The sequence below is a fragment of the Vulpes lagopus genome, chromosome 5 (genome assembly GCF_018345385.1).
Source record: "Vulpes lagopus strain Blue_001 chromosome 5, ASM1834538v1, whole genome shotgun sequence".
Taxonomy (NCBI): Eukaryota; Metazoa; Chordata; class Mammalia; order Carnivora; family Canidae; genus Vulpes; species Vulpes lagopus.
In genome coordinates this window covers 4,612,241-4,683,778 of record NC_054828.1, presented here as the reverse complement: position 1 = coordinate 4,683,778, position 71,538 = coordinate 4,612,241, and the positions used below count along the sequence as shown (strand labels likewise).

General features: G+C 44.4%; 1 protein-coding gene, 1 long non-coding RNA gene and 1 pseudogene across 5 annotated transcripts; 2 read left to right on the top strand and 1 right to left on the bottom strand.

Annotated features, from left to right (window-relative positions):
• The first annotated feature begins 25,383 nt into the window (after positions 1 to 25,383).
• LOC121491004 lies at positions 25,384 to 26,021 on the top strand (annotated as a pseudogene).
• An 11,037-nt stretch (positions 26,022 to 37,058) lies between these two features.
• On the bottom strand, positions 37,059 to 48,451 carry LOC121491661. 4 transcript variants are annotated; one of them, XR_005988017.1, is made up of 5 exons: positions 48,288 to 48,451; positions 47,659 to 47,873; positions 45,221 to 45,375; positions 44,275 to 44,605; positions 37,059 to 37,423 (listed from the first exon to the last, which is right to left on the bottom strand). It is a non-coding gene; the product is annotated as an uncharacterized LOC121491661 (long non-coding RNA). The 4 variants fall into 4 exon arrangements; XR_005988019.1 differs by having other exon boundaries at positions 44,275 to 44,499; XR_005988016.1 differs by lacking the exon at positions 44,275 to 44,605.
• Positions 48,452 to 48,638: 187 nt separating this feature from the next.
• Positions 48,639 to 67,246, top strand: NUP50 (nucleoporin 50). The gene is made up of 8 exons (XM_041756083.1): positions 48,639 to 49,001; positions 53,147 to 53,225; positions 55,361 to 55,444; positions 59,025 to 59,211; positions 60,483 to 61,124; positions 62,916 to 62,997; positions 64,544 to 64,662; positions 65,667 to 67,246. The coding sequence occupies exons 2-8, from the start codon at positions 53,157 to 53,159 to the stop codon at positions 65,867 to 65,869; spliced, it is 1,386 nt and encodes a 461-aa protein (XP_041612017.1). The 5' UTR covers positions 48,639 to 49,001; positions 53,147 to 53,156; the 3' UTR covers positions 65,870 to 67,246.
• Positions 67,247 to 71,538: the final 4,292 nt, after the last annotated feature.

Here is a 71,538-nt window from a genome sequence, read left to right as displayed (position 1 = left end):
GCTGAGTATGTGGTTGTCTATTGGGGAAGGTCATCGAGAAGGTGTGACTGCCAGTGAACCCGGGAGCTGGCCCCAGGTGATCACGCGCCCCTCCCCTGACCTTGGAATGTGGGTTCTTGACCTTCCCCCTCCCAGAGGCTGCTCCAAGGACATGGCCTTGAGGTAGTGATGTGGTGTGGAGAACACCTGCACAGTGTACATGACTGAACCCAGTTAAGGCCTCTCTCTTTATAGACTTTAGATTTGGCCGGCAGGGATCGACTCAACTTGCAGCCGCCCAAGACAAGCCTAAGATATAAGGTCCTTTTGCTTATCAAAACTGCCACCTGCCAACCCAGAATGACTTGCCTCTTTTTTTTATGTCTTCTTGGCCTTCTGAATACAGGGGGCCAGTTTCAGATCATACCCGGGAAGCTCCCAAAAGGGTTGTGAGCCAACAGCATTTCTCTTGTTACTGTTGGTGATCTTCTCTCTATTTTAAGAATTTCAAAATGAAACACTTAAAAAAAAAAAGGTAAAAAATTCTCTCCCAAAAATGTAAGAGAAATATTGCTCCTTAATACAACAGCAGGAAGACTGAACAGGGCAGCGGGGATCCTTTACTAGATAAATTCTTGGCATAAATAGCAGTATGCACCATGAAGTAGGTTGTGAATAATCGTGGGCTGGGAAGGCTTTATGAAAGAGGTTGAATCCAGGCTGGGTCGTGCAGAACGGTGTCCAGTGTGGGTTCTCTGGAAGCAGACACTGAGATGGAATTTGGGGTGTCACATGTTTCTTAAGGATCCACACTGTGAGAGGCACCTGGGGGGCTCAGTCAGTGAAGCAACTGCCTTTGGCTTAGGTCACGATCTCAGGGTCTTGGGATCGAGCCCCGTATTGGGCTCCATGCTCAGGGAGGAGTTTGCTTTGGATTCTCTCTCCCTTTCCTACTGACCCTCCCACTCATGCTCTCTATCTCTCTCTCTATCTCTCTCTCTCTCAGAGAGATAAACAATTTTTTTTTTAAATAAAAGATCCACACTGTGAAAGGGAGGAGCGGGGCAGGAACAGAACAGGACAGAAGAGGTAGCACCACACAGGCCCAATCAGGCCACGGCCAGCTGGATTCCAGGGAAGAGCACAGGGGCCTATGCTTTCCCCCATTATCAGACCTTTGTGGTCACCGAACGTGGGCTGCCCTGGGAAGGGCATGACCTTGGCAAGGTGTCTCTCTGAGATACTGACTTTTGGAGGCTGTTGACCACGCTCCCTGCACTCCTTGGCCTGCCTGCATGGCCTAGCTCTGTGCCTGCCACACAGACGCACTTTCCAAACAGATTTTATGTTTTTAAAGCCGTTTTAGGTTCACAGTAAAACTGAACAGAAAGCACAGAGCCTCCCCACACACAGTGTCCCCCACTGTCACCATCCTGCACCAGAGCAGCACATTCTTTACTATTAATGAACCTACACTGACACGTCATTATCATCCCAAGTCCACAGGTGACATTAGGGTTCAGTCTTGGTGTTGTACCTCTATGGGTTTGTACGAAAGCATAATGACATGCATCTACCATTATCACACGATCACACAGAGTAGTCTCACTGCCCTAAAAATCATGTCTCCCTCCTCCAACCCTTGGCAACCACGGATCTCTGTAGGGTCCTCACAGTTTGGCTTTTCCAGAATGCTGCGGAATTGGAATCACGCAGTAGGTACGTAGTCTCTTCAGGCTGGCTTCTTTCACCTAGTGATACGTGTTTAAGGTTCCTCCGTGTCTTCCCGTGGCTTTGTAGCTCGTTTCTTGCAGCGCTTAAGAATGCAGGCATCTTCCATTTTTCAGAAGTTTGAGTTACACCACGTTGCTTTTATGAAAGGCCTACATTAGTAGCTGTTTTTGCTAACCCAAAGAAAGCTGAAGATGACTGCTGCTTTTTATTAAAAAAAAAAGGGGGGGGAGGGTGGAATAGGGTTCTTTGTTTATTGAGGCCAGTGTGCGCCCTGAGCCGCAGGAATGGGGCCGCCAAGCTCCCGCCCTGGGACCGCACTCAGCATCTCAGCATCAAGCTGCCAGAGCGTTGAACCGTGCCCGTGAGCATCAGTGCTGCATCCTGAGTTATTTTGTGCATCTGTTAGCCAGATGCATCCTAGGTTATCAGGAATGCCCAAGAAAGGTTATTTTGGGGGTCTGGGACTGCTCGAAATTTTTCCTTCTAAATTAGTGGTGATTGCTTCACTGCTTCACACCATTTTGGCTTCCACAAGTTTTCATCAGAACACCGTCCTTTTGGAGAGCGGGGAAAGTGGGCATTCCATTGCCTGGATGCACCTGTTTGTTTATCCACTCCCTGAAGAACATCTTGGCTGCTTCCAAGTGTTCGTGATTATGAGTAAAGTGGCTATAAACACCCGTGTGCAGATTTTTGTGTACACACAACAGTCCTCCACTCCTTGATGCAAGAACCCATTGTTGGATCATATGGTAAAAGTACCATATGAGCAGCTTTGTTGGAGACTGCCCAGGTGTCTCCCCAGGGGGCCGCACCGTGGGCTGCACACCCACCAGCCATGAACGAGAGAGCTGGGGCTGCTGCACATCCTCGCCAGCGCTGGCTGTGGTCTTCTCTCTTCCTAGGTCTCAAAGGAGGCCCAGGACAGCACTCCCTCTCTCTGCAGACCGGCAGCTCTCTGTGTGGGTCCTAGGTTCTCTCTCCCAGGGAAGCCCCAGCAATCCTCCCCCTTCCTCCTTGGATCTCTTTCTTCATGTCTCTGTGGGTTGAGGGGCCAAGGGCCATGCAAGAAGTCCCTGAAACTGTCTTTATAAATTCAGGGTGACATCTAGCTTTAGACCCTCACAGTGACGGCATTTTAGTGTTGCCCTCAAAATTTCAATGCTGAGGAGCTGTTAGACCTCAACTAAATGCTCTGCAGTCACAGCCGCCCTGGGTGACCCTGGGAGGTAACATGAGAGAGGAAAATGCTATGTTTTCCAGTCTCGTGTCCGCAAAAGAAGCAGCAGCACTGACTGCCCAGCTGCACTGTTGCAAAGAAATTCAAACAGCAGAGGGTTGCTGATACATTTTTTGGCACCACTGGATGAAAAGAAAACCATTTCCTACATTGGTTCCCACCTTTGTCTTATTTACACCATGCGCATTTCTCCCACAACCAATATATGTGATTTTTCTACCATTTGTTCCCCGGATGGAGAGAGCATTCCGTTTCTTTTCATCTGTTAATGAGAAGAGCCTCTTTCTATTCAAGGGCATGCCTTGTTCAGTAAGATATTCAAGAGTCAGTGCTCAAGGACCAGTTTTTTTCCTGTGTTCCTTGTCTTAGTTTAGTAACCCTGAGAAGCAGGCCCTGAAATAAGGATTCTAGTGCCCGAGTTTACTTGGGAGCTGTATTCATGTCCTAGGGCTTTTGTAACAAATCGCCACAACCTAGGTGGCTTCTAACGAAAGAAATGGATTCTCTCAGGGTTCTGCAAGTTAAACATCTGAAATCAGGTTGTCAGCTGGGCTGTGCTCTCTCCGAAGGCTCTGGGGGAGAATCTGTTCCATGTCTTCCTTTTAACTTCTAGTGGTTTCTGGTGATCTTTGCTGGTCTCTGGCTCCAATCTCTCTGTCCACCTTTATAGGGCCTTCTCCCTGTGTTATAGGGTGTCTCTCTGTGTTTCTTCTTTTCTTCTTACGAAAACACCCTAATCCAGGATGACCTCATCTTGACTTGATCCCTGGATCCCTCTTTTCCCATCTGCAAAGACACTATATGCAAATCAGGTTGGAGTCACAGGTATCGAGATTCAGGATTTCAACATATCCTTCAGGGTATGGGGCACAATTCAACCCATAATCCCTGGTAATTCCAATGGGATGGGCTGAGATGTGAGGCAGAGAATGGAAGGACCAGTACAGAGTGTTATCTAGCAAGTTAGCCACAGGCTACCTGGAGCTCAGTCCAGCTGTGCTTTCCTACCTCTTCCCCATCCAGCATCAGTTGACGGCTGCTTCTGGAGCATTAACCCTCCTACACTTCTGGCTTGGCTTGTCCCATGTCCAGGCCCATCCAGTATGGCCTCAGAGCCAGAAAAAAGTCCTCAGGACAAGAGTCTCTGGTGCTTGTGTTAAGTAGCTCTCAACGTGAGAGATGCGGACTGAGGGAAGGAGAGGGAACCAGCTGTGTTGGCCACAAACCTCAGCAAACCCAGTCTAATTCTATTTATTCATAAATAGGAGAAATCTTATCCTCTTAAGTTCCCACCCAAGGTCTTTTATCCTTAACTATCAACTCAAAATATTAAATGTGGACACTCATCTGGTACGAAGTCCAAAGATTCTGATGCAGTGAGGTCCTGCTACAGAAGCGAGCCAACCACATGCCACAGACGGTGCCCTCTGAGTGTTTGTTGGCTGTTTCTACCACCTCACTCTCTTCCTTTTGGGTTGAAAGGGCCAAAGCTCTGCATCAAGAGTCAGAAAGTGCATGCCAATCCTGCCACCTGCCTTATTTTACCACTCGCACTCATGTGCAGTGAGCATCTCCTGTCCTGGCATCTCAGACAGAAAATGGACCTTGGCACAGCTCATTCCAGAAGCCATTGCAAAACCACTGTGCTAACAGATTCCAACCCGACTTTTAGCTCTTATGCTTACAAATCCCAAAGGTGTCGGGATTTCAGTGTAGCTTGCTTCCTTCAAAAGTGATTAGAGCAAACTCACTCGCTAGGGGAAGGCAATAAGAAGGAAGAGAGAGGAAAATCTGAGTATCTTGGGCACTTCCCTGGAGACACAATTAGTGCATCTCAAAAATTGTTCATTTTAGCTGTGTCATAATTCTCAGCAGCAGGTAGAGCTACTGAGAATGAAGGAACAGCTAGCTATTAATTCATACACGGACTCATCAAGCAATGGTAAGAGATAGAAAGGAATTGGCTTGGGGGAGGGAAAGCACTAGTCATCCCATTCATTGAGTCTCACCATAACTGTGCCAGGCTGGTGGTGGAGCTTAAGGGAGGTCAGCCCTAATGACTAATGGCCTGGGCATGCTGCTACTCTCTGGTACCAGGGCCATATGAAATTGACTTCTTCTGAGGGGCAGCCTTCCTGAGCAGGCTCGGCCCAGAGGCCCCTCTCTATTCTCAGAATTCCAAGACCTGTCTCTCCCAGGTTTATTGCGACCCACCCAGCACACAGCCGGTGCTGTTGTTTTCCATCATGCTAAACTCATACTTCTACTACTGCTTTCTGAATATTCCTAATGAGAATATAGACTTGAGGCTAGAGACCATAGCCATCCACTATGTCCAGAATTGAGTTCTGATTTTAATAAAGCTACTTAAGAAGTTGTTATCACTTTGAGATGTATTTCCTTCCTGCAGAAAAGATACTCAGCAGCACATTGAGTGGGAACTTGTAGATCGTGAGGGCCAGGTCATTCAGACTTAAGGCTATGGAAGAGCCACCTACCAATAATTAGAGATGGGGCATGGAGGAGGTGGAACTTTTTACAATCTCAGGGTCTGAGGCCCTGGGACCCTATGGTGACTCAGTGAGAGGGATTGTGGTGATAGTGTAGGGAGCTAGACCATCCTTGATGGAACTCAGTGTCTTCTTTCAAATATGCATACAACTTCACTAGTCTAATTTGGACTTTATTGAAATTAACTGCTTAGCTTTCTTGTTCTAGCCATTTTTGAGAAAAAAATTTATTTATGTATTCATGAGAGACACACACAGAGAGGCAGAGACACAGACAGAGGTCCCTGCAGGGAGGCTTCCTTGACATTATAAAGAGTACTTATGAAAAATCCATAGTTACATCATAATTAATGATGAAATGTTGAATGCTTCCTCCCGAGGATCAAGAACAAGACTGTTCTTTTTCCCTCCATTCCACATTTTGCTGGAGGTCCTAGGGAGGGATATTAGGTGAGAAGAAAAGGAATAGAAGGCATCTATATTAGAGATGAAAATAAAAGGTAAAACTATCTCTAATCACAGATAACATGAATTTGTAGACAGAAAATCCTAAGGAACTCACAAGAGTTACTAGAACTGATGAGCAAGTTCAGCAAAGATACAGGAAACTCAGTGTGGAGAAACATGATGTAGCTCTATACACACCCAGCAAAAGCCCTGAGAATGAAGATAATTCATTTACAATAGCATCAATAGGAATAAGACAGACAGCAAGTGGGTGGCTCAGTTGGTTAAGTATCTGCCTTTGGCTCAGGTCATGATTCCAGCTTCTGGTATCAAATCCCACATCCTGCCACTCCCCCTGCCTGTGTTCAATATTTCTCTCTCTCTCTGTCAAATAAATAAATAAAATCTTTAAAAAAATTAAAAAGGAATAAGATATACAGAAATGAATTTAACAAAAGAACTAGAAGAGTTGTACACTGGAAACTATGAAACATTGTTGGAAGAAATTAGAGAAGAACCAAATAAATGGAAAGACATCCCATGTTCATGGATTGGAAGACTTAATATTGCTACAGTGGCAATATTCCCCATCTACAGATTCAGGGTCATCCCCATCAAAATTCTAGCAGGCAGACAGGAAGACAGACAGCCAGGTGCTAAAATCATCAATGAGTGCATGAAGGCAAATGACTGGAAGGTTGCTAGATGGTCACAACAAGAAGAGGAAGTGATGGGAGCATAGTAGATGATTAGGAAGTGTTGAATGAATGAATGAACAAATGAATGATTGAATGAAATCTTTCCCAGCTGTTTTGTGTATCTCTTGCTGCATAACAACCACCTCAAAACTCATTGGCTTAAGAAACTCTCTCATTGTTTCTCATGATTTAGGTGTGACTTAGAGTTCTCCTGCTGGTCCCTTTTGGGGTCTCTCATGCAGCTGGAGTCAGATGTAGCGGGGGCTTGCACATCCAAGATGGCTTTACTCACGTGTCTGGTGCCTTGGCCACCGGTACAACTGGAATGCCAGGTGGGCTCTGTGCTCACTCACTCTCTCTCCATGTCACCACAGGGCTTCTTCCTCAGTGTGACCTCTTCATGTGGTCCCTTCAGAATAACTGGACTTATTACATAGTTTAAACCCAGAATTGGTGCAGCCTCCTTAGTGATCCACCACATGGGTTAAAATGAATCACAGGGTCTGTGTGGGAGAGGACCGCACAGGGGTGTGAATTCCAGGATGTGGGTCCCCTGGTACTACTGCTGAGACCAGTTACCACACCAGCTTCAACGCCAGTGCCCCAGGCCCATCCATGCCTATCTCCTCTTACTGCTGCTTCTACCACCAGCTTAAAAACACCTACTTCTGAGTGCATATCACCAATGAACATAAATTGCCATGAGTGTCAAGATCAGTAAGATAAATGCTAGGCCAGGAACCTCGAACCTGAATTCTTGTTGTGACTCTGTGACTGGGCCACTGCGGCCATACACCACCCTGAGAACCTCAGTGTATCGTCTGTAAGTAAGAGAAGAGAGTAATACATAAATCTGCCCACCTCACCACCTCATAGTGTCATTATAAGAATTTCAATAAAACAACACATATGGAGGCTCTTTGGAAAAGGTTAGAGCACTTCACCATGAGGTATTATTTTAAAAGAAAGTATATGAATATTTTAGCTCTGCATCTTCATTTTTTTAAAAAAAAAGCCTGTTTCTTTGGAGGGTCTGGCCTTTTAGGAGGGTACTGATTTTTTTTTAAAGATTTATTTATTTATTTATTTATTTATTTATTTATTTATTTATTTGAGGTGAGAAGGGGCAGAGGGAGAAGAAGAGGGAGACATGGGGCTTGATTTCATGACCCCAAGATCATGACCTGAGCCAATACCAAGAGTTGGATACTCAACTGACTGAACCACCCAGGCACCCCTAGGAGGGTGCTGATTTATACACTGCCATGGTACTGTAGATACAAGAAGCTTAAGCTCACATCAGAGGATTTCATAAAGTTCTTCTGTGTTGATGGCTGTTTATTTTTCTCAGTTTTCTTTGCTTTCATCAAATCGCCCTGTGTAAATATTGAATAAGTATTCAACATCACTCTTGAGTTTGTTCTTCATGACTTAATGGGAAGCGTGGACAGACTCTGTCTCCAAAGGCAGATTGTTTCAGATCAACCACAGCCCACGGGTGGTTACTGAGGTAATTGCTTGAGAAACATCCTATTTACAAGGCAATCAGGACCGTGCTTTGGGCTTCACTCTAAGGCAAACAAAACATTGTGGAGGACACAGTCATTATCGGGCTTCATAGGGAAAAATCTCAAGTAGCTCAAAATAGACTTCCGACCTATATAAAGGGAATAGTCTAAAAGATATCTGTGTTTAAATAGATACAGTGAAACCACTTCCCTGACAGTTGTCACTTGGTAGCCACCAACTTCCTGTCCTCTAGATGGTTGTCATGATTTAGTTTTGGCATAACAAACCCAAGGGTCTGTTCCTGAAAGGATCCCTCTCCTGGGATTCAAGGGTCTTGAAAACTGTTGACCACTGGGAAGAGAAGTGTCAGGAGAATGGATACACAGTGGCGTTCTGAGAGAATGTTTCCTCCAGGTGGAATGGGACTATTTCTTTCTTTTTTTTTTTTTTCTTTTTTTAAATTTTTTTATTTATTTATTTTTTATTATTTATTTATGATAGTCATACAGAGAGAGAGAGAGAGAGAGAGAGGCAGAGACATAGGCAGAGGGAGAAGCAGGCTCCATGCACCAGGAGCCTGATGTGGGATTCGATCCAGGGTCTCCAGGATCGCGCCCTGGACCAAAGGCAGGCGCCAAACCGCTGCGCCACCCAGGGATCCCGGGACTATTTCTTTCAAATAAAATAGTAATCCAGCCAGTACAGGAATGTACACCACGAGCATTAATTCAACCCAGTTGAGGCCTCTCTTACCCTACAGATGGATGGGATGCTGGCTTCTTGGCTCATTTTCCTCCTTCAATCTTCTGAGACTTCTGTTCAACACCCTTCACAGCCTGGCCTTTGTGCTGGCACATGGTTCAAAAATGGAATGTTCCCCCTAAAACATAGAGAGAAGAGAAACAAGGTTGCTTTCTGAGATTTATCCTCAAACTCTTGACAATAGTAACATTAATGATTTGCAGGATGAATTGGGGGAATTTCCATAAAGGTGCACTCCAGAAGTTAGGAATACCCCCCTACAAACTCCAATGAAGACATCTGGGCAGTGGGCGTGCTGGTAAATGTTAACAACCGGCTCTCTGGGGGGAAAAGTCCTGATTTGTGGGGTTTGCCAATTTCCATGGCGAAAATACTCCCACCACGGGCAGGCAATTCAAGCCACCCACTCAACATAACTGGATGCAGAGTAGGGAAGAGATATACATTATCAGTTCTCCCGAGCTGGTTTGAGCCAGCTTCAGCAACACCCCTGAGTCTTAGAGAGATGGGACTGGAAGGAGGGTGTGAATTAGTAATCAGCAACCAAATCAATCGTATTTTACCCTGATTGAAGGGATTCGGTGCTAACTAAAGGAATGGTGATCACGGTAAAGGGAGAAAAAGGAAGACCAAAGAGCCAAATCAACAGTGCCTGGGCCAGGGCCAGGGAGCCCCACTCCGGACTCCAGTGGCCCCATCACAAAGGGGCCAGCCCTCATGTCAGGCTGGGTGCATTGTGTTGGAAACACACAGCCCTATTCCCACAGTCTGATTCCCTGCTTTTGGAGAACCTTCTGATTAGAACATAATTTCCCACAAAGGGTATATTTGGCTGTCCAGAGAGAAGGCACGGTCTGCTGACCAATATTGACTCTCCTGTATAGTTTTATTTCTCATTCACTGTCAAATGATAAAACCAGAATTCCAAACCTGGTACTCGTTCACAATCTATTAGCATGTCCTGAGTGCTTTGGTAGCGGGGGACTCCAATGTCTGTGTCCTCAGCACCTTGAGACTGCCGAGAGCTGCATGCCATGAATCAGCAGTGTCCTCAGGGGCAAAGCAGAGGCCCTATCCTGGCTGCCTCGGTTCCTCCCCATTGCTCTGCAAGGGGTGTTTGGATATTTTATTTAGCTCTTCCAAACCTTCATGGAAGGAAGGTTGGTTTGTTATAAGGGACTCTCCATAGGAAGGAGTGGAAGCCCCTGAAAACACCTTGTCCATAGTTGGTGATGTTTACTCCTATTTCAAGGTCCTGTTCAAATAAAATTATTTTCTGCCCAGGAAGAACGGCTTCCCCAGAAGCTGCCTCACCATCTTCCACTGCCCAAGCAAGTGAAGGAAAGCTGCTATGGTGTGCTAAGACCTCTTCCAGCTGTGGGATGGAGGAACCTAGCAATGAGGCCTACCTTCAAATTCACAGTCCAAAAATGGGGTGGCCTCGACTCCCCTGACATCTAGTTGCTTGAAATTAGACTGCGAGCTACCTCAATGTTGCCACATGCCAGAGGGCACTGTGCTTCCTGACAGACACAAGGTACGCAATTAAGTGCTGTACTTTGGAATGGCAGCTCCAGAGCTCTTTCAACACGCAGACACTTGGAAGGAATGGAAGAAATGACAACCAGGGATTAGAGGCACGCTAAGAAGAGGCTTTATTAAAGACCTTCATTTGAATTAGCGGAAGGTAACGAACTGCCTAGCCACTGTCTGGCCATGGATTCCGTTAATGAAGATGTTATTCTGAGACTTGCTGTTTGCGAGGAGGTCTAAATGGTCTTAGATCTTTAGGAACGAAAGATGGGACAAAAATCATAATTCTGCTTGGCATTTTTTATCTCAAAGCCCAGGAACCAGTTTTTTAAAAATCTTAACATAATTGACAACCGAGCACTTTTTTTGCTTGGAATTCTTGGTACTGACAAAGGCAATGGGCCTCTTTAAAGGAGTCCTAGCATGAAAAAATGATCATTCACTGCCATGATAATTCCCATCCACTCTGATCTTGTTCTTGACTATTTTATACTTTCTCTTTTTTAAAAAAAAGATTTTATTTATTCATGAGAGACACAGAGAGAGGGGCAGAGACACAGGCAGAGGGAGAAGCAGGCTCCATGCAGGGAGCCTGATGGACTTGATCCGAGATGGGACTCGATCCAAGGTGGAACTCGAACCAGGGTGGGACTCGATCCAGGGTCTCCAGTCCAGGATCACACCCTGGGCTGAAGGCGGTGCTAAACCTCTGAGCCACCTGGGCTGCCCTATTTTATACTTTCTCATTTTGAAGCTCTTCAACTGTCCTTTGTAGGCTTGCGAGAACGATTTGCAAAGTCTTGGAAACTTTTACCTCATCTCCAACCCTAATTCCCTAAATAATTGTGGGGCCTGTTGTTCATAGGACCCCTTGGGTTCCCCCATCATCTTGAGGATGTTCTATGTACTGCCCAGGAAGGAAAGCACATGAGGAAACACTTGCTCTCTTGAAATAAGCATCATGCTTTGGGTGGGAGCAATTAAGTAAACCTGGCTCTGTGCTTTCCAGAAGGACAGTGCAGCAAAATGCCCAAAGCTGCTGGGCTGCCTCCTACTCTTTATGCTCTGTTATTACTTAAGGAAACAAGGGAAGGTAACTATTTCTGGAAATTGCCCGGAATGAGGAGTAGGTGTTCTCTTAGGAGAATAAAACATGTCAAACGCTCTATCACCATCCTGCTACACTGGACTTCCTACCTGGCCAGGGAGCCTGATGTGCTTATCAGCCCATTCTGGCTGAAAGGGGGCAGTCAAAAGGCAACTTCTCAGAGGCCAAGAAATACGACTTTCTGTCTCCCTTTTTTTGTGTGATTGGTGCTGGGTGAGTGAAATATACCCATGATGAGAGAGGCACTGTGGACCAATTAAATAATATCAGAGGCTTCTTCAGATTATCTTGTGTTGGTTAAATCCACATATAGTCATGCAATTCCAAGAATATCCCCCTGTAAGCAAAATTTCTTAAGATGTGTGAAGTTTTTCTTCAACCAAAGCCTATCTAATATACACATGGAGTCAAGAAAGAATGCCTTTAAATAGCCATCTCATCCCCATAGTCCATCTAAAGCACAACTGAGTAGTAAACATCCAATATACCACACAGATCTGGGGAAACAAATGAGAACCCGTAATTAAGAGCTGCTATTTACTAGTTCCTAAGGAAGTTTCCACTCTTGAAGTGCTTATATCCTAAGTTAGTAAAGAGGAGGACCAAATATTGTTTCTTTTTTTCCTCCTCAACTTCCTTGATGTATGCACTGTGTGGAAGGGAATAGTTGTTTGTTGGAGTAAAGGGTGTGGTTATAAAAGAAGGTTCAGTTGTGACAAAAGAGGAGACTGTGCTCCTTGCAGCAAAGAGAATGGAGGACCCCTATACAAGGTTTCTGGTCCTGTACAAAGCTGTTGTCCTGACACTGTCCCACTACAGATGCCTAATGTTCTAGATTGAATATCAAAGCTACCCTCTCAAATGCATGATTGGATTTGCAAGAAAGAAAAGGAAATTCTCAGGTGTTGAAAACAAAGCAGGAGCAGGAATGGTGGAAGGAAAACCAGCCCTGAAGCCTGAGGCCAGCAGTCACCTGGTATCCTCTGTCAGCTGTAGGAAACAGGAGCTTCCCTATTAGTAGAAAAATGTTGGGTGGGTATTTCCATAGAAACCCCTGAAAGGATAAACTAGAAAAACATCTGCCCTACAAAGGAGTCAGTAAGGAAATAAGTCTACCTCAGCTTCAACTCAGGGTGGTGGTGGTGGTGGGACTTCCCTGAAGATTTTTAGCCACCAGCCAGTGCTCACACAGGCTTGTGGCTTCTATTAACACCACCTACATGGTGTTAATAGAACAGAATAGAAGCTTGTGGCTTCTATTAACACCACCTACATGGCCAGCAAAACCTCAAACTGAGAATTTGATCCAAAGTGGTCCCTGGGTGGCTCAGCAGCTAAGCATCTGCCTTTGGCTCAAGGAGTGATCCTGGATTCCTGGGATCAAGTCCCACATCAGGCTCCCTGCATGGAGCCTGCTTCTCCTCCCTCTGTCTGTGTCTCTGCCTCTCTTTCAGTGTCTCTCATGAATAAATAAATAAAATCTTTAAAAAAAAAAGTGGTCCCAGGTTGGTGGTGTACCCAGGAGCCTGACAAAAGCAGATTAAAATCTTTACCCCCAAAGCAGGTCCTCAAAGAATTTCCAGTTACAAAGTTTCAAGGATCTTGAATTTCAACCAAAACTTACACACATGTGCAGGTGAGGAAATAAGCCTCCACGAGTGAGAGTGGGCAGACCATATATAGCAGACTAGCAAAAGCTCCAGATTTTGAAAAGTATAAGATACAGAACAGAATATAAGTATATCCAACATATTTAGATTAAAAAGAGAGAACTGAAAAATATAAGTAAAAAAATCAGAACCCATAAAGAAAAATACCAAGCAAGGTTGCAAAAGAATCAATTAAACTTACAGAAATAAAAAGCATAAAATCTGAAATTAAAAACTTTATCAGTATTTTATGGGGCATCTGGGTGGCTCATTTGATTAAACTTCCAACTCTTGATTTCAGCTCGAGTCATGGTCTTGGGGTTATGGACTAGAGTTTCATGTTGAGTTCCATGCTTAGCAGAGTCTGGTTAGAATTCTCTCCCTCTGCTCCTCCCCCAACCCACATGTGTGTGTTATTGCTCAGATAAATTAAATAAATAAATAAATAAATAAATAAATAAATAAATAAATAAACTTTTAAGAACTCTATCAATATTTTAAATAGATATTAGACACTGATGAAGAAAGAATTAGTGAACTGAAAGACAGACTTAAAGAAATTACTGAGATTACAATACAGATAGAAATAAAGATGGAAAATATAAATGGAGAAGGAAGAGGATCCTGATGATGGTAGAGGAAACAAATGATAGGAAAGAGAGAAATGATAGTTGAGAATTTTCCTAATTTAATTAAAGAAGCAAATTCTCAGATTGAGGATTCCCAGTGAATTCTAATCTAAATTACTTTGTAAAAGTCCATACTTTGAAATGTCATTGTGTACAATATAAAAGACAAAGTGGTCTTAAAAGAAGCCAGTATGAAAACAGAGAATATTTATAAAGGGACAATAATTAACTGGACAACTGACTTCTGAACAGCAATAATAAAAGCAAGAAACCAGTAGAGTACAATCTTTGAGAAAATTAACAGGATTTTACATATGTATTTCAAGAACAAGGAGAAAATTTAGTCAAACAAAATTGAAAAGTTACCAGAAATATATCCTGTTGAAAGGAGCAAATAAAGGATAACTTTAAGGACAGTTATCACTAAAGGAAAAATCTAAGGTGCAAGAGTAAAAAGGTGAGCAAATAAAATGGCAACTTAAGGAAAGTCTTAACAGTGTAATTACTATATAAAACAATAATAGAGTGATGGGGATTCAGGAGTGCATTTGTCATGATGAGCTCTGGGTGATGTATGGAAGTGTTGAATTACTATATTGTACACCTGAAACTAATATAACCCTGTATGTTAACTAACTGGAATTCAAATTAAAAAAAAGAAAGAAAGGAAGGAAGGAAGGAAGGAAGGAAGGAAGGAAGGAAGGAAGGAAGGAAGAAAGAAAGAAAGAAAGAAAGAAAGAAAGAAAGAAAGAAAGAAAGAAAGAAAGAAAGAAAAAAGAAAATGTTCACCACAATAAAAAAATAAATAAAGCAAGAACTAGAAATTTGTTAGGGTTTTAGCAATCCCAGTAAAAAAGCATTCCTTTTCCATACATGAATTGTGAATGGCAGTGAAACAAGAAAATTTAAGTCAGAGAGAAATGCAAAGTATCGCTGTAAGTACTGACAAACACTAATATTGGAAAATGTAGCTTATATCTACAATTACATATTAGGCAATTACATTTCATAATACTGAACTCCAGAATTAGAACTTACCCAGCCAGCTTTTAGGCAGCTCTAGATTTCCCCAGCCACACCCTGGCCCTCCCTACTGTCAAGTACATGGCAACCTGCCTTTGTAAAACTTACAGTGTGGAGGAGAAGGATCTTTGGTCTTCCTCCTGAGAGGAACTCACTTCCAAAAAAAGACAAGGCTACACATGCCTAGCTTTTTCCTTCCAAACTTACCCATTAGTTCAGGTCAGGCAGAGAAAGGCTAGTAGACATGTTATGCTAGTGAATCTCCCTACACATAGAAGGAAACAGAAAGAATAATGAGTAAAGAATATACCCTACAATAGGGGCTAATATTGGGGGTGAGGGAGGTTAAGTTAAAATACTCAACAACAATAGCCTGCAAGCTAGAAAGGACAGGACTGTAGTTACAATGTTATAATGTCCTTATATTATTTGGAAGGATGGTAAGATATTAAATTTAGATTTCATAAAGTTAAGTGTACTTATTTCAAGTGCTAGTTTCAAGGCTAATTATTAAAAGTATAAAAACCAAGTTCACAACTTGACAACAGCATTCATTATGTAATGAAAAATAAACCAATTCTCAAAGAATTCAAGAAAAGAGAAAAGTTTTAATTTAAAACTCAGGACAAATAGAAAATACAAAACAGTATGCCATAATTAACTCTCATTATGCCAATACAACAATAAACATAAGTGGACTAAACAGTCTACTTAAAAGACAAGGGTTGTCAGATTGGCTATGAGTAGAAAAAAATGAATAATTTACTGCTTCCAAGAAACTCACCTAAAACATCAGGTTATAGAAGAGTTGAAAATAAAGTATGGAAAAATATATACCAGGCAAAGCCTTACCAAAAGAAAGCTAGTATGTTCATTTCAGAAAAAATAGAACTTTCATTAAAAAGATTACTACAAAAACCACTGTGAGATGGCACTTCACACCTATTACAATAGTCCAAAGGTGGGAGCCACTCACGTGTCCATCAGTAAATGAACAGGTAAGTAAAAAGTGTTTTTACATAGATATTTTAAAAATAAATAGCATATATTTTATATTTAAATAAATATATAAGTAGACACATGTCAGCCTTTAAAAAGGAAGGAAATTTTGATACATGCACAACATGGATTAACCTTGAAGACATGATGCTAAGTGAAATACGTCAGACACAAAGGGGCAAGTATCATATGCTCCCACTATCCGAGGCACCCAGAGTAGTCAAATTCAGAGAGACAAAGTAGAACAATGGTTTCCAGGAGCTAGGGCGGAGTGGGGAACTATTATTTTAGTGAGTACAGGGTTTCAGTTTAGGAAATGAAGAGTTCCAGAGATGGATGATAGTCATAGTCACAGAACAACATACTACATCAGTGAACTTGCACTCAAAAGTGGTCAAAAAGGTAAATTTTATGTTATGTATCTTTTATCACAATACAGACAAAAATTTTTCTACAGATAAAGATAGTCACAGTCACTAGTTAATTTGAGAAGCTGAATAATTAGGAAGATAGAACAAATCTAAATTTGTGTGCATTTAATAGCAAAGTTTCTAAATACATAATGCAAAATCTAAGAGGATTACCAGGAGAAATTCACAAACTGCCCAGCACATTTGGGAGATTCTAACACACCTTTTTTTAATGCTTGAATAGGCAAAGGAAAAATCATTATATAGCTGAAAAACAAAATTTAAAAATGAGCTAAGGGACATATTCAGAACACTATACTCCTGAATATGCTTTCATATACTAAGCATGCAACAGCTTCTGCTGTTTAAATATCATCTTTAAAATAAGGCAATTAGGGGATCCCTGGATGGCTCAGTGGTTTGGTGCCTGCCTTCGGCCCGGGGCGTGATCCTGGAGGCCTGGGGTCAGGTCCCAAGTCAGGCTCCCTGCATGGAGCCTGCTTCTCTCTCTGCCTATGTCTCTGCCTCTCTCTCTCTCTGTGCCTCTCATGAATAAATAAATAAAATCCTTAAAATAAAATAAAATAAAATAAAATAAAATAAAATAAAATAAAATAAGGCAATTACAGGGGGCACCTGGGTGGCTCAGTTCGTTAAGCAACTCCCTTTGGGCTCAGGTCATGAACTCAGGGTCCTGGGATCCAGCCCCGCATTGGGCTCCTGCTCAGCAGGGAGTCTGCTTCTCCCTTTCCCTTTACCCCTCCCCTCCCCCAACTCATGCACGCATGCGCGCTCTCTCTCTCTCTCTCAAATACATAAAATCTTTCTAAAAATAAAATAAGGCAACTATAATACATATTAATATAAATAGATAATTCTCTTTTTCACAAAGGCAAAAACCAATCAATATAATCTATATATTGCTGTCTACTCTCTCATATTTAAACATTTAATATAATTAGACTTAATGCTTAGTCTGTTAAAAACTATACTAAGATTTTTTAAATTTTATTTATTTATTCATGAGAGACACACAGAGACAGGCAGAGACACAGGCAGAGGGAGAAGCAGGCTCCATGCAGGGAGCCCCATGTGGGACTCAATCCTGGATCCCCAGGATCACACCCTGGGCCAAAGGCAGTTGCTTAACCACTGAGCCACCCAGGCATCCTTATACTAAGATTTTTTAAAAGTATACTAAGATGTCCCTCAATTTAGAATCACGTTTACACTGGAGTTCCTCACATCAGATCAGGAGTATGGGATTTCAACATGACTTAGTACGAATGATGTTAACAGTTAACTACTTGGCTAAGGTGGTGTCATCAGGATGTTCCAGTCCAGCGCAACCTCAAGGGGGCAGCGCAAGAAATTAAGCTCCACCTCTCTGTGGGGGGGAATCTTTATACATTATTTGGAATTCTTTCAAAAGGAAGGTTTATCTCTTCTCTCTCTCCTTTTATTTAGAATTGTATTTATTTATTCATGAGAGACACACAGAGAGAGGCAGAAACACAGGCATAGAGAGAAGCAGGCAGTAGTTTCTCAAATTCTCCTTAAAATTACTTACATCATGACAAACAAGAAAAGCTTTGAGAAACTACCACAACTGAAAGGAAAACAGCCTAATGTGGTATCCTGGACTGGATCCTGGAACAGAAAGGGGGCATTTGCGTGGAAATAGGGGCAATCTGGACAAAGTCTGGAGTATAATTAACCATACTCTACTGATGTTGATCCTCGTTTTGACAAATGTACCATGGTTATGTAAGGTTGGGGGAAGTGGGCGAAAGGCATAAATGAATTCTCTGTATCATCCTTGTAAATTTTGTATAGATCTAAAATTACTGCAAAATTTAAAGTTTATTTTTTAAAATGCTATAATCCATTGACTAATCTTGTAGCATCAATGGGTCATTTGGTTCATGTCTTAAATAGATGTGTGTATATAAGAAAAATGTCCAAAGCCCCACTTGATTAATTCCATGTAAATTAACACAAAGGGAAGACGTTGGTGGGGAAAGCAAAAAAGAGAGAACACTGGGTTTCCAAAAAAAACACTTGTATCTGAATAAATTGGGAGTCAGTTCTGAATAACTAGCCAGGTGAAGCTTTCTGAATTAGTAATAAAGTGGAATTTTCATACAGAAAGCTTATAAGAGACTTCACCACACGTCCCAGCCTGCTCGTCCTCACCTCACTGTCTACGGAAATGGACAGAATATGCCCCCTCCGAGCTCCCCATGCGTTTATGTCTGCAGTCCCCTCTGTGTAGAACGCCATTCTGCTGCCATGTCTCCAGCCAGCCAGCTCTTAGGCATCCTTCAAGGTCCCACCTACACGGCACTCCCTATCACCCCTAGGTTCCACTAGCAAACATTTTTGTTCCCTATAATGCGACCCATGTTCTGCTGGCCTAGAGGTCATAGAGTGGGAAGGTGGGAGGAATGCTTCCTCCAGGAGACACAATGAAGGTTTTAGTGAACTAGAGGTCAGGACTGCCACCCGGCCACTTTGGGCTCCTTGTGCCTCTGAATCAACCAGCAAAAAGAAGAAAGTTACTGTGCCAGCTGGGGCGACTGATCCTGACTACCAAGGGGAAATTGGACTACTACCCACCACGGAGATGAGGAGGAGTGTGTCTGGAACACAGGAGGTCCCTTAGAGCATCTCTTAGTCTCACTACAAACTAAGTTAGAGTCATCGACTACAACCCAACTCAGGCAGGACTACTAATGATGGCCCAGATCATTCCGGAATAAGGTTTGGATCATCACCAGATAGGAAACCATGACAAGCTAAGGTGCTTGCTGAGGGTACAGGGAATATGGACTAGGTAGTAGCAGAAGGTAGTTGTAAACACCAGGCACGACCACATGAACAGTCACAGAAATGAGGACTGTGACTGTCATGAGTATTCTTTCTTTCTCCAGAGAGATTTATGTTAAGCAAATGGTTTATATGATTATGGAAACTGGGGAGTCCCAAATCCGCAGAGAAAGCCAGCGGGCTAGAGACCCAGCTCAAGTCCAAAGGCAAGTTGCAGGTAGGATTCCCTCTTCCCTGAGGGGAGGTCTGGGTTTTGAGGTTTTTTCCTTTTAGGGCTTTCAATTGATTAAATGAAGCCCACCACATTATGAAGAGTAATCTGCTTTATTCAAAGTCTACTGATTTAAATGTTAACCTCATCTTTAAAAAAAAACAAAAACAGAACACCTTCACAGCAACATCTAGACTAGTGTTTGACCAAATGTCTGGGTACCATCAGCCAAAGTGGCATAAAATTAACCATCACATGGTTGGATTGTGGACATGCATAATTTGAGGAGAGATGCAATGGGATGCATGGGCCCATTATCCAAGGGGTTAGAGAGAAGGGGAGGGAGGTTTTATCCCATGCACCCGGAGTTACCATTATGGAGACACCTCGGGCACTATGGAGATAGCAGTAGCTAAGAGGGGAGGACTGCAGGGGAGAGCAGACAAGGCAGGTAGGGTCAATGATGGAGAACAGGCTTTGGGCCTTCGAGCTGGGAAGTTTGAGGCATCTGTTAGGCATCCAACTACCGCTGCTGTGCACACAACTGGAGTTCAGGGAAGAGGGTCAGGCTGGAGATGAAAATCTCATACCATCTTCTTTGTGAGCCTTTTGTTAAGATTTCCCACACAGATGGCTAAATTAAAACAAACCCTTTGTGCCCTAGTTTGGGATGCAGAAAATAACTGTCACTGAAAACCAAGAAGGATTAAATAAAACAGAGACCAGCTTTGCAGAGAAAAGGCAGAGGGCTAACAGGCTGGATTATAAAGGGTAAGCGGGAGCGGAAGAGATGCCAGAAGGAAAGTGAGTGAACTGCCCTTGTGGAAAAGATGAGGATGACACTAAACCAGGATTGCCCCAGAAAAGTGGTGACAGCCAGGCAGGCGCACGGCATCTTGGCCAGTCATTCTCCTGGGACCTGGATTATGAACAGGAGCTCGTGCGTGACGTTGTCATGAGGACCATGGCCTGCACGGCGGTTTTCCTGGGCTCGCGCTCCAGACCCACAGTTTCCGTTAGGCTCAGGGGCTAATTCAATTTCTCTGCACCTCCATCCCTTGGTCTGTTAAAATAGAAGCACACCGCTGCCCACCCCCCGGGGTTCCTGTGGGAGCGAAATGCTGCCGGGCCCCAAGCCCAAGCTCCACAAAGGTTAGCTCTGGTCATGGGGGCCTGTCTCCCCGGCTCCTCTCAGGACTCCACAGGAGCCTTAGATCCACTCGCACTCGTATCACAGCACATAGTACAGCATCTGGCACAAGTCAGCAGGAGTTTGCTGCCTTGAACTGAACAGAAAAGTGGATCCCACAGCTCCCTCTCACGGCTTGGGGTAGGGGGTGGGGGTACCGCCCGAACTCTTCTGGGCCTGTGAGCATCCTCCCCCCTCCTTCCTGCTCTGCTCTCCTGGGCTCCCCCTCCAGCCCTCACATTTTCAAGAACCACATTCTAGTCTTGATCCCCCTTTCTCTTCAGCCTCCCCTTAGATTCTTCCCTGATGCATGTGAACATGCTCAGGGCTCCTCCACTTTTAAGAACAAACATACAAAAAACCCCACTCCTGCCCCACACTGTCCCTCCAGCTATTTCCCAATCTCTGCACATCTGTTCCCAGCTGAACCTCCTCCGTAAAGTGGCCAGAGCCAGCTTTCTGCAGCTTCTCTGCTCATCTCACACTCCATTCCAAAGCACTAAAGTCAACCTTCCCTTTTCTAAAATGTTTGTTTGTTTTTAGCGTCACCCATGACCAATTATTTTGCTAGGCCCAATTGATGTTGTATAATTTTTGTCTAAGGCAATCCCTCTGCAGGTTCAAGACCCCTGACCATGCCCTTTCTTGGGACACTAGATGCCTTCTCCTAGCTCTCTGCCTGCATCCCAGGCTGGCGATCCTCAGTCTCCCTGGCTGGCTTACCAGCCTCCAGGGATTGGAGCCATTGGAGCTCCTCAAGAACATGCCTTCTCGCCCTGAATTCCACCTCTAGGCAATTTATCCGCTCCAGGGCTCCAGTTGCTCCTTGTACACCTGTGACTCCCGGTTCAAACCTCTTCTTTGAACCTCAGACCCACATGGAGGTGTCGCAGGCACCTCACACCAGTATGTTCAAAACTGAACTCACTGTCTCCATCTCCTCCCTGGATCCAGGTCCCTCTGATGTTCCCTTCATCATAATTAGAAAAATGGGGGTTATCCTTGACTTTCTTTTCCTGCAATCCTGAAATTTTACCAATTCTACCTCCTTAAATCAGATTAAATGTCTGTCAGATTCACCCACTTCCCTCCACCACCCTTGCTGGGAGAATAGGGACCATCCACAGGGCTCCACTGGGAGAGGACAACTGGAAGCTCCACACTTGGTCTCTCTGGGATGTCTGTGACACCTATTACCTTTGCCAATTTTGGTTTTTTAAAAGACTTATGTATTTTAGAGGAGGGGCAGAGGGAGAGGGAGAGAATCCTCAAGTAGACTCCCCACTGAATGAAGAGCCCAATGTGGTGCTGGATCCCAGGACTCTGAGGTCATGGCCTGAGCCAGAATCAAGAGTTGTCTACCCAACCAACGGAGCCACCCAGGTGCCCCCACCTCAGCCAATTTTAATCTGTATCCTTTCATGGTAACAAACTGTGACCATGAGCACAAGCATTTTTCTGAGTTCTGTGACTCAAGCAAATTTTGATCCTGAGAGCAGTCTTGGGGACCTCCAGCTCATCAACAAGTAGTCAAGTGTTAAGAATCATGATTATAGTCTTGTATGTAAAAGAAAGAAATGGGAGTGATCTCAGTTTCCATTAAGTCTAGATATGTATCCCCGAGCCCTAGGCCATGCTGAGAGTTGTCTTTGGGCTGGGATGAGGAATGTGGGTGGAAGGAGTAGCTGGAGAGTAGAAGCTATGGGAAAGTGGCATTCCATGTTGAGTATTAGAACTTTAGAGCTACAAGGCAGCTTAGAGCATCTTGTTCAAAGTCCCTCATGTCTCAGAGAAGGCAATGGAAGGAAGGGCAAGGATATAACATGAGTTGACCCAGGTCACAGGATTGGGTTCAAATACATGGAATGCTCATTGAACATCAGGTACCAGGCACAAAACCAGATTTGAAGGAATTAGTTCCCTGGGTCCAAGCAATATTGTAAGAGGCTTAGGGCGGGGTGGGGGGCAAGGACTGGAAGACACCCAAATCAGTCTAGGGCCGCCCTGCATGTGGTGAATGAGTGAAGGTCCCTGTGCACTACAAGTGGTTCTCAGAGCTTTGCTGCTGCCAGCCTGCAACGTCCATGCACGGTGCAAAGCAGAGAGAAGAAGCTATAACTCTCCATTACTGTCGGATGGGAGCTGGGGGTGCAGGGGAAGATGAGGGGGGGCAGGAAGGAGATTCCACAGGAGAGATACCTGACTCTGGAAGCTGCCACAGGGGCCCTGAGCTCCCTTCCAGAGCCCAGTTCTCCCAGACTGTGCATCTTTTAGCACCTTCACTTTCATAATGGATTAAATCTACCCTGTGTCCCTCCCACCCCACCACACACGTATCTTAGGATCAGAAATAACATGCCCTAAAAGGACTGCAAAAGCATTTGGCAACCTTTATTTATAAATCACATCCATTTTGAAGGGAGCCTCAAGTACTGTCTGAGAAAGTGGGATTATAAGGTAATTCAAGAACAATTTTTCAATAAAGCCTTCCCCCAATATTTTCTGAGCAAGGAAGACAAAAGGCAGAAATTAGTATCTGTGAATTGTACGAAATGCCCAGGCATATGCTAGACCTTTGGTCTCAATGACAGGTAACCTGGGAACACTTGGGTGGTAGACAGCAGTGCCCTCGTTAAACAGATGTTAAATAATCATTATCATCATTGGGGACCCAGAAAGATTCAGGAACTTCGCTCTTCCATTATAATAACACTGGAATTGAGCTTAGCTTGGTCTAAGAGCCCTGGGGCTTTTGCTCTCAAGGAAAATTGCTTCAGCTCCAACTTACAGGTAGACTCTGGTTAATAAATGCTGAGCCGCACAGAGACCTGGCCAAGGCTGCAGCCAGGAGAGCAAAGATTTCATTATATCAGCTCTACCTCCTCTGCCCAAGGCTTCACGAAGCACATGGTTTGATATGGAACCAATGTTTTTGTCTAGAATTATTCTACATGAATGTAGGAAAAGCAAGGATAGTCCACCTACCTGTATAACATAGCCCCCGATTCCTCCTACTTATTCCCCGGTCACCTAACAGTCCCCAGATCCAGGATGGTGTCCCAGCCCCGTTCCATCTCATCACCCCGAGCATATTGTCTTCCTCCCAGGATCAAGTGTGGGTGGCAAGCACACTCACACTGCAGCTTGTAAGAAGGGCAAGGAGTGCCACTTTGGGGCTAGGGCTCATCTTCCATGTCGGGGACAGTCTAGAAGTTGTACCACAGTGTCTGCACACATCCCTGCATTGACCACCAGGCCATGCCAGCAACAAAGGAGATGGGAAGTGTCATTTCCACCCCATGGCACATTGAGTCCTGCGGAAGATGCAGAGAGCAGATTTCATTCAGGGGCCAACTGGCCTCCTCGGCCATGGCCATGGTCACAGTCACAGCCTGAGCCCGTGCTTTGCTTTACAGGGCTTTTACACCGACCACTTCATTTCACCCAGCAACAAACCTTTGTGTAATAACATTTCTCTCGTGTCATGTATGAGAAAATGGGGCCACAGTGGTTAAGGGGCTGGGCTAAGGCACAACCACAGAGCAATAAATGCCCTGTGAGAACGCCCCTGGCAATGAGAGAATATTAGTAGAATCAGAAGGAAAAACCTGTTCCATCTGCTCCAGCCACACTTATTAGGCAATTAATAAGAACCAAGGACATGGGAAAATGGAGCCAAAGGGCAGGTCCTTGCCCTCAAAGGCCTCGTGGCAGCTGGGGATTGCAGGACAGTGTGGTCCTAAGGATTATAGGACACAGTGACAGCAACGGACAGAGGAGGGTCATTAGGACATAGAGAAGACAGTAAGGACTCCCAGAGGGTGATGGGAAGGTAAATGCTTTCTTCAATGAGTGGATAAAACGGTAAGTCTAAGACCCTCTTGCAGAAAGTGGAGAAGTAGGGCATTCAGGGAGTGAGGTATTTAGCAAGAATTAGGTGTCTCTTACACCCTGCCTCCTATCCTCTCGTCCCACCTTTTACTCCAGCCGCAGCTGTGGCGACCATCCCTACAGGTGTAGCTGGATGCTCCCGGCTGAGCTGTTGCCCCAGGTATCTCTGGCCTTCTGCTCCAGGCTTGCCCTGACACTGCACTGTGGGACACTTGTGAGAACCTGTCCAGTATTCACACATCCACAACCAGGAGATGTAAGTTAACATCCCACAGGACAAGTCTTGGCCATAGGATGGGGAGCACCAGCAAACAAGTGCTCCCTCTGTCCAGAGTTGTACTGTCTGAGGCACACTCTACACACTTCTAGTAGGCACCAGGGGATTGAGCCTATGATGGACAGTGTCTTGGATGAGATTTACATTAAAACAGTGAACTTTATGAAGGTGCCATCCATAATGTGGGTAGACCTCATCCAATCAGTTGAAGTTCCAAACAGAACAAAGACTGGCCTTCTGGATCAAGAAGGAATTCTCCAACAGACTGCCTTTGGACTTCATCTCTACCATTGGCTCTCGAGGGTCTCGAGCCTGCCAGCCCACATTGCAGATTTTGGGACTTCCATAATGACATAAGCTAATTATTTAAAATAAATGTCTTCATTCTGTTTGCTTCTCTGGAGAACCCTGAGTAATACAGAGACCCAGTGATCAACTTGAGCATGCACACTTGCATCAGCTCTCTTCTCCTGCTGCACTCTCCCTGACTCTGGAATCACTCGCTTTCAAAATAAACTATGAAGCTGTGTGCACATCGTTGTCTCAGGCTTACTTTCTGGGTGTTCCCCACCCAGTCTGCATATGCACTACAGAGGGCTATCATTATAAAAGGACATTGATGACTCAAAGAGAACCTTTTGAGGGGTCATGGCCTTGCTCCTGTTGTGTGAGGGAAGCATCCAGGCATTTCCAGGCGTGTGTGTGCACAAGGGGCCTGAAATGCTCGTGGTCTCTGTGGGGGCAGAAGCAGGAGCCATGGGCAAGACCGCAAGCACCCACCAGGTCACCTTTGAAGCGGATGAGAATAAGAACACCACCATGGTGCAGAGTTTTGGAACATGTGATCAATTGTATGAGGGAAACCCCCCCAATCTGGTTCGAAGTCTTAGCAGTATCCTGCAGCTTATGATGACTCAGTTTCTGATGAAGAATCTTCAAGAAGAATAACTGAGGGAGCTGGCATTGGAGGAAGCCAAGAAAGAGCCTGAAATCTTGAAACAACTAAAGTGAGGTGAAGGGCTGAGTGGAGGGAGGGCTTTTGCCACTGAGCAATTAAGCAGGGCTATTCCTCGGGAGAGGGTATCAAGTGAAGAGGCCAAGCACCTGGCGAAGCAAATGGAAGAGAAATGCAGGACTTGTTCTGCAAAGAGCTGCTGGCTGAACAAAAGGAGAGCAACTCAGAATCCTACAAAGTCACCACTGAGCAATATCGGGAAGCTGCTGGAGAGGTGGAAGCAAAGTTCAAGCAAGATGAGCTGCATCTTCTCTCTGCTGATCTGCTAGCCCGAGTTCTCCAGAACACCCAACCAGCCCTCCGTGGCTCCGCTTTGGCTGGCCAGCACATGTGCTGTGCCAGTCAGGCCAACCAGAGCATGCTTGAGAGGCGAGTGTAGTCAACTTCTAGAACAAGCAAGACCTCCTCCATGTTAATTCCAGAGGCAGGACATTTTTTGGTTCCCACTAGGAAGAAAGGAACCCCTTTCAGAAGAAGATGATTAGACAGAAGCACCAGGAAGCAGACCCATAGGGGCATATTCCAGTTTGATGAGCTGCTGTTTGAAAAGCTGAGGCCTTGGATTGGCTATCAGCCAGCAAGGACACACCACAGTGTTAGTCAACCCCATCTATGATGATGAAAAGGGAGAGGCAGTCCTCTCCACCTTTTTAATTTTCTTTTTTTTTAAGAGTCTTATTTATTTGTCAGAGAGAATGAGAGAGAGAGAGAAGAGAGAGAGCACAGGCAGGGATAGTGGCAGGCAGAGGAGAGGGAGAAGCAGACTTCCTGCTGAGTTCCAGGTATCAAGACCTGAGTCAAAGGAAGAGGCTTCATTGACCGAGCCACCCAGGCGCCTCTTTTTTTTTTTTTTTTTTTTTTTAGATTTTATTTATTTATTCATAGAGATGCAGAGAGAGAGGCAGAGAGAGAAGCAGGCTCCATGCAGAGAGCCCGACGCGGGACTCGATCCCTGGACTCCAGGATCACACCCTGGGCTGCAGGCGGCGCTAAACCGCTGCACCACTGGGGCTGCCTGGTGCCTCTCTTTTTAACTTTCTATTCAATGTTCTCTTCTCACCGAGCTCCATGGTCAAGCGAACCTTCAATCCAGCAAGGCCAGGGGTCAGGATGGGGGCTAAGGTAATTGGAGTAGTGGCAGGTGTAAGGGGGAGGCCAATCTCGGCCCAGCGGTGCTGGAAATTGTCTAGGCTGTGGTATGTTGGATTTTTCTTTTTCTTTTCTCCTTGACTACATAAGAGCTACTTCATTTTAACTGATGATGATTGTGCAACCAAGAAGACAAAAAGGAGAGAAAAGTGTCCCTTTTTCACTGGAGTAGTATTTATGACTACAAGTGAAATAAGGTTTTTTTTTTTTTTTTTTTTTTTTAATCAACATGAAGGCAGTCTTGGCTTATGCAACCTCTTCTCTATTATGAATACTGACATCTTCACTTCACTAAATATAATATTTTCCAACAGGGAAATAAAAGAGGATCTTATGTGTTTTCTACTTGCAAGTACCGGGAAGCCCAGAACACTGGCCAGGATGCTAAAGCACAATGCAATAAAAGCTACTGGACACTTCTACTTCTCTAACGGGATTGCACTTCTACCAAAGAACCGTATCCTTTGGTGCCCCCACGCTGCTTAGCATATGAGAAGTTCCTAAAAACACTTACTGAGCTGGATTGGATATTTTATTTTAAATTTTGCCTATGTGTTCTCATGACATAGATACAGTTTGTTATTATTCAAATTACGTATTCTTTGGTGAATCCAAATACAAAGGATTTGGCTAAGAGCTAAGTTGTCTACATGGGCATGGGCTTGAGCTCAGTTCTTCCGCTAACTAACTGGCTGTGGCACACCGTAATCTCTCTATAAAGGGATATAATTGGATTTTTCTGCTGAGAGATAATAAAGGTCCATCTGGAATTCCCTTTCCAGCTAAATGTCAGTGCAACGATGAGGGAGACAAGAGGGTTTATTTTTTTTCTTAAGGGACTAAAAGAATACCACTATATAAAGATTTTCACTGAAAGAAATACTACAGGATTTATTTCAGAAAAAAAAAAACATTTGGAAGAGAGAAATGTAAGAAAAACTGTTGAACAAAGTAATTGGTAACTATGTGGCAACTAAATCAAAGCTGACTATTTAAAAACAATAGCACAGGGCGCCTGGGTGGCTCAGTCGGTGAAGCATCAGCCTTAGGCTCAGGTCGTGATCCCAGAGTCCAGGAATGGAGTCCCACATTGCACTCTCTGCGGGAAGCCTGCTTCTCCCTCTGCCTATGTCTCTGCTTCTCTCTCTCTGCCTCTCATGAATAAATAAATAAATAAAATCTTTTAAAAAAAGATAGGAGGGATGTTTGGATTAAAGCTTTTTAAGGGGGGATCCCTGGGTGGCTCAGCGGTTTAGCGCCTGCCTTTGGCCCAGGGCGCAATCCTGGAGTCCCGGGATCGAGTCCCACGTCAGGCTCCCGGCATGAAGCCTGCTTCTTCCTCTGCCTGTGTTTCTGCCTCTCTCTCTCTGTCTATCACAAATAAATAAATAAATAAATAAATAATCTTTAAAAAAAAATAAAGCTTTTTAAGGTTTTGATATTATTCAAGACTAAATGAGAGACAGTAATTAATTTCAGATAAGTCAAAATGAATGTTAAATATGGAGGGAGAATAAAACCTCAAACCTTTAAGATAAGGTGGAAGTGGAGGAAGGGATATAATGAAAAACTCAATCAATCCAACCAAAGATAAGAATTTGGGTGGGGGGGAGTTCCCCGGGTGATTCAGTCAATTAACCGTCTTCCTTGGGCTCAAGTCATGATCTTTGGGTCCTAGGATCAAGCCTCAAATCAGGCTTTCTGCTTGGTGGGGAGTCGGCTTCTCCCTATGCCTCTGTCCCTCCCCAACACCACTCATGTTCTCTCTCTCACTCTCTCTCTCAAATAAATATTTTTTAAAAAGAGCTTTTAAATCAAATAAATAAAACAACATAAGAAGTACTAAGTACAAAGTAGGTCACACAAATGAACACATACATATCCATAGTTACCTTAACTGCACACAGAGTAAAGTTACCACTGGAAGGCAGAGATTACAGATGAGGTGGAAATAAGAAAAATGGACCTTAATGATATTTATGAGAAACACACCCAAACTGAAGCACCTGAAAGATTGAGACCAGAGGGAGGGAAAATGGTTTATTAGGCAAATATTACCCAAAAGAAAGCTGGTGTAGTTATTTTAGTATCAGGAAAAACTAAAAGGCAGAAAGTATCATTAGAGATAAGAGGCTAGAGCAGCCCTGGTGGTGCAGCAGTTTAGTGCCGTCTGCAGTGATCCTGGAGACCAGGGATCAAGTCCCACGTTGGGCTCCTTGCATGGAGTATGCTTCTCTCTCTTCCTCTCTCTCTCTCTCTCTCTCTCTCTCTCTGAATAAATAAATCTTTTAAAAAAGAGAGAGATAAGAGGCTATAATAAAAGGAACATTTTTCTCACAGAGGTACATTTCTGAACCTCTTTTTAACCTAACAACATAATCTCAAACATATAAACCCAAAATTGACAGAATTATAAGAAGAGATTGACAAATTCACAAAGTTGGAGAGTACACCATCTTTCCAAGGACAGATTGAACATTTATGAATATTGATCATATACTAAGCTATAATGCAAGATTTAATAAATACAAAAAACCAATAATGACCAATTCCTGAACTCACTATCATAAAAATAGAAATCAGTAATGAAAATAAGCAAAAAAGTCTATACAGTTACTATTTTGTAAAAATAAACTCCAAATAATTCATAGGTCAAAGAAGAACTCAGAAACTATAATTCAGAACTGAGTAATAATATTTTTACACTTCCTTTCCATCATTACACTCTATCCCATCTTGACCAGTGCTGTTAAAGACAAAATACCGACACTGACACACACACACACACACACACACACACACACACACACACACTGTATATTGGAAATGAAAAAACAAAACAGTCATTATCTGCAGAAGACTCCAATATTGAAAATCAAAGAGGATTGGGATCCCTGGGTGGCGCAGTGGTTTAGCACCTGCCTTTGGCCCAGGGCGCGATCCTGGAGACCCAGGATCAAATCCCACGTCGGGCTCCCAGTGCATGGAGCCTGCTTCTCCCTCTGCCTATGTCTCTGCCTCTCTCTCTCTCTCTCTGTGACTATCATAAATAAATAAAAATTAAAAAAAAGAAAATCAAAGAGGATTAAGCACAGGCCATTGGTAGGAAAGAATTCTATACAATTGAAGAATACAAGATGAATATTCAAAAGTTAATTATTTGTCTATATGCCCACAACAAATAGTTGGAAGCTAATTTTTAAAGAGGTACCATTTTACAATAGCTACAAAGTATTTCAGGTATCTAGGGGCAAATCAAACAAAAGATGTGTAAAATCATAAAATTTTTTTGAGTAACAAATGGATGAGAAAACTTGATATTTTAGAGATGGGAAATCTCCTCAAACTAATATTAAATGTTAGTATTAAGTGCAATTTCACACAAAATCTCAGCAACTCTTTTTGAAGAACTTTTACACTGATTCCAAAATGTAGTATAAGTGCAGAGGGCCAAGTATAACTAAGAATGCTTTGAATAACGTAGGGAGACTTACTTTGCTAGTTATCAAGACTTACTAAGAAGTTATTATAATTAAGTTACTGGTACAGAGATAATATACTGTGAATCAGAACACAGAGAGCAGAAAAAGACTCATGAACATATGAAACACAATATGTATCAAGCTGGAATTACAAAAAGAAAAAGATTTTATAAATGAGGCTTGACACAGTTGGTACCTACAGCAGCTTGTACACAGTTGATGAAAGCTAGGGAGAGTAAAAAAGACCCTGTCTTCCAAATCCAAATGGTGGTAACCTGAGCTCTGGTCACTGCTGCTTCTAATCAGAGCTCTGGTCACTGCTGCTTCTAATCAGAGGTGCAGAAGTAGGCTGCCATTGCTGTTGCAACTCCATCTCCCTCAGGTTGAAGGGACTTCTGAGGATCTAAAGGGCCAGTGCCACTTACTCCTCTCCCGCCTTCTTCTTTTTACTCCATTTGAGAGCCAGACATTAAAGACTAGGACATCAAAAACACTTGCATATAAGGAAAAAATTAGAAAATGATCCATGCATGCCCAGGGAAAGGTTTGAAAAAGACCTGAGAAGAACTTAAATTTACACCTCAGGTTAATAATCTTCAGCACAGAGACAGCCTACAATTTAAAAAAATAACAAGGGGATCCCTGGGTGGCTCAGCGGTTTGGCGCCTGCCTTTGGCCCAGGGCACAATCCTGGACCCCGGAATCAAATCCTGCATCGGGCTCCCGGCATGGAGCCTGCTTATCCCTCTGCCCGTGTCTCTGCCTCTCTCTCTCTCTCTCTCTCTCTCTCTCTCATAAATAAATAAATCTTAAAAAAATAAAAATAACAAAATAACAAAAAACACCAAACCCTGGGAAAGAGGGAGAATCTGATTTCCAGCATTACCACATTATTGGATTCAAATGTCCAGTTTTCTTTCTTTCTTTTTTAACATTTTATTTATTCATTAATGAGACACACAGAGAAAGGCAGAGACATAGGCAGAAGGAGAAGTAGGCTCCCTGCAGAGAGCCTGATGCGGGACTCGACCCTGGGACCCTGGGATCATGACCTGAGCCAAAGGCAGACACTCAACCACTGAGCCACCCAGGTGTCCAAATGTCCAATTTTCGACAGCAACAAAAAACACAAGATATGCAAAGAAGAGGAAAGTAGAACCCATTCAAAGGGAAAAAACAAAACAGAAACTGTCCTGAAAAAGACCTGATAGTAGATCTACTAGACAAAGACTTTAAAACAATAGTCTTTAAGATGCTCAAAGAACTGAAGGAAGACTTGAAGAAACTCAAGAACATAATGTAGGAACAAAATGGAAATATGAAAAAAGGAACAGTAACCCTAGAAAGAAACCAAAAAGAAATTCTAGAACTGAAAAGTATGAAAATTGAAGTAGAAAATTCATGGGGCATCTGGCTGGCTTAGTCAGAGGAACATGCAACTCTTGATCTTGGGATTGTAAGTTCAAGCCCCATGTTGGGTGTAGAGATTACTTTAAATCTTTTTAAAAATCCATGAAATGAAAAATTCACTACAACAATCCAAAGACAGACTTGAACAAGCGGAAGAAAGCATTCCTGAATTTGAAGCTAGGACAGTGGAAATGGTCAAATCTCAGAAACAGAAAGAAAAAAAGATTGAAAAAAATGAGCAGAACATAATGGATTAGTAGGACACCCTCAAAGAGTCCAACATACGTGTTGTGGGAGTCTCAAAATAGAAGAAAGGGGTAGAGAGCATATTTGCAAAAATAGTGGCTGAACACTTCCTAAACCTAATGAAAGACATCAATATAAACATTCAAGAAGCTCAGTAAAGTCCAAGTAAGATGAATTCAAAGACACCCACACCAACACTATATAATTCAACTTTTGAAAGTTAAAGAGTAAATCTTACAAGTAACAAAAGAAGCAAATTATCATATACAAGGGATTCTCAATAAGATTATCAGCAGATTTATTATCATAAACTTTGGAGATCATAAGACAGGGGCCCCATATATTCAAAATGCTAAAGGAAAAAAAAAAAGAAATCTGTCAACCAGGAATCCTATATCCTTCAAAAGTGAGGGAGGAATTAAGACATTCCCAGATAAATAAAATTTGAGGGAGTTCATTACCACTAGACCTGTCCTGAAAGAAATGCTCAATAGAGTCCTGTGAGGTGAATCACAGGACACCAGACAGTAACTCAAAGCTGTATGGAGAAATAAATATCTCAATAAAGATAAATACATGGGCAATTGTTTAAAAGCTAAGTATTATAGCAATGGTTTGTAAATGCATTTTTTGTTTTCTTTGTGATTTAAGAGACATAACATTTAAAGAATTATTAGTCTAAAAGCTAATATTATTGTAACTTTGGTTTATAACTCCAAATCTTTTCTACATAACTTAAGAAATGAATGCATTAACAAGAATTATTAGTTTATGTTTGGGCACATAATGCATAAAGATGTAATTTGGCGGACATCAACAACCAAAATGGGTGAGGACAGAGCCGTAAAGAAGCAAAGCTTCTGTATGTGATTGAAGTTAAGCTGGTATAAATTCAAATTAGAGTGTTATAACTTTAGGATGTCAAGTGTAATCTCCATAGTAACCACAAAGAAAATAGCCTTGGAATATACACAAAAGGAAATGAGAAATCAATTTAAACATTTCACTACAAAAAATCAACTAAACACAAAAGAAGGCAGTGATGGAATCGAGTGATAAAAAAGCTATAAGATGTACAGAAAACAAATAGGAAAATGATCGAAGTCCTTCTTATCAGTAATTACTTTAACTGTAAATGAAATAAACACTCCAATCAAAAGACCAAGTTTGGCACAATGAGTAAAAATGTATGTGATCCAACTATATGCTGTCCACGAGAGATGCTTTAGATCCAAACACACAAATGAAAAAAAAAAACAAAAAACAAAAAAACAAAAAAACAAACACACAAATGTACTGAAAGTGGGAAAAGATATTACATGCAAATAGTAACCAGAAGAAAACAGGGGTGGCTCTCCGAATATCAAAGAAAATAGATTTTAAATCAAAAAAGAATACAAAAGACAATGAAGGACATCATATATATATATATTTTTAAGGACATTATATATTAATAAAAGGTTCAAAACAAGATATAACAATTATAAGCATTTATATACTTAAATATTTGTCCATATGATCTAGGTTATATAATTTCTTAGTGTATAGTTATTCATAGTACTCCTTAGAGCCCTTTTTAAAATTGTTTCAAGTCTGTTGTGATGTTTCCTCTTTCATTTCTGATTTAACAGTTTGAGTATTCTCTTTTCTTCTTGGTCTGTGAAGCTAAACTTTTGTTAATTTTATCTTTTCAAAAAATTGATTTTTGGTTTTCTCATTATATTCTTTTCTCTATTTCATTTACTACCATTTTTTTCAAGTTTCTTGGAGTAGAAATTTTGTTCATTGATTTGAGATCTTTCTAATATAAACTTTGTTCTACACATGCCATTTGCTGCTTTCCTTAAGTTCTGGTATATTGTCTTCATTTTCTTTCATTTCTATTTCCTAGTTTCTCTGGGTTTCTTTGACTATTCATTATTTATGAGTGTGCTGTTTAAATCTCATATTTTTAAATTCCCCAAATTTCCTCCCTTTATTGATCTCTCATCTTGTTCCACTGGTTTGAGAACATACTCTGTATGATTTCAATCGTTTTAACTTTTGTAGGCTTTATGACCTAACATATGGTCTATCCTGGATAACGTTCCATGTACACTTGAGAAGACTGTGCATTCTGTTGTCATTGGGTAAAGTAGTCTAAAGATGCCACGTAGGTCTAGCTGGCTTAGAGTGTTAAGTCATCTGTTTCCTTGGGCATCTACCAAGGTTTTCTGTTCACAGTGGTATGTTGAAGTCTGCAGCTATTATCATTAAATCATCTGCTTCTTTCCTCAATTCTGTCACTTTTTGTTTCATGTACTTTGGTCTTTTTTTTTTTTTTTTTTTTTTTTTTATGGAAGGTTAGTTGATTTTTGGAGGTCCGTAGCCCACCATTCCAAAAGTGCTCCCTCCACTTGGAGCCTGGAAAATATGTGAGGTTTCCCACCAGAGACCTATATTGTTCTATAAATAGTTTTTAGGGTGCAGTATCAGGGTTCATGGTTCATAATGTACGATGATCTTATTCATTTTGTCTAGTCAGTTGTCACTTCACAGACCTATCTGGTACCACTTGAGGGTTATGATCAAAGTTGTAGATAAAAACTAGCATACTGACCCCTAATGCCCTCTTCAGTTTTCTCTTGTGAAAGTGATATGCCCATCACCTCCAACATCCTCAAACTTTACACTATATTTCAATGAGATTGTACATTTCATCTGAAAATCATAATCACCAAACTACAGCACTGTCAAGATTTTATCTCCAGCTAGAATCTGTGTAGATTGCAACTCAGATTAATTCTCTATCCTAGGGACGCCTGGTTCAGTGGTTGAGGTCTGCTTTGGCTCAGGGCGTGATCCCAGAGTCCCAGGATCGAGTCCCACAATGGGCTTCCTGCATGGAGCCTGCTTCTCCCTCTGCTTGTGTCTCTGCCTCTCTCTCTCATGAATAAATAAATAAAATATTTAAAAAAAAAAAACCTCTCTATTCCCAGATTCCCTAACTTCTCAGGACATAGCTTTATGTATCATAGATTATTTTAGCTTCTTACCTGCTCATTTCTCCATTACTCCTTTCTCACAATGTTGGTTTCTACTATAAGAAAACTCAAAGTGAAATGCTAAATCACAATTTCAGTAGTCTCCATAATGGGGAATTTTAGCCAGTACCTTCTCCACCTTTAGTCTCTGTCTTCATAACATGCTCTGAGATGTTTTTTCTATATGAAGTCTATCCAACAGTAAGTATTTATTTTGCATTTGGTGGTTTATGACAATGTGAGTTTTGCTGGCAAAAAGAGTCTCAAAACAATTATGGAAATCATTAGGCTAAATCATAGATTGAGTGGCTTACTGGGTGCTATTATGGATATCTGAGATACAACATGTTCTTCTGGAAAAGATTCCAATTACAGTGATTATAGTATTCTTGCCTAATACAGCTCCGTGCAAATACTCTGTACATATAATTATGTATATATATATAGAATCCCAGGTTACCTTATCCTATATGTGCTCATGGTTTTTAATATCCTGTATCTACTTTTTATTCAAAATATTCTTTTTATTCAAAAAGAATTGTCTATAGCTCATGTCTAGACAGAGACTAACCAGTGTTTGCTAACACCACTTTGAACCTTTTTCCCCCCAAATCAATGTAAGCCCCGATTGGCCACATATTATACACTGAATTGTGCCCTGAGCCCCAAATTCATTATGCTGAAGCCCTAATCCTCAAAGTCAGTGTTTAGAGATAATGCCTTATAAGAAATTAGGCTGGATGAGATCGTAAGGGTGGGGCCCTGATATAATGGGATGAGTATCTTATCAGAAGAGACAAGAAAGGCATCTCTTTCCCTTTTCTCTTGCTCTCTCTCCCTCAGCAAACACTACTGACAGAGGAAAGATCATGAGGACTCAGTGAGAAGGCAGCTCTCTACTGGCCAGGAACAGACCCTGCTAGAGCTCCATCTGGGACTTTCCACCTCCAAAACAGTGAGAAAATAAATGTCTATTGTTGAAGCCACCTTGCCTCTTTTGTTATGGCAGCCTGAGCAGACTTCTATATACCATGTTTATCTCTGGAGAGAGGCAGATGGATCTGACAAAGCCCTACGATTCAGAAGCATGTCATCTACCAAGAAGGGACATCTCATGAGAATACAACGTGATCAGTGCTTCTAACTCAGCCTGGGAATTCTGAAAGAGACCACAAAGCACACATTTTTAAAAAAGATTTTATTTATTTCAGAGAGAGAGAGAGCGCACACAGGCAAGAGGAGGGGGAGAGGGAGAAGCAGAATTCCTGTTGAGCAGAGATTCCCAATGGGAGGCTCAATCTCAGGACCCCGGGATCATGACCTGAGCCGAAGGCAGATACTTTAACTCCCTGAGCCACCCAGGCGCCCTGACAAAGCACACATTTGAGCAAGGTTTTCTTTTTCTTTCTTTTTTTTTTTTTTTTTAAGATTTATTTATTTATTTATGAGAGAGAGAGAGAGAGAGAGAGAGAGAGAGGGAGAGAGAGAGACTCAGGCAGAAGGAGAAGCAGGCTCCACGCCTGGAGCCTGATGTGGGACTCGATCCTGGGACCCCAGGATCTCGCCATGGGCCAAAGGCAGGTGCCAAACCGCTGAGCCACCCAGGGATCCCCTTGAGCAAGGTTTTCAACGATGTCTGGCCAGGAGAAGAAATAGCAACCCAGGAAGAGAGAACCCCCATCAAGGGCTGACATTATTTATTTATTTATTTATTTAAGATTTTATTTATTTATTCATGAGAGAGAGAGAGAGAGAGAGAGGCAGAGACACAGGCAGAGTGATAAGCAGGCTCCATGCAGGGAGCCCAACGTGGGAGTCGATCCCGGGTCTCCAGGATCACGCCCTGGGCTGAAGCAGCGCTGAACCGCTGAGCCACTCGGGCTGAAGGGCTGACATTTTAAAAGGCAGCTGTAGCTGAACACTGAGAGGCTAGACGGTATGACATGACAGGGAGCACTGGGAGAGGAGACTGAACAGATGCACTGGGGACAAGACGTGAACTTCCCCGAGCGGCAAAACCCAAGAACCTACCTTTCAATGTGAGAAGACACCAATCAACATATTCATTTACTAGAGCTCTCAGAACAAAATACTACAGACTGGATATCTTAGCAACAGAAATTTATTTTCTCACTCTGGAGGTAAGAAATCTGAAATCAAGGTGTCAGAAAGATTAGTTTCCTCTGAGGCCTCTCCCTGTGGCTTGTAGATGGCTGCCTTCTCCCTGTATCCTCACCTGGTTGTCCTGCTTCACACACAGCTGTGTCCACTTCCTTCTTGTAAAGATGACATTCATACTGGATTAGGGCCCACTCTAATGACCTCGTTTTTTGTTTTGTTTTGTTTTCTTTTTTTAATGACTTCGTTTTAATTGCTTCTTTAAAGATGCTATATCCAAATGTAGCCACATCTTGAGTTGTGGAGGTTACTAATTCGATGTTTGAGTGGAGCGGGGAGAGGAACACATCAGCCTAGAACAAGCAAGACACAGTAAGTAAACACAGGTGGAACACAAGTGAGTCTAGGACATCGCCTGCTGGAGGACCGATTTGTTTTACGCCATTTGTTCACTTTCCCCCCAGTGGACTCCCAGGTTTTGAAAGATTTCATCTGCCGAACTACCCTTATTAACTTATAAATTCTTCACTTATAAAAACCAAAGACAGTGTGCCAGTCAGATCTCATCAGCAAGCAACATCTGGAACTACCATACTGAGTCTATAACCAGGAAGGAAATTTGGCATTTACGTTAACCTATGAAGACTTGTGTGGGGTGTGCGTTTGTGGTTAGAGGTAGACTTTCTGGAGTAGAGCAAGTGCTGAAGTATGCGCTCCTACACACAGAGACGCTCTGGGTATGTCTCTGTTGTAGCACTTGGCATATCATATTGCAATTCTGTGGCTATGTGACTGCATCCCCATCAACAGGGACCTGCCTCACTCATTTCCACAACCCCAGCAATGTCCCTGATTGTCTTAAGTGGATTAAACCCAGTATCACATCTTTAAGACCTCTGGAGGGCACAAGACCACAAGTTGGAAAGTACTGGTCTAGGATCTTAAGTGTACACAGGAAGTCTATTCATATGTTCATATCCTCCCCACAACATACACTCTCTCACTTTAAATGCCAACACACAGTGGATGAAGATGCCACGGAGTATGTCACTGACAGTGCCCTGGGATTCTGAGCAGGAGCCAATCCAAAGCTGGGGCACTCAGGAAGTGCCTGGGTGGCTCAGCTGGTTGGGTGTCTGACTCTTGATTTCAACTCAGGTCATGATCTCAGGGTTGTGGGATCGAGCTGGAAGCCCTGCATTGGGTTCCATGCTCAGTAGGAGTCTGCTTGAGATCCTCTGTCTCCTTCTCCCTCCACTCCCCGTGCATGCTCTTTCTAATATATATATATATATGTATATGTTTTTTTAAAAAATATATATATTAAAGCTGGGGCACTCAAAAGACAGAAGGTGAGATGGGCTTTGACAGATAAAGGGGAGTTTGGAATAAGCAAAGAAGGGGGGACACATTCAAGTGAGGAAATAAGAGAAAATTCAGAGATGGAAAGGTATATAGTTTTCAGCAGGTAAAGTTTTTAAATCAATGCTTGATATACAGAGAAAATGTACAAATTATAAGGACACAGCTAAAAGAATTATCAGAAAGAAAATATATCTACATAACCCCCTTTGAGATCAAGAAATAGCACATTATTCTCTATATCTCCTTGTGTATTTTTGAATATTAATCCATAGGATGCATTAGAAACATAGACACAAATGAGAAAGAAACAAATACCAGTAGGGGGACACATTCTGTCTCCTGGGTCCATCATAGTAGGTTGAACAATGGCCACCCAAAGATAGCAAGTCTTAATCCCAGGAATTTGTTAGTTACTTTATTTGGAAAAGAGGACACAGACACATCTTTTGAGGCCACCATTCAACCTACGACAGCACTGAGATATATTAGTGTCAGTCTGTCACCAAAATCATCTTTGGGCAAGTTACTAACAGAAGTTTACACCTGCTAAATTGAGGGCCAAATCTCGGGATGCTGGTGGTACCCTTCTGCTTTGATGTCAAAATGTTGGGGTTTGGGAACAAACAGTCAAGAAAGAATTCTTGAGATGGCTTTGGGGCAAAAAGGTGGCTTTATTAAAGCACCAGGACAGGACCCATGGGCAGAAAGAGCTGTATCGGGGTCGGGAGGAGTGGCTCATTATATGCTTCCAAGTTGGGAGGGGGTTAGGGATAGCATAAGTCTCTGAGTAATTTTAGAAGATTTCCAGGACTTTGACGGGCTAGCTGTTGTTAGGAAAAGGTCATTTATTACCATCTAATAAAACCTGAGTCATGAGACCCTTCAGATGTGTATCGGTGGGTCATATGCTTGGAGGATGATTGCTAACATATATAATAAAACCCAAGGAATGGGATCCTTCAGTGATGCTTGGAGGATGATTGCCAACATGTATCTTGGGAGGTAGAAATAAAGGACGTTTCCAAAGGAATTTTTATATGTTAAAGTAGATTCACAGGATCCTGGGGGTTGGGCTGAGATTGCCTCTTGCCCTTAGCAAAGTATTAACATCGAGGCAGCAGAGTTTTATTTCTTTTTTTTAAGATTTTATTTATTTATTCATGAGAGACACACACACAGAGAGAGAGAGAGAGAGAGAGAGAGAGAGAGAGAGAGAGGCAGAGACACAGGCAGAGGGAGAAGCAGGCTCCATGCAGGGAGCCTGTCGTGGGACTCCATCCTGGATCTTCAGGTGCAGAGGGGGCCTCGAGCTCTGACCGGGTCCTGCGCTCCCCAGCCTGTGTTCTCTTTTGCAAAGGACAAATTATGGTACCAGAATCTGCCAAAGATCCCCTCCTGCCTCAGCCCCCCTTTGCAGGGGCCTCGGGGGCTGAGGAAAGCCACATCCAGAGTGGGGAACCAGCTCAGGCGGTGCACTTGTCAAACCCTGCTCCACCCTGCTCTCCTGCATTTTATTACTTTGTTCAAGGGCCAGAGACCTCAGGTGTCATCCTTGAGGTCCCAGCCCCACCCCCTTTTTGCAGACCCCAAACTCTGATCTCCATAGTGACTGCTTCACCGCCATGGTTACATACTCATTGCCTGGGCTCTGTGGTTCTGCCCATGCTTCTACTGTGGGCCCACCTGAGGGTACGTCCTGCCATTTCTCCAGACCAGGACCTTGTGCATCTCACGCTGGGAGCGGGGGAAGGGACCAGACACCCCCTCTTCGCCCTCCACCTGTGTCTTCAGGCCCCGATGCACAGCCTGTGGCCCCCCAGCCCAGCCCTCTCCCTTCCACTCGTGCCTTGCTTAGAGCCAGAAGGGACAAAGCTCCTACATCCAGAGACTGGAAGAGGAGGGGAACTGATGGGAACGGCGGCTACACGGGTTCTATACAGGCTGGGTTTCTAACAGGGTTGGAGGGCTGCTCAGACACTCCAGGGAGAACCTGAGCAGGAAAGGAGGCAGCAGAGGGAGAGGATCCTGAGGTGTGGCTGCCCTCCCTTCAGCATCAGAAGGGTGACAGAAACGGAGAGCAGAGGACCAGGCCACCAGCTGCCTGGCTTTGGCCTTTCACGCCTGAACACTAAGCCCACCTCCCTGCCCACCATTGGGCCGTGGCTGCTGGGCCCCAGGCTGGATGACTTTCAGTATTTGTAAGCATCTCAACAGAACAATAAAGCATTTGGAGTTAAAAAAAAAAAAAAAAAAGGCCACTTAGGGCGGCCGAGCCTACAGGTCCAACATGAGGGGACACCTATGCCTGCCCTGCTCCTCAGACGATGGCTGAAGGCTCCCCTGACACCTCAAGATCACTCTGCTACTTTCCAGACTTTTCTTACAAAGCAAACACTTTTATTTTCTATGCAAAGGTGATTCCGAGAATTTATATAAAGGCGGGAAAGGGGCAGCAGGAAGCTCCTGGTGTGGCATCGCCCCTGGGCTCCCTGCCCAGCCTTCTGCTTTCCCTGATGGGACAGTTGGGAGAGCAGAGGGGGCCACCCCGGCCTCAACTGTGCCTGTCCTTCCTGGATGCCCAGTGAGCTGGTCCCAGGGCCTAGCCTGAGCTCCACCGCATCCGAGTTTGAAGGTGTTAGAAACGGGGGGAGCAGAAGTAGAAGAAAATTGCCTGTGCTGAAACATAAAAAAAAAAAAAAAAAAAAAAAAAGGTGGCACTAAACCACTGAGCCACCCAGGCTGCCCAAGGCAGCAGAGTTTCTACAGGAAGGTCACTCTGCCTGTTTCAAAAACTTGTCAATGGGCTGTAGGGAGTTAAGGAAGTTTAATTCTGGAACATCTGGGTGGCTAAGCAGTTGAGCATCTGCCTTTGGCCCAGAGTGTGACCCCTGGATTTTAGATCGAGTCCCACCTCGGGCTTCCTGCGGAAAGCCTGCTTCTCCCTCTGCCTATGTCTCTGCCTCTCTGTCTCTCATGAATAAATAAAACCTTAAAAAAAAAAGGAAGTTTAATTCTTTTGTTTTTTTCTCCACATCATGAACCATCCCTGTCATCTCTTTCAATCAAAATATTTCCATTTTACAGGTAAATAAACTGAGCTTCAAAAGATGTGAGTACAGCTGCAGGTCACACATGGTGAGGCCAGACTGGAATTCAGACTCTGGTGTGATCATGAATTATACCCTCTCAGCTCTGACTTCCTTTCACTTCCTCCAGGATATGACAAAGTCCCTCACTTCAAAGCCGTAGGACTAGGACAGATAGTAAACACACAAGGAGGCTTGCCTAGAATCTGAAAAAATTTTTTATATCCTCTTGAGTTTTTTCTTTGCCCTTAGCAGCCCCAAGTCCCTGGGCCTTCACTTAGATAGCAGGGCTTTCCCTTTGCCCTTATAGTCACACCCTCTAAGTCGGCCACACTGTGTCTGTGTGCTACTTCAGAGAGTGCTTCCCAGAACTGCCCATGAGAACAAACTTTTATGGAGTTTTTATTTGCCAGGCTCTAGCCTCAGCACTTCAGTCATGTAACTTCAATTTAATCCTGACAACCCCATTAGATAAATTACCACTATTATCTCCCATTCTGGAAATGAGGAAAGAGGCATAGAAATTAAATATCTTGCTCAAGGCTACAAAGCTAGGAAATGAAAGCTGCTATTGAAAAGTAGGCAGCCTGTTTCAGAGCCCTGCGTTCTTAACCTCTACCCTCTATGCTGCCTCTCCTTGTGCCACCTCAGAGTAGGAAAATACCACCTACGTTGTTTTAAACGTTATACTCCAAGTAATGCAACCTAAGATCACAGGCAGTTACACTGTGAATGGGCATTTGCACTTTGCTAAAGAGTCCCCAAAAGCCACAGACCTGGAGAAAGAAGTATGTGGCAGGGGTGGCAGGGAAGGGGTGGATAGGCAGAAAGGAGGCTAAGAATATGAGAGGTCCAGACACAAAAGCAAATGAAGGATCAAAGGGTAAAGCGGCAAGCAGGGACCAGGTGCCCGAAGATTGTGGGCTGCGTTAGGACAAATCTCACAAACACATTTGCATTATAGTACTAGTAAGAGTCCTCAAAGGCAGGTCAGACACTCTCCTCCGCAGCACCTAGAAAAGTACTTGCATGCAGTAAACCTTTTAGATATGGAAGAGAATGGAAGAACCGTTGGGTCTCTCCAAAGATTTAGGGGATCTGCTCTTGTGCCGTCTCTCCAGCTTCATCTCAAAGACCCATACACCTTAATCACGTCACCATTCCATCGGCAGCCCTGCCCCCCTTTCCATTTACACAAAATCCACTGTGGCCACTCAGCTTCAATGCTGTGAAGGTGTCCTTTATGGCTTCTGCCCACAGGGACCTCTGGCTTTGGAACCCAAGACAATTTTTGCCTCTGCCTCCATTGGGCCCTGACATCTCCTGATGGTTTTTCTCTCATGATTTAAATCTTGTCAGCTAATTTCATTCCCAGAAGAATGATACGATATGCTACTTCACATTATTCACAGTATTTTGAGTTTTTTTAAAAAAAGATTTCATTAAAAGAGATTTTATTTTATTTATTCATGAGAGAGAGACAGAGAGGCAGAGACACAGGCAGGAGAAGCAGGCTCCATGCCAAGGAGCCCAATGCGGGACCTGATCCCCAATTCCGGGATCACACCGAGCCAAATGCAGACACTCTACCACTGAGCCACCCAGGCACCCTGAGCAGTTTTTTAAACATACTATATGCTGCTGTTTTTCTCAGTGACTGTAGAGTCTCAAGAGAAAAGAAGTAACAGCTCTAGAAAATTCAGTTTATTTTAATCCTTTTGTACTGATGTCTGGAATATGAAAAATACAAAAACACAAGATGTGAAATGCTGGGAGTGCCTGATGCAGTGGAACCTCCAGGCCAAAACATGTCAGGCACTGCTCAGCGTTGAGAGAACCCAGCTAAATCTCAGTTTAATAATTAATTTTTTTGTTATGAAGCCAAATGTGTTGATATTGAGGAAGGTCTAGTCTAGAACCTGTAAAGGAAAATAATAGGGAGTCCCTGACCCTCGGGCATTTCAAAAGCCTACTGGAAATCATAAATCTAACAATAAAATTACTCCAGCTAAAACATCACAGTTCTTCACTTTTAGCGGAATTTTAAGAACTTGGTGCAACTATTTTAGTTCTGGTGTAGAAGCCAAAACGTCTGAATGTTATGTTTTTGATTAGTAAAGGGAAACTGAATTATCATTTCATAGGTAAAATCTTTTAAAACATGAATCCCATTAGAAAAAAATAATTTACAACCTTTCAGTGTTTGTGGTGGGGAGGGGCAAAAGCTTCAAGGAACTTAGGAACCGGAGTTACTGTCTTTTTTTTTTTTTTTTTTAAGATTTTATTTGACACAGAGAGAGAACACAGTAGGCAGAGTGGCAGGCAGAGGGAGAGGGAGAAGCAGGCTCCCCTCTGAGCAGACACAGGACTCAACCCCAGGATCCTAGGATCATGACAGGAAGAGGGCAGATGCTTAGGAGACTGAGCCACCCAGGCACCCAGGGGTTCCGGTCTTAATTAACAACAGTCCATTTACTAAGCCCTGACTATGTGCTCTATGAGCATGCTCTCATTTAATCCTTACAACCTAATGAAGGTACTATTTTTACCTTCAATTTATTTTTATTTTTTTAAAGATTTTATTTATTTATTCATGAGAGACACAGAGAGAAACAGAGAGGCAGAGACACAGGCAGAGGGAGAAGCAGGCTCCATGCAGGGAGCCTGACATGGGACTCAATCCCTGGTCCCCAGAATCACACCCCCAGCTGAAGGTGGCGCTAAACCGCTGAGCCACCCAGGCTGCCCTTTACCTTCAATTCATAGATGAAACTGAGCTCAAAGAGTTCAATGGCTTGTCCAAAGCCATCCAGCTGGCAAGTGACATGTTCAAGAACCAAACTCCAGGCACTTGGTTCCAGAGCTTATGTTCTTCATCACCGTACTGGATCATTCATTCATCCCCCTTTCCTCTCTCAGGTCAGATAACCCCTGTCTTCCCAATAACTAAAGGAGGAGGACTTTCCACGAGGTTCAAGCTGAGGCATGAAGCAGAATGTGAGAAAACAAGACTCCTGGGTGGTACTTGTAGACACATCATACCCTGGATTTCGGATCTGACTAGTCTGGGTAAACGTGTATCTTCTAAAAAAACAAAACAAAACAAAACAAAACAAAACAAAAACGTGTATCTTCTAAGAACTCTTGAGTTTTGAGGCACAACTATGTGAAAATTCCATGCTCTGTGGCCTGGTGATAATGACCCCAAATCCCTCATTCTGCTGCCTTCGGTACCTACCTCCTCTTGACCATGGCTGTCATTTTATCAATATTCAAAGCCATCCTCAAGGAGAATGGGAGAATGGGATGAGAAGAGAAGCAGGTGATTCTTTTCAGCACTGCCTGCTATCTACCCTTTTGTTTCAACCGTTTTTTCCTTTTTCTTTAGATAAAAGATACTCTCGGATAGCGCACACATTCTCTTCAACAAATGACCCAAAATAAAGCGGAAAGCCCAGGTGCATTTCTAGACTTTTAAAGAGGTCACTCCAGATCCCAAGGAAGTGGTGGCTTCTGTAAGTTGGGATCTCTGGCAGTCCTATTCCATGCCTGCAGCCCCACTTCTGGGCTGATGGGTAGAACCTGTCTTGTTTCAATTCCTTAATGTTAGGAGCAAGCAGTCCTGTAGGCTTCCCATTGTCCCATGCCCTCTGGTAAGTCCTAATAAAGAATGATGCCAATCTCAAAGTTGAAGCTTACCTGAACCAAAGGCCAGGACACAGCTGGAACTCGACAGATTTTATCTTGCAATTTACTTCACCAGGTTCAACGAGGCTTGAATTATCCAAGAAATTTATGACTAGATCACAGCAGCAAAGCTGACCCAATGGTGGTTCCGGTCAGTTGGCGGAACTCTAGCAGGAAAAAGGCAAGATTATGTTGCCATGATCTCATCTTGAAATCGGTAAAGTAGGTAAACCAGTATGTCTGAGTATTTATTTACCGAACATAAAGGAGAAAATGATCCAGCTTGGGCAACCATAAAAGTACTCAGAGGTTAAGCAAAGTGAAAGAGATTTTTGAAAGGCAGAGTTCAGAAATACTGTCTCACATCTTTGGAGAACCATTTTGTAAATTTTATAAGGAGCGTCACTAAACATGTAGCCAACTTCAATGGAGGTAGGGAGCTCCACACGCAAACTGCCTGAGTTATAGCCAGTTTAAAGCGGTCATTTCCATAAGCACTGAATTCCACCACATAACATGCAATTCAGCTAACCTGCTATTGTACACATCTTTTATTTGCATTAGAAAGGCATCAATCACCTCATGCTACAATATGTAATTAAGGAGTAAATGTACTACTTCGCTTAGCCTCACAAGACAAATACTGTATTACTGTAAGAAATTTTGTATTATTAAAGTTGTGATTTTAACTAGCTACTTTACAATGATAAATACAGTTGACCCTTGAACAACCCGGGAGTTAGGGTCACCAACACTGCCCCTCCCCAGCAGTCAAAAATCCAAGTATAACTTTTGACTCCCCCAAAACTTATCTACTCGTAGCCTACTGTTAATTGGAAGGCTTATGGAAAACATCAAGTCAATTAAAACGTATCCTGTATGTGATATGCATCGTACACTGTACTCTTACAATAAAGTGAGCCAGAGAAAAGAAAAAATCAAGAAAAATACAATACTATATTTATTGGAAAAAACCTCACACGGTTCAAGTCTGTGTTGTTCAAGGGTCAACTGTATATATGTGAAAGGCTACCACTACTTACCTAAGCTATCTGTGTCCCTTATATGGTTAACAACCTACATATTATAAAGCAAGTTATCTAGTACTTTGGTGTTTAAAAAACTGTTCAATTTATAAGAAGGCACTAAAAAACATACTGGAAGGAATGAGTTTCACACAGGCAGAAACAAATATAGAAATTCACAAGCTACTGATCAGGAGGGAGCTCAGGAAAAGTCTGGGATAATATTTTTCTCAATGGAGAAGACGGGTTCACTCACTGGTAAGGAGCTGGGCGCCTGTAATGTACTAAGGATGGTGAAGCAGAGGTGAGACTGGGGGCTGGGAGGTACACAGGCAGGTAGGTGGCTGGAAAGGTTTAAGTGATGAGAATTTGTTTATTTGTTTATTTACTTAATATTTTATTTATTTATTCATGATAGAAAGAGAGAGGCAGAAACACAGGCAGAGAGGGAGAAGCAGGCTCCATGCAAGGAGCCCGATGCGGGACTCAATCCCAGGACCCCAGGATTGTGCCCTGGGCGGAAGGCAGGTGCGAAACCGCTGAGCCACCCAGGGATCCCATGATGAGAGTTTATTATTTTTTAAATTTTATTATTTATTCATGAGAATACACAGAGAGGAGAAAGAGAAGCACAGGCAGAGGGAGAAGCAGGCTCCAGGCAGGGAGCCAGACTTGGGACTCCACCCAGGGTCTCCAGGGTCACACCCTGGGATGAAGGCAGGAACTAAACCACTGAGCCACCTGGGCTGCCCCTGTGATGAGAGTTTAGAACAGTCACTGTGAGGTATGGGAAAGCTGACCTGGGACAGAAGGAAGAGACCAGAGGCCACGTGTTACTGGGCACCAAACAAATGTAGAGCCTCCCACCCCCTAACAGCAGGCATTCAATGGTTGTGGAAAGGGACCCTGGGCTGAAACTGAGACCTGGGCCCTGGCACTAACCAGACGGATGCTCTGGCAAGACATGCACGATCCAGAGGGAGCTCTACTCCAAGTTCTCTTTTTACTGGTAAAAACAAAAACACTAAAGAGCACGCCACTAAAGATCGTGCAAGAGGGGATCCCTGGGTGGCTCAGAGGTTTAGCGCCTGCCTTCGGCCCAGGGCCTGATCCTGGAGTCCTGGGAATGAGTCCCACATCAGGCTCCTTGCACAGAGCCTGCTTCTCCCTCTGCCTGTGTCTCTGCCTCCCTCTCTCTGTTTCATGAATAAATAAATAAAATCTTAAGAAAAAAAAAGATCGTGCAAGAACACACGGTTACTAGTCACACACACAGTTGGCATGATTCCGTCCAATCCACAAAGACTGTGGAAAAGACAAACATCTAATACAGTTCCCTGGCTGGGTATTTCTTTTTCCTTTCTAGCCTCAGGAAGAGAAAAAAACAAACAAACGAAAAAAATCCAAACATCTGGCCACATCTACCTTCTGGATTCTTGTCTGTGAAGTCACCATCACAGCAGGCAATAGATCTGGCTTTATTTTTAAACGTCCAGCGCGAGCGCCACCTGCTTTTAACCCTTAATGTGTGCAATCCAGCAGGATAAGGGGTCGTCGACACACCGATCCGAGGGTGGGTGGGCGTTTCCGGGCAGGGCTCCTGAACACGGGAGATGGTTGGGGGCAAGCTGGTTTTCTACCTGCAAGGATGCACAGACCTTGAGAAGTTCCGACCCTAAATATCCCCCCCTGCACCCCCTCCGAGGCAGGCGTCCTAACTAGCTCCCGATGGCCCGGGGCAGGTGCTCGCCCCGCGTCACCCCGCCTGCCCCGCACGTGCGGGGATGCGCCCCAGTGTTCCCGCGAGAGCACGAGGCCCAGGGCGTTAGTTCCTCGGTGGCGGCGCGCGGGCGGACCTGCGGGCGGACGCTGCCCTGGGGCGCGACCCCCGCCCACGGGGCGACCCCCGCCACGGCTTGCCACGGCAAGCGCACGCGGGCGGGCCGGGGGTCCGTGTCTCCTGCTCCGCGGCCGGGGCCGGTCCTCCGGCGTCGGCGGGCAGGCGAGCCGCGGGGAAACACGGTGGCGGCGCCGAACGCCCCGAGGTCACTCACGTTTCCCGGCCGCCGCCTGTCTCTCTGCTCAGCACCGCGCCGCGAACGCCCCGAGCGCGTCGCACACCCGTCGGGCCCGGCCGTAGCGAGACGCGGCGCGCCGCCGACACGTGACCACCGCGCGTAGCCTCCCGCCGCGGGCGCCGGCTCCCCCGGCGGGGGCGGGGCGGGGGAAATGTACGCATGCGCGCGCATGCGCGAGACGGGCGCGCTCCTCCCGGCGACGGTTTTTTCCAGGCCGCAGAGCGCCTGCGCCGCGTGTCGCTCCACGGCCGGCGGAGGGAGGTCCCGCGGGCTGCGGCCGGCGCGCCTGCGCAGTGGCTGGACGCGGGCGTTTCTTTCCTCCCTTTTTATAGCGTCGGGTCGGGCGGGGTAGAGCGGAGTTGTAAGATGGCGACCTGGAGCCCGCCGGTCGCGGCTCCTCCGGCGGCCTCTGGCTGAGCGGACTGCCCTCCCCCGCCGCCGGGCACGGAGAGGCGCGGCCCCTGGAGGACATGGTGCTTGCGGCCCGGGGCTTGCTGACCACCAAGCTCTCGGAGAACCCCGGCGCGGCCAGGCGCGCTCACCCCGGCCGGCGGCCGCCTCATCCCCGAGGCCCGCGCCGGCGCCCGCACCTGCTCGTGTCCCGCAGCGGCGCCCGCACCTGCTCGTCGTCCCGCAGCCGGCTTGCACCGCGCCCGCACCCGGAGAGGGCCCCCGGCGGGCGCCCGGCAGGTGAGAGGCGGCGGCGGCGTGAGCGGGGGGCGGGGGGCGGCGAGCCCGCGGAGGAGGCCGGGTCCCGGCTCGGGATGGGGCCTGGGGAGGAGGGATCTGGGGAAGCCGGGAGTACCTGGCGGGGAGGGACCTGGGGTCGGGGGGAGGGGGGACGGGGGGACTTGGGGAGGAGGGACCTGGGGTGGGGTGGGGGACCCGGGGAGGAGGGACCTAGGGTCGAGGGGGAGGGGGGACTTGGGGAGGAGGGACCTGGGGTGGGGTGGGGGACCTGGGAGGAGGGACCGGGGAGGAGGGACCTAGGGTCGGGGGAAGGGGGACTTGGGGAGGAGGGACGGGGAGGAGAGACCTGGGGTCGAGGGGGGGGACCTGGGGAGGAAGGACCTAGGGTGGGGGGGAGGAGGGACCTGGGGTGGGGGGGGAACCGGGGAGGAGGGACCTAGGGTCGGGGGAGGGGGGACCTGGGGAGGAGGGACGGGGAGGAGAGACCTGGGGTCGAGGGGGGGGACCTGGGGAGGAATGACCTAGGGTGGGGGGGAGGAGGGACCTGGGGTGGGGGGGGGACCGGGGAGGAGGGACCTAGGGTCGGGGGAGGGGGGACTTGGGGAGGAGGGACCCGGGGAGGAGGGACCTGGGGGGGGGGGGGACCCGGGCTGAGTTGGGGGCCGAGCCCGCGGAGGCGGCCGGGTCGGATTCGGGATGGGGCCTGGGGAAGGAGGGACCTGGGAGGGGGAGCTGGGGTCTGGGTGGCGGGAGTGAGACCTGGGGAGGAGGGACCCGGGGCGGGGCGGGGGGGGGAGTCGGGTTGGGGTGTGGCCGGGGCCGTGTTGGGGTCGTCCCGGTGCAGTGACCGTGGTGCAGAGCGGGCCTGGGCCCCGGCCGCCGCGTCGGGTCCCCCCTGGGGCTTCCCCTCGGCGGTCTCCCGTCCCTGCCCGCTGCCTACGCCGGGGCCTTGCTTCCCTCCGCAGTCCCGGGCTGCCGGTCACCCCTGTGCTCTGCCCTGTAAAGCAGTTTTGAGACTTCACCTTCCGCAGCCTTCCAGTCTCCGGGCTCCGCGCCCCCCCCCCCCTTTCTCTTTTTCTCTCTCCGTCAAGTATGGTCACACCTGTTCTCGGCTCAGGGTAAACTGATGTCTGAAGTTCAACCCCGAGGTGGAGGCAGCACCTGGTGGCAGAGACCACGGAACACTAGCAGGCACAAATAATAGTTTCCTCCAATAACGAGTACTCTCAATTTCCTATCAGTACTTCATACCTAGGAATCATTTTAAAATTTGGTGCCTCTTTAACCACAAGCCTTAATTTTTTTTCTTTCTTTCTTTTTTTTTTTTTTTTACAATTTTGTTTTTAAGTAATCTGGACCTACGGCGGGGCTGGACCTCACAGCCCCGAGTTGGAGAGCCGCATGCTCCACCAGTCAGCTAGCCAGGCACCCCTAAATGCTTAACTGTAGCCAAAACGGAAGACTCTTTGGTGCTGGGCCTTGTTCTGAGTACTTCCCAAAGATTTTTTTCCCCTCCTCTTTTTGCATAAAAAATACTATCTGAAAAAAAAAATACTATCTGGATCATCCTACTTTGAAATAGAATACAGATTTGCTAAAATTATTTTATTTTTTTAAGATTTATTTATTCATTCAGAGAGAGCGAAGAGAGAGGCAGAGACAGGCAGAGGGAGGGCAGGAAGCCCGATGTGGGACTTGATTCTGGGTCTCCAGGATCACACCCCGGGCTGCAGGCTGCGCTAAACCGCTGCGCCACCGGGGCTGCCCGCTAAAATATATTTTAAAGCATGGCTCATAATTCTCTTTTTCTACCCTATGCTTCATACGTTATTGGGGAAAAGTAGTATTTTGTAGCCTTTGCTTCTAACAAAACTTGTGTCTGTAATAATGTTTATTAAGCCCTTTCTCTGTTCCGGGCAGTGTTCTGAACTAAGTTTTCAATTTATCTTCCTTAATTTTCCCAACGCCTTCCTCTTCTACAGATGAAAGTGAGTCATAGCAGTTTTAAATGACTTGTCAGAGGTTTAGCAAGAAAATGGCAAAACCGAGATGCCAGCATCTCGTAGTATTCTCTAAAATAAGTAGGGCCCCAGATCTACCAGCCACTTGCTGGAGCACCTGCTGTGAGCTGAGCCGCAGATTTGGAGCAATGGGAGTAGAGCCGGAAGCAAAAGGGAGATCCCTGCCCTGTGGTTAGGTGGCCAGTAGTCTGGGGGAGCACCTGTTTGGTTTTGGTGGTTGTACTCCCCTGGTTATCTTTCACTTGTGGGCCTGACTAGATGTGACAGTTTCATTACAGTTTGCACTTTCAGCTCCACCCCCTTTTTGCCTTAATAACTTAACAAAAAGGACTCCTTCAACTTCTCGTCTCTTCTGCCCCCCGGTGGAGGTGTTAGTTACTGACTAGGGAAAGAGCCCGCGCAGAGACCAGGCCTCTCAACAGTGGAAGTTCAGTAAGGAAATGGGTCTGAAAGGGTTTTGCTTGCTTGTATCTGAATGACCAAGATTAATGGCAAAATCTGGCCAGGTATTTGAGGGGGAGACCTTAAAAAGAGGGATTTGCAGATAATGGCTGAGTATCCTTCCTACTTTGTGTTAGCATCGTGGACTTGAAAGCCATTTATTTTATGATCAGGGAAAAAACCATGTACATCTTTGTATAGAAAAGTTCAGACATTATTAGGATATTATTAAAAGCTGAAAATGCCCAATGTATTTACGCTTACAGGAGGTCAGATATTAAAGGACTTTGGAATGTCAATGTCTGAATTTTATTTCATAGATACTAAAGGGAAATAGGCAGTGTGTGAAAGTGTATCTTAGTAATCATGAAATTCTAGGAACTGACTGGTGGTTTGTGGTGTTGAGACAAGAGAGTGGGTAAAGACCATCAGGAGTCTACACAGGTTTCAGGAACTCTGAATGAACTTCCCACTTGCCCAGGACAAAGTGGGAAATGGAGGGTCTTTTGGTCCATTCAGCTGGTGAGTTAGAGAACAAGCCAGCACAGCACTTAGAGTGGAGCTCTCTATTGGTTGTTGTGCTATTTTTGCTGTTTAGAGCAAAGAATATATGTTAGGATCAGAAAACACTGCAAGTTATAAGGGCTGGGTACTAGCACCCTCTCTGGTTAGGAGCGTGTATCTACAGAGAGTAAAGTTGGTCCCTGTCTCCTCCTCTTCCCTGGGACATGGTGGCTTTAGAGGAGTTAAGCTGATGGCTTATTCTTTTATAAGTTTTCAGTGTTAACACATGTATATTAATTACATTTTAAACTTTTACATGATGTTCTAGCTTAGCAGTATACAATTTGGGGTAATTAAATGTTCAGTCTTGGGAAATTTACATCCTCAATAAAGCAGAGTACTCGTGCTGTAAAAGTATTTCCAGTGCCTTATTAAAATTCTTATCTAAGGATGAACTTCTTTATTGGATCATCTTTAAGAGCATTTTAAGTTTTGCCTGTAGCAAGACTATAATTGTAATTTGCGTAGAGTAAATTTAGCGCTTGTTGATTACGTATACAGTACTTAAGATTTCACATTTTTAAAAGTGTTTTATTTTAACTTCTTTTAAATGGATTTGGTTTAGCGTTGTTCAGAAAGAGTGCCAGTTCCTTAGAAAACCTGCATTGCCTACTTCCATAATTCTTTATTGTACATGTAACACTGGGAGCCTAATAACACTGTTGTAAAGTTCTCATTAAGGCACTTCCCCTGATATCAGGAATTTTTTTTTAATCTCGTTTCATGCTAGAATGAATTTTTTAAAATTTTTTTTGTAAATTCTTGGGGTGCCTGGGTGGCACAGTCAGCTAAGCTGTCCAACTCTTGGTTTCCTCTCATGTCATGACCTCAGGGGATCAAGCCCTGCATTAGGCTCCATGCTCAGTACAGAGTCTGCTTTGGATATTCTCATTCATATTCTCTCTCTCTTTCTCCCTCTCCCCCTCTCTCCCTCCCCCTCTCCTCCTCTCTTCCCTCTCTTCCTCTCTCCCCCCTTCCCTCTCTCCTCTGCTGCCATTCTTGCTTGTGCTCGCTCACACCATCTTTCTCTATCATATAAATCTTTTAAAAATATTCTTTGTAAATTCTTATATCTTGGTCTAGAAAAGCACTTTTCACTTCTTTTTACTTTTAACTTAGATTTGAAAATATGGCCAAAAGAATTGCTGAAAAGGAATTGACAGATAGGAATTGGGATCAAGAAGATGAAGCAGAAGAGGTAAGATGTTTTTCTGAGAATGATTTCCTGCCGCTTCTAAATTTAAATTCGTTTTGGCGATTCCTCAGGAAGATTTTGTAGTAAAATTAAAAAGTCTTTTAAAAAGCCTAAATAGAAAATAGTCTGGTTTCTTATGACCTGTATTTAGTAGAGAATTTTATTAATTACATTTGAGTGTCTTTTTTCAGTAGTGCCTATCCCTGAAATATTCTCCTTTGTAGAAGAACCTTTCTGAATTTCATGTACTTGCTACATTTCAATGTACTTGCTACATTCTAAACCTATAGTTTTAACCAAGACTGAAGAGTGAATCAGTGATCTAGTCATGAACTTAGCATGGCGCCAGTGCCCAAACTTGAGAAATGGTACACCACCCCGTGCCATCTCAGTCTGCCATATCCATAATTTGAGATTTCAGATTAAGGTCTTTTCCTGTACTCTAATGCCTCTTGGAGGCCTGTCTTATTCCATGTTTGCACAGATCTGAGAGCCCCCCCCATCCAACCCCCCAACATTTAGATTAATTGGAATAGAATTTAGATTGACCTAGTTTCTTTCCTAACAAAATAAAAATGGTCTTCCCTGAGGAAATATTTTAATTTTTTTCTTACAAAGAGTAGAACACAGCTGCATTTGTAGTGCCTCATCAGTAGTTTGATGCTCCCTGGCCAGTTCACTAAAGAAATCTGTAACCAAGTTAGTCTTTCAAGTTAATAGAATAGCACAAAGTTAAAAGAAGAAGAAGAAATCTGCAAAAGTGTGTTTCCAAGCTTATTCTTAAACCATTTTCCTTTCTGAATCAATCTTGTAGTATAAACATTTTTTTCCTTTATAAATATGCAAATTAATATGTTTAGGAAAACCAAAATCACAACTATGTTAATATTTTGACAAGGTTTTTTAACATTTCTAACTGACTTGGTGCTTTTTAACCAGCTCTTTGGTAGCTGTTTTTTCCAGGTCTTATGCAAAGCGCTAACATTCTGGATCTAGTAAGATTCAAGATTACCGTATGATGATTTGCTTGGACATTAACATATTTCAGGAACAAAAGGACTTCCATTTAGATAAATTCTAATGAGTCTGAAAGGACGTTACATTGAATTGAGGACAAGTGTAGCCAGAAAGTCCCTTCTGTAAGTCCCTTCTTTAAGTTTAACGTTATCTGAAATAGCTACAGAGACAGCTTCTTATAGAAAGTATTTTATGCCAGCTCTATAGGGTAAAAGAAGGATTGAAATAAAGTCAAAGATCTTTAGCAAATTCCTGATTGTGGACATAGTACTTTTAGCTACTGGGAAAAGCAGTAGCTTTCCAACAGGGTCACTTAGAGTCCTGGGTACACCAGTGGTCTTTGGGATGATGGACAGATGGGCAAGGTTTCTCTGAAAAATCATGTGCATGTGTGATAAAAATAAAATTTGTTTTTGAAAACTGTAAGATCCTAGATTTGGGCATCTGGGTTTTAGAACTGGCTCTCTTACCAGCTGTCCATGATCTTTAAGGTAACTTTAGGCTTTTGAGAAATAGATTTTGCTTCTTAAAATTGGATTTTTGTTCTAAGTTTTTTTCATATTTTTGAATATATTTGAAATTTGAAGAACTGGTCCTGAACAGTTTTCTACCAATTTTTTTTTTTTTTAAGATTTTGTTTATTGATTTTTAGAGTAAATGGGGAGTCGGGGGGGTCAAAAGGAGAGGGAGAGAATCTCAGACAGACTCCACACTGAGCAGGAAACCCAACGCAGGGCTTGATCTCAGGACCCTGAGATCACACAGGACCTGAGCTGAAATCAAGAATCTGAGGCTCATCTGATTGAGTGCCCCCAGGTGCCCCTCTACCAAACTTTTGATAGTCTTAATCTTGTCAAAACTTTCCTGTGTTTGAATCACTCCTCTCTGGATTGTGAGTCAAAGCTGGGTTTGTATTGATCTGGGAGATTTCTGATTCGCCTAAGTAGCTTTGGGATTCACAAGATAGATAACAGACGTGAACTTTATTGTAACTGTGCCCTCTCCATAATTTGTTACCAGTATTAACCAGCAGACATGAAAATAAGTTTGGTCAGACTTTTTTGTTTAGTGTTTCTTCTTTTGAGCCTCATCTTACCGCTATTTAATTTGTACATCTGCAGGTGGGAACATTCTCAGTGGCCAGTGAGGAAGTCTTGAAGAATAGAGCCATAAAGAAAGCAAAGCGTAGAAATGTTGGATTTGAAGTGAGTGTTTTCTTACAGCTTTTGGTATTAAACACTAATTTGATTTCTGATTGCAGAGCATTTCTACCCCTGGGACCGGTCAGATCGATAAATGCTTTTTAAAATGCTTACTCCACTTGTGAAAATCCTTGAGATGGACCATGGGAGATAGAAAACAATTAAGTATGAGATGCACACCTTACCAGGTGCAGAAATAAACCATTGATCTATACAAATTCAAGCTGAGTGGCAATAAGAGGAGGAGAAAACAGTGTGAAGAAGAGTGGTGGGTGGAGTAAGGAAGTAGGAAAGCAAGGTGTTTTGGTAGTCTCGTCTGCTCCCTGGGTGTGGGCAGGGAGTCCTTAATCTGTAACAGAAGCATTTCACGTGTAGATTTTTTCCTAATAGAGTCTGTTACAATGTTTTCTTCCCAGGTTCACAAGGGTAAAAGATGAGTTGTGCCTCTTGAATTGAAATGGTGTGGTCCACATTCACCGACCACTCCATAGTTAACAACTCTTCCCCACAGTGCAGTCCTCAGCCCTCACATACCTTGCACACACCTGAGTGCTGACTTGGTGGCCTAGACACCTGTTGTCAGGCTGGAGAAGCTGGTTTGAGCATCCCAGGTGGCAGCTGTTCAGTTTTTTTTTTTTTTTTTTTTTTTTAAGATTTTATCTATTTATTCATAGAGATGCAGGGGGAGAGAGAGAGAGAGGCAGAGACACAAGCAGGCTCCATGCAGAGAGCCTGACGTGGGACTCGATCCAGGGTCTCCAGATCACACCCTGGGCTGCAGGCGGCGCTAAACTGCTGCGCCACTGGGGCTGCCCGCTGTTCAGTTTTTTTATTCCAAGTTTCCTCTGGTCTGATTTCATTCTTGAAGGACTGCTGACAAGTTAGATGTAGGTATTGAGCCTGGCGAAGTGTGATGGCTCTCTCCTGGTGAAGATGCATCAGGGAAGGACAGCTTAGTTAGGGGGGAAGTGATTTGCTTACTTGGGGAAACGTATTTTGAGGGACTGGGGTACACTCAAGTGAAGTTCTGTAGAAGACGACCACATGTGTGGATGGTTGCTTGGAGCAGGAGGAGGGGTGACAGCAGGATGTAGCTCTGGGAGTTGTCACCATGCAGGAGGTTGAAACCAGGGGGTAGCTGAGAGTGGCAGCTCGTGATGTAGACTGAGAAGCCCAAGGAAGGCCACCTCAAGTGCAGATGGCCCCGCCTTGGATGAATGACTGAAGAAGTAGAAACCGTACAGACCAAATCCAGACTTGGTCCAAGAGAAGCAGGTTGGAGGACCCCATCCCATGGCTGTTCAAGGAAATGCAAATGGGTAGTTGAAATCCACGTGTCATTTCAGCTATAACTTTTAGAACATGTATAATAAATGTTAACATCATCTGCTGAAATGTGGCTTTTCCCATACACAGTTGACTATTGAACAACATGGGTGTGAATTTCCTGGGTCCATTGAGAAGTGGGATTTTTTTTTTTGTTGTTATTTGATGAGGGAGGGAGGTTGGTGCACCTGGCCCCCATGTTGTTCAAGGCTCACCTGTCATGCATTTGTGCATTCACTCAACAGATCTCCCAAGTCCTGGAGATACAGTGGTGTGTAAAAACAGGAGTAAGTAAAATATCCATGCCTGGTGGATTTTGCATCCTAATGATGGAAGAGACACGTTGAGTATATAGTTCTTATTTTTCTCTGAGTGCCCTGGAGAGAAAGAAGTGTGGGAGACTGGCAGGCACAGGAATGTGTCAGTTCCGTGGAGCCCAAGTGGACAGCTCTTTGTTCATTTTTACTCTTTTTCTAAATGACTCCTATTCCTTTTTTTTTTTTTTTAAACCAGTGGTTCTTAAATTTTTGTGATGATTCTAGAGCCAATTTACTGTCAGCAATTTCTAAAATAACTATAATATCCTGTGGTTTTTAAATCTCATGCAGAATAAAAGGCTCTGAGGAGCCACTTGCAGCTTTTCACTTTGTCCGTGGAATACTGTTATAAAATGGTAGCTGGGATCCCTGGGTGGCGCAGCGGTTCGGCGCCTGCCTTTGGCCCAGGGCGCGATCCTGGAGACCCGGGATCGAATCCCACATCGGGCTCCCGGTGCATGGAGCCTGCTTCTCCCTCTGCCTATGTCTCTGCCTCTCTCTCTCTCTCTGTGACTATCATAAATAAACAATAAAAAAAAAAAATTATAAAATGGTAGCTATCAGTTCGGTGTGTTTGGGATATTGAGTCATCAAAAATCAAATTAGAGTGTCAGGCTTAAGCTATATTCATCATACACATTAAAATTCATACAAGTGAAGATTTTGCATTTTTGGCCTAATTTTATTGCCACAATTGTATCCATGGTCAGTAACCGTCCGAAGTTCCTATGGATGTGATTGAAACTTTTGGTGTTTGAAAACTATGCAATAATATTAGGCTAACCGACCCATTCAGAAAATGTTTTATTATTTTTTTTTTTTTATTTTTAAAGATTTTATTTATCCATTCATGAGAGACACAGAGAGGCAGAGACACAGGCAGAGGGAGAAGCAGGCTCCATGAGGGAGCCAGATATGGGACTTGATCCCGGGACTCCAGGATCACACCCTGGGCCAGAGGCAGGCACTAAACCGCTGAGCCACCCAGGGATCCCCCGAGAAAATGTTTTAGATCATGATTATAATTCATTTGTGTGAAAACCTAAGGTTTATGCACTCCCTTGGAAATTTGGAAGCATGTATTCCATGATGTGTTTTTGAGAATATGTCCTAGAGCCTCCCTTGCATCTTGAATCCGGGAAGCAGTTCATGCCCACTGAGGTGTAGCCACAAATTTTGAATGAAAAAAGAAAGGTAACTCTAGCAGAGCAGTGTAAACTGAGGAACGTTTCTCTGAGAGTTTGCAGGGGCAGAGAACAGGTTTAGAAGCTCATAAGGAGTGCTAGCTATTTCCAGAGCATCAGGAGATATGAACAAACTGGCGACAGTGGGAAGGGTCTATTAGAAGGACCTTGCTATGGAAGTAGCAGGAAAATTGAGAGTAAAATGTTGCTTCTGGGTTTTTCCACCAAGGGAAGGTCTAGATTTGAGAGTCAACTGCTCACGTTACCGTAGGCCATCAGCTACAGAAATGCTTTAGGAAGTCATAGGAAAGTGGGTGAGATACCTTCATTGAACCTGACTTGACGTTTCTACAAGCTTCCTTACTTAGGCTAATGGTCTTTGAGTAGTGCACAAAAATGTTTTATTTGGGATTTATTTGACTTAGAACGTTTGTTTTTAGTTATAGTTCTGAGGCTGTGTGCACAAATATATTTCATTACCTTTTTTTACCTTCTGTATCTTAAATATATTTTTAAAAACAAGTTCGCTGTAAATCACTATCCTTTATGGCTGTTTCAGGAAGGCAGCTTTGGATTGCAGAGCTATCATTAAGAGTAAAGTCGGTCTCATGCCCTGTCTCTGCAACATGCTGCTCGTTTCCCTCCAATGATGGTCGCCTGAGGGTTCTGGGTATTACTCAGCCAACATGGTATTGTCACTCACTTATTTAGTATGAAATACAGTCATCTAATGTGTGTCCTTTCTTTGTGTTTCAGTCTGATAGTGGAGGGGCCTTTAAAGGTTTTAAAGGTTTGGTTGTACCTTCTGGAGGAGGAGGGTTTTCTGGATTTGGTAATGGCGCTGGAGGAAAGCCTTTGGAAGGACTGTCTAATGGAAGCAGCATAACTAGCGCCTCTCCCTTCTCCAGTGCAAGGACAGCAACAGAGAGCAAGGCAGCCTTTGGTGAGTAGGTGCTCCCCCACTCCGGTCACATATGTGAAGACACTCTGAAAAATAACTTTGCAGAGATGTTTTCTCATACTTTATCCTGGGTCCTGGGACTACATGAGCAGAAACAGGGTAATAATGAAAGGGATGGAAATTAGAGAGATGTTGGCTGTTTGTCGAGAGAGTACAGCACAGGCTTTAAAGCCAAAATAGACCCAGGTTCTGTCCTCAGCTCTGCCAGTCACTGGCTCTGTGACCCTGGTAAAGTCCCTTAGCCTCTGAGCCTCCAGGCTTCAACTGTGAAATGAGAATGACCCTCAGAATTGACCTAAGGGGTCAGAGGAGAAGAGGAAGCTCTTAGTGGACCCTCAGTAAAGACCTGCCTTCCCATATTCTCATTCGTCCTGTGTGTCCCTAGGACTTTGTGTGGCACATGCCTACTAGGAACTTGTGGGTCCTCCAGTCTAGATTTATTTCACTCAGGATGTATTGACTGCCTGATGCTGTTTTGAGAGAATTGCTCAAGAACTCTTGGGATTAGCAACAGAGAACGGAATCTTGGGCTACAACCTTCAGTTAGCAGAAGTGATCCTGGCTAGTTGGATTGTACTTAGCTAGTTATTCTAGATGTCTACTGTTTTGTTTTAATGAGGCAGAATGTCTAGTGTGACTAAACCAGCACTTTAAAAGTTTTTTTGTTTTTGTTTTTTTTGGGGTTTTTTGTTTGTTTGTTTGTTTTATTTTTTGTTTGGTTGTTTTTTTTTTTAGTTTATTAAGAGAGAAAGAGAGCACGAGAGGGAGGAGGGTCAGAGAAGCACACTCCCTGCTGAGCAGGGAGGCATTGAGGGGCTCAATCCGGGGCTCAGTTCCAGGACTCTGATATCATAACCTCAATCCAAGGAATATGCTTAACCAACGAAGCCACCCGGTTGCTCTGATCTGTTAAGATTTTAACTACGTTAATACATGTTTATCCCTGCAGCCTTGGGGATTAAGTTTTATGGTAACTATTGTGACAGTTCTGGGGTAAGCAGGCATCCTTTTCAAAGAAAAGATTATTTTAAAATTGTAAAAGTTAATGCAAGCACATCATAGACCATGTTCGTGTAGAAAGTTTGGTTTTTGTGATCACCGGTTCCTAAATATTAGATGTGCACCCTACTTCTTGAACTGTCACAAAACTAGGATACCATAAAAGAAAATATGAAGACAGAGCAGCATAAAAATCCGTTTGATAAAATCCAATCAACTTTTCAGTAAACTCTTCAAACTTTAATTTCCTATAGGATCTATTGCTGCAAATGGTCCTACCTCCTTGGTTGATAAAAAGATTTTAACTCCCAAAACTAATGGTGACAGTCAGCAGCCCTCCTCCTCTGGCCTTACCTCTAGTGCAGCCTGCCCCCGCAATGCCTATCACAAGCAGCTGGCTGCCTTGAACTGTTCTGTTCGGGACTGGATCGTGAAGCACGTGAACACAAACCCACTGTGCGACTTGACACCCATCTTTAAAGACTACGAGAAATACCTAGCGGGAATTGAACAGCAGCACGGGGGCAGTGGCAGCAGGAGTTCTGAAAGTGAAACTAACAAAATGCCACTTGCAACACAGTCCCCTTCCCTATTCGGGTCAACAAAACTGCAGCAAGAGTCAACATTTCTCTTTCCTGGCAACAAGGCAGAGGACGCATCTGAAAAGAAGACAGACCTTCCCGTAGGAGCAGCAAGTGCCTCGTTTAACTTTGGCAAGAAGATTGATAGTTCTGTCTTGGGGTCCTTAAACTCCAGCCCACTAACTGGATTTTCGTTTTCTTCTGGAAACTCCAGTTTATTTGGCAAAGATCTTACACAGAATAAATCAGTGTCTTCACCATTTTCCACAAAAACATTGGAGGTACAACCTGAAGGTGGCAGTAGCGAATGCAAAGGTAATAAAGTTTATCCTCCTAAGTCTGTTTCAGATCTGAGTTTCGTGTTTAGCGGCACGAACTTAGATTTGTGATTCAGGTGGATCTGGATTCACGCTGTGACTCCGACGTTTCCTGGATGTGATCTCGGACAAAGTTGATCACCTGCTTTTGAGTCTATTATTTGCCTCTTGTAAAACGGAGTAAGACCTGTTTTGTAGGGTTACTGTAAAGATTAAGAATATCAAAATAAAAATGAAGGATATAACAGTATCTGGCACAGCGACTTTGAAAAGTATTAGATGCATGGTTTTGCACATAACATTAAGTGAGTTAATAGTGTTTGAAAATTGTGTTTTACTGGAAGAAGTGGTCATCAGTGTCCATGGCGTGTCTTGTATTGGGGAGATTGAATCTAGGTGAAGTCTCATGACAAAGTAGTACTGTACTGTGAATAAAAAAGGTAGACTTTGTGCATCTCTGGGGAACAAATGGACGGGGTTTCCCTCCATGTGTCTGGACCACAGCCACCTTTCCAGAAGTGTCTGCCTTGGGGGACATCAGTGCCCCAGACCAGGCCTGAGTCACAGGCCCTTCACCCCTGTTCTTACTCCTTGTCTCTGCTCTTCCCATGGTGGTTGTGAACAAATACTGTGCACGAAGACACTTAGTTGTAAGTTTAAAAAGTGCATCTCACGGGAGGTGTTCCCTTTTTGATACTTGAGGCCAAAAGAAAACTGAGGTTGCCTGTTTGCCACTGAATATCATGTTTTTCTCCTGGGAGCGAAACTTCCACTCCTTCGAGCATATCCTCAGGCCAGGGTCCTCCAGCACAAAGCCTAGAATAAAGATCTCCCATTTTATTTCTCTGCCCTAAATAAGACTGATGAAGAGTCGCCCTGCTCCTAGGGTGGTCCCAGGAACAGCGGAGCTGCCCATGGGAGGGATGTGGGAGGACGCTTGAGCCCCATGCGATGCCTGATGCCTGGCAGTAATGCCCTCACTGCTTGTCTTGTGGCCGGGCCGCTCCGCGCGAGAGAGACTTGTGAGCTTGTGAAAGTCTCGCTGCCTCGACCTGCCCTGGAGAGCCTCGCCACTGCCGCCTTAGAATTTAAATCTCCTCACTTTGGCCTGTTCAAGCACCAGAATTGTTTTTCTGAGATTTGCTGTTTGATCTAGTGTGTGTCCTGAGACCGTCTCTCTGGAGGCTAGTTTGCATCAATGTCTTGGATCTCCCCTGGGGCTGGGGCTCGGGCTGGGGCTGGGACTCCGTCAGGGAGGGCACCCAGTACCGAGCCTCTCGAGGTGGGGCCACGCAGAGGCAGGTTGCTCACGCTTGGGGCTGGTTTCTCTGACAACCTGCCCCAATAACAGTTTTATTGTCTTCCTCTTGTTTGGCCATTGCTGATACTGATTATTCCTTAGTATGACACACACAGGGTCATGTGAGAATTTGGGGACAAAGGTGTTAGAAGCCTGAGATTTTCATTTTCTGTGGGAGATCGTGAGTATATGTGGGTGTTGATTTTTCTGTTAAAATTTGTGCACTGAATCATGAGCATCAACAATATTTTATTCCAGGGCTTTCTACAAATTAACATGTAGGAGAGAGAAGTATGTTCCCATTAAAAGTCATTTTGATTTTTCACAAAATAATTAAAATCCAGTGAGCCCCCTTCCTCCCACCCCCATTAGATGTGTGTGTGTTCAATTTCTGTACCTGCTTACAGGGAAAATTTAGGTTGAGGCGTTGGTTAGGATTTTAAAGATCTTGATTTGAATTTTACTGAGTTAGTGTTGTTTTTATAAAAGGCGGAGATGAAGAAGAGAATGATGAGCCACCCAAAGTAGTAGTTACTGAAGTAAAAGAAGAAGATGCTTTTTACTCCAAAAAGTGAGTAAGAGTCCTGGGGACTTATGTGGTGAGCGTGTGTTCAGAGATGGGGAAGGTGGCTTCCAGGGCGACCTCATCCCCACAGAAATTGCTGAGCATCCTGTCCCAGGGGCTCCGGGGATCGGCCTGTGCCTGCTCTTGGGATAGGACTGAGGGAGAAATCTTGATCGTTCATTTGAAAACAAACGGATTCTAGAAGTTTTCTGCTGGGCATTTCTACTCTTTTCTAGTATTTTTGTTTTTTCTTGGCTTCTACAGTGCTTTAGAGACAGGCTTTTCTTTGACCATCCAACCCCATCTCCTTCCTGTACAAAGTCTCCTCGTCGTTGGCTTCACCTTTGCTTTTTTACTTTTACTGCTCCTCCTCGAGAGGTATCATCTCCCTCCTGGAGGTCTGTTTGGCTTTTGTGGGTTTTCTCAGCCAAAAAGTTCTGCGTACTGATAGGCCCTTTGTCCCCCCGACAACCCCGTGATGAGAGTGGTTTTGGTTCTGTGTTTATTTTTGTTCTTATATGAGAGCTGTCACTTTCAGAAGAAAGCTAAGGAGAAATTTTGAATTATCTCATCCCATTGAAATGAAATTAGTACTTTTTAACAAACGTATTTAAAGAGTCAATTGTGTCATTTTAGAGGCTTCCCTGAATGTATTTTCCTAAATACAGAAATTTCAGACAGAGTCAGCAGTGTTCATAACAATCACCATAGCCTATGGAATTCCCAAGTGTAATTCTTCCTGAGAACTTCTAGGAATCCAACAGTTCCTTTGGTGTTTTTTGTTTTTGTTTTTAAGATTTTATTCATGAGGGAGACACAGAGAGAGAGAGAGAGAGGCAGAGACACAGGCAGAGGGAGAAGCAGGCTCCATGCAGGGAGTCCGACATGGGACTCGACCCCGGGTCTCCAGGATCACACCCTGGGCTGAGGTGGTGGTAAACTGCTGAGCCACCCGGGCTGCCCTCCTTTTGCTTTTTAAATTTAATTATGCAGGTGACATAAAGGAGTGACTCTGACTTAAGATTTTTTTCCTAATTAGAATAAATTAAAGGAGCAGACAGTGGTTTTACTTGGTGTATTAACAACCTAAGGGGATGCGCGACACAGCTGGGGAGATTTTTGATAATATTATTGTCAGGCCTTGCCCATGAGAGTTTTCCAAAATTTTCAGTATTTTGGTAGATCAAAAATTGGAGGAGTCCTAAAGAAAATTCAAAAATAAATAGGAAAAAGGGGAAGGAGAGATATGGGGCAGAGGGTCCTGTGTTTGTTCAGGTCAGCCTCTTGAGCTCAGGGCCAAAGGGGCACATCAGAAAGGTTAGGGTGTTCAGCTGTGGTTGTGACTGAATTGAGAATAGGTGGCTTCAGAAAGTGTTTTTTTTTTTTAAGTTGGGAGAAATAGGCAGGGGTCCTAGAATATCTAACCAGACTTTCTTCTTCTGGTTTGTACCCAGACCCAGTCTGAATCAAAGATTTCCTCTCAATGTGAACAGCGATTCTTAGAAAACTTGTCTGTTGAGTATCTGATGGCCTCTCTTCTTTTTCTCCGTAGGTGTAAACTCTTTTACAAGAAAGACAACGAATTTAAAGAGAAAGGTGTGGGTACTTTGCATTTAAAACCTACAGCGAATCAGAAGACACAACTGTTAGTGCGGGCAGACACCAATTTAGGTGGGTATCTTGTTTCTCAGGTAGCACAAGATAACGCTAACTACATGGTATGTAAAAGCCCTTGCTGATTCTGGTCATTGGGATTTTCAGATGTTGTGCTTTGGGGGATAGAATAGCAGTCATTCAGATCAAATGCATCCTGTGTTTACTGATTATTTACAGACTTAATTGGGCGCCAGCGTAACAGTGTGTAAGAAAATGTAGGTGTGAAAAAAAAAAAAAAGAAAATGTAGGTGTGTTAAAAGAAGTAACCAGGATGGTTTTTGTTTTACTTTGTGTTAGAAATGTGACTACGAAGCTATAGGTAAATTGGATGGTTTAATAAACACAGAAGGGGAATTAACCATTTAAAGGAATCTGCTTTGTATAGGAAATGACCATTAACACATTGCGGGCTCCCCTTCGCCCCAGCCTCACCCTGAGAACAACCCACTGGAAGCAGGGTGGGGGTGCCTGGAGGAGCTGGTGCTGGGGGCCAGGGTGGGTTGAAGAGGAAGTGATGGGTGACGCTAGGCCCTGCTGGCAGGGTTGCAGAAACTTCTGGGCAGCTCTTGTCTTTCCTGTGGGCTTGACTCGTGGGTGATGCTGTCACCGTGATGGCGCTCTTACCCAGTCAGCCGTGCTGGCTCTGCAACAGAAAGGTTTTGTCACTAACCACTCTGCATTTGTTCCAATGACCTGGTGAGGCTGCAGGTCGTGCTAACGTGTTCCTTCTTTACTGCGAGAATGGACACCTCAGACAGGGCTGGCCGCTGCGACAGCACACGGGAGGGTGGGAGAGGACGGTGGCTCCAGGGTGAGGCCTCGGCCCTCTCTGAGGGACATAGTGCTGGAGTGTGCGGCAGGGCACCCATCCCCCTCTTCACCACCCTGCTGATGGCTCTGGTCCTGGGTCCACTCAGCGTAGGTTTCTGGATTTCATGTGGAGCACGTGAAGCTGCGGTCGTGGACCTGTCGTGCGGTTTGCGTGATTCTCATGTACTTTCCCCTTTGTTTGGATGCAGGCAACATACTGCTGAATGTCCTGATTCCACCCAACATGCCATGTACCCGGACAGGGAAGAACAACGTCCTCATCGTGTGTGTTCCAAATCCACCCATCGATGAGAAGAATGCCGCCGCCCCAGTCACCATGTTAATCCGGGTAAAAACGGGCGAGGATGCGGACGAGTTGCACAAAATTTTACTGGAGAAAAAGGATGCCTGAGCGCACTCAGCCCGCAGGACCCCCCCCAGCCCCTTAGACGTAGTCAGCTTTTCTTCTCTTCTTACTTTGACATTCTGAGAACTTAGAGATAACTGAAAACTGTGTGAGGAAGATTAATATGGCCAATAAAACCTTTAAATGTTAAGTGTCAAGAACCTGTATTCTCCCTTCTTAAGAACTGTCTAATGTGTAAAATATGTTTGAATGAAATTTTTTGGAAGATTTTTAATGTTCATTTATTAAACTGACCACAAGTGATTTCTTAATAGGTTGAAATCAGGGTATCGATTAGACTTCCCAAGGCTGCTCGACCCCCGGGTCTCTGGGTCTGCTGCCGGCGTGGTTTCCAGCAGCCCCTGGGGCCGGAGGGAGCTCGCTGGGTGCCTTCTCTCTGGTGGGCTCTGCTGACTGGGGAGAACAGCGCTCTTTCCAAACAAATCATGCTACCACGCTGTGACAGAGGGATTTTGCCTTTGCTTTCTTGTGGTGTTCTTAGAGCTGAACCGCTAGCACCAGATGGTCCTCCTCAGCGGCAGAGGCTTTTGCTTTTTATTTGCAGATCCTGGCTGTTGAGCCCTTGGGCTGCTTTACCTGATGGAGGTCTGCTTGTTCATTTTAAAAGGAAATTAGTAGCTTGTTGTTTGGCTTCATAGTTTGATTCATGAGGTGCTGTTAGTTCTGTGTCCCCCTACGTACAAGGAGACCAGAGGGGGGATTGCCAGGAATGAGGTTTCAAAGCACAACTTTGGTAGCTTCTAGTTCATAGACCATGGACAGCAAACTCTTGTAAAAATGAAAGTGAAGTCCGAGTTAGAGCGTAGTACGGAAGAAGAATACGACTCAGCTCTTTGTACCTGATGAGCCCTTACCCTACAGATCTAAGAGCTGCTTATTCCCTAAAAGTCCTAGGAGCTTGGACGACACATGAGCCATGTGAATTAGCCAGGAAACCTGCAAATAAGGTAATGGAATTGAAATTGTGTGTGTCGATGTTGCCTTTAACTTTAGACAGAAGTATATTCTACATTTGATACCTGAAGTTTCCACTTATATTTTTTACGAGTAAGATGCTCAGTCTGTCCGTTTGGAAGGGAGCTGTGGTTACACGTGGGAAGACCCGTGTCACTTCTCTGTAGCTGTCAGGTTCTTTGAAAATTCTGGGCACATGAATTAGATGCAGATTTTGCTGCTTAAATGTCCACTTTCATTCCTCATTAATCATTTAATGCTGGTACCAGATGATCTTGTCTAAAGGCTCAGGGTTCGTGCCTTAGGGCTCGCGCTTGTATCTTCTGGTCTTCAGTATGCAATGTCGTCTTCTGGCTTAGAAAAGAGTCAAAGTAATTGTAAATAGTACTGTTGCTTTTTTTTTTTTTTTTTAAGAAACTAGAATTTTTAGAGATTTATAAGGGGGCAGGGAACTACTTTATGATCCAATATGTTAACTCAAATGCTTGAGGTGTGGTAGTTGGCTAACAATTTATCATGAGATTCTTGCACTTCTGTTTTCTGATTTCCGGTGAGAGAATCTGGGAGTGTGACTCTAGATAAATGCAGAGAGATGTGTGTGTACACTCCTGTGGGCTGTGGTCAGACTCCCACGTTGGGAGAATTAGGGAGGGAGTGGCAATTACTTTTGCATTTTCTTTTTAGAATCGAGAATATTCTTGAATGTTTGTTACAGGTGATTTCTAGTAAGCAGTGGTCGGTACTGTTACAGCGGTCGCGGCCCACGTGGCCTCGAGGAAGGTTCATCCAGCTGCTAGGAGGAGGAGAGGAGAGGCAGGGCGTGGTTTCTGGGCCCAGGAACTGGTAGGCCACTCCGGGCACCAGTCAGGGGCGCGTGCCACACTTGGGGGAGGGGGCAAGGGCAGCCTCTGTGTGGCCAGTGGAACGTTTGCCAAACGTGGCCCAGATGCATCAGGACTGGGGCACCTCTCAACCCCTCTGGAAAAATAGTTCATAATTTTTTTTTTTTAATTAGTGGGTATGTGTGGCTTTCTCTTTTCTTGACATTCCCAGCAACTTGCTGCTGCTAAGACTCACTGTTAAAGTGACAATTACAGGGACACATGTGATGCGTGTGCCATAACTCCCAATGTGATTATCTCCTTCATGTCACTTCTGCTTTAGGAACCTGCTGGTCTCCATCTTAATTATGTATTGATACAAAAGAGCCTGACTGGATTTTCCTGTAAAACCTAAATACTTGTATGTACTTGGGGGAAGGGGTCCCTCGGCCTCCACTGTATTAGTTGCTAAATTCCACCCTACGGGTCTAGTTAGATTTATTTTTAACAAAATCTTGGAAATTAGGCTTTAAAATGTTTAATGTGGACTGAAATTTTTGTGTTTAGTTGGAGGATCTCTGGAGTATGTATGTCATCTGTGTGGCCTGAGGGGAGGTGTTTTTAACCTTTAATCCTGAATCAGTTGTGTCCCATCTTGACAAATACCGAGCATCCCAGTGGCCTTTTACAAACACGTGTGTCTTTCTCCTTTCAAGCGCTCCCCCAGGAAGCACAAAAATGAGCATAGTGCTATCTTTTCGTTTTTAGAATTATAGGCTGGAAAATGTGTGTCCAGTTTTTAAAGCAGTTTTAGATTCTGTTTTCCATGGAAGGACAAGTCTGACCATTTATGAACCGATTTTCTTAAAAAGGATTATAGTTTTACAATTTCAGTTCTAAATCATATTTTTGATATGCTGCATGCCAAAAAGAATGTACCTGTTCTGGGGTAGGGGGAGAAAATCCCATCATACTATCCGAGTGCAGAACAAGTTCTCACTGAGAAAGCCTTTTTGGTTTCATTTTAAGAGTGAAACGTCTGCTTCTGAGCATCAGTCAGTTCTTCGATGTCTGAAGTCAGAATGCAAGCACAGTGCATTTTGAAGGCTTTGCAAACCGAATGGCTCGCTCCCAAACCCTTGGGTAATCGTTCTCATTCTGGAAGTGAGAATCTGTAGTAGAAACTGGCGTGTCCCGCGCGGTTCTGGTAGGGGACCGCGAGGAGCCCGTCCAGTCCCACTCTCGGCACCGGGACGTTCTTGGCCAGAGGCAATCATGGTTAGGACTACGGACTCTGCTTGACGCAGACGCGATCGTTACAGATGTAAAACTTCTTAGCAATCAGATAAGTTGTTTGCTTTCTATTTTACATAGGAAATTGTTTTCTAAAACTAAAATACTTGAATTGTCAGACAATGTAATCTCAGTTTGTATTAGTTTTTGAGGAAGTGTAATAATCCATGAAATGTGAATAAAATGGAAAGTAAACAAAATCACGGTGTTTGACACTTTTGTGTTCCTCTGTGACATTCCTGGTGTCGATACAAGTTGAGCAGGCCGGAGGGAGAAGAACCGCGCAGAAGCCCAGAAACCCCCAGGTAGCAGAGGATCTGCTTGGCCGTGCAGACAGACCTACTGACTGTGGGCCCCTGCGTGCGGGGGTAAGGCCCCTTCCGAGCCATTCAGGACTCTGTCGTGGGGGACTCTTGTCCCTACGAATCAGAATTGGAATGGCAGAGGTGTCACGGGCTGCCATGGTGGGCACTGTGCCAGGCGCCCTGCCCCTGGTGCTCTTGGTCTGGTCCTCTGGCCAGCCTCCCAGACCGGCTCCGAGGTGGGTTTTCCAAAGCACAGTGCTGGGGCAGGTCAGTGTGTTTCCTACAGATACGTAAGTGGATTTGGGATCTGTGTCCAGGTCTGTCTCAGTTAAACATCTCTTACGGACACTTGAAAACTAAGGATCAAGAGGATCAAGAAAAAAACTACATGGAGGTTATTATAGAACTTGACATTGTCAGTGATTCAGAAAATCACTAGTAAGGCATTAAGAGATTAAGCAATATATTTAATATAATTATGATGCTCCTTTGGAGTTGAGTGCTGAGTTACTCAGCACCTGGCTGCATCAGGTGTCTCCTGGCAAGATACTGTGAACATGAACATACTCATTGAAGCGGTGTTCCCAAGATGACGGAAGTATCTAAGTGACATAAGAGGGTGCTCGTCCTGAAAACACACCCGCCCTATGGTAGGTACTCAGCAGGGTGGTCCAGTGAGAACGGGCTTCTCCAAGTGCAGAACTTGCTAGAAATGTAATCTGAGGGTGGGGGCCTGGTGTGGTTTGGTTTTATTTTGATCGAAAATTTCATTGTTTATTATAGTCACAGACTTGTGCAGCCACCACTAATTCCAGAATATTTTCATCCCTGGCTGTCTAGGTTTCAACTGGGGGTTCTGATAAATGCTCGAGTCTGAGGAACCGCCCCCCCTTCCCCTGGGCCATGTCCATGCTCGTGGTGATGCCCTCTGGCACATCCAGGAGAGGAACAGCCGTGACTCTCAGTGTTGCCAACCACTGTGCCAGCCTTTGTATACGCGTGTCTCCCCTCAAACTCTGCACCCACGAGGGGAGGTGGTGATTTGACTTTATGGCTGTAAAAACCCAGCCCAGGTCCCATGTGCCCAGGGAGGCGTGGACCCGTCCAGGCTATCCCCAGCGTGCCATCCAGAAGATGTGTGTACGTGCCCCTGAAAGGACTAAACTTGACTGACTTCTCGAATGGTCTAAAAATCTTCCGAGCAAAATGGTTTATTCAAAATAGAATCACTGAAGTTCACTAAAAAACCATGGTTCTTTCAAACGCAGCATAATCTAATTGTTTTATTAAAGTCAGATTCCAAGATGAAAGACCCTTAATCCACACATAGGAAAAGAAATATCTTGTTAAACCTGTTGACTTATGTGGAGGTCAAGTCAGGAGGGGCTCAGGGAAGCTGTGAGCAAAAGAAAGGACGTCTTTTGTTGAATCATCCCCCAAAACAAACATCTTCCCTTCTCATGAATTTCCCAGCTGTCCTCCTGTCATCTTAACAGTCAAGCACAAAGTAGAGCATGTTTGTCCATTCAGCGTGTATATATACAGTGAACGAGGATAGTGTACGGATTAGTTTATTTTACATCTTCCCCTCCTCCCGATATAAAATTCCCAAAGGTTTTCTCTTCCAGTCAACATGTTTTTCTAAAGCTGGGGCGTGACGGTAGTTCCTAAAAGTTCATCTGGGATGGAAAAGAAGGACCGAAAGAGCAACGTTAGCCTTCAGAAGGCCGCTCACAGGATGAGGTTCTTGCAGCAGCTTCCAGGACAGCTTTCATAACAAATAGCTTTATTAAAAACTTTTCAGGCAACTGTTTTAAAGGGGCCTCCTCCTACCTCTTTAATGAGAAGGGGGTCTGACCTGGATAGGCAACAAGGATGTCTTTTTTTAACCTACCAGATTGCTCGCTAACCACACCCTGGTGATGCCGCTTCAGAAACTTCTGGTTCGGATGCTTCTAATGCAATGACCTCTAATGGAAGAGGTGTCATCAATGGGACGATTCTCACCATATTTCTCAATTTGCATAAATGTTCCTCTCAGACCACCCCCTTCTGTGCTTTCACTTCCTGGCACTTCCTGCCACACAGCAGAGGCCTGACACGGGCTCCTCACCCGAGACACAACTTTTAAGAGTCGGTTTGCTCGTGGGAAGGGCGAGCCCACTGCCGAGCCCTGGAGGCTGCAACGGGCCTGCATCTGCCTCGGGGAGGTGGAGTCAGCTTGAAAAACGTGCATGTGTGCAAGCCACATCAGCTGGATTAGCTAGTCTCAAAACCATCT

Bases quoted from the DNA above. Each gene is read 5' to 3' on its own strand.
- NUP50 (XM_041756083.1), top strand. From the start codon at position 53,157: ATGGCCAAAAGAATTGCTGAAAAGGAATTGACAGATAGGAATTGGGAT. The intron at 59,212-60,482 runs GTGAGTAGGTGC...AATTTCCTATAG, and splicing joins AGAGAGCAAGGCAGCCTTTG to GATCTATTGCTGCAAATGGT. The intron at 62,998-64,543 runs GTGAGTAAGAGT...TTTTCTCCGTAG, and splicing joins GATGCTTTTTACTCCAAAAA to GTGTAAACTCTTTTACAAGA.